Consider the following 71,082-nt stretch of genomic DNA (forward strand, 5'->3'; position numbering starts at 1 on the left):
AAATGAAATTGTGGTAAATGTTGTTTGAATGTCTATAGGTGTCCCCCCTCTGTTCATATTTGTCTGGCTCATGAAATGTACTGCTGCAGTATACACGACTGTAAGACACATCTAAAACGCTGAATAGTAGATCATCCAGGTCACACCTGTTATCAGAGCAGGTGTTGGACTGCTTTCAGGTGTGGCCTAAGAATCAAAATGCAGAATTTCAGCCCTGCTAGAATGGCTAGGTACTAGTAGCATTTGAAATGTTTGGTCTTGCACCATTTACTCTATTTAATGCATGTACTGTCTGAAAAACAAACCTATTTTTCCATCATTACAAGGAGAGACGTTCAGTAACCATACCTAGTTATACTAAACTGTTCAGTTATATGCTCATGCTCAGATGGGATATAAACGTTGCACTTTTTACATCCACTACTGCCACCTGCTGGTCACTTTTAGGCTCCAGTTTAAAGCTCTTCTACGGGAAATGAACTACTCTCAAAGGATCTGAAATATGACCATATTTTCAATTAACATTCCTTCACTGCTTGTAATTCATGAATTATAACAGTATACACGTGTGCCCCTTGCATTTATTTCATGAGCCAAACCAATCATAAATGTGTAAGGCAACAAGATCTATTGTTTGCTCCCCATTCAATTTGAGAATAAAACTGTAATGAAGTCTGTTGATTTGTTTTTTACTTGTGTTTCTAGGTTTGTCCACTCGGCTCAAAACAAAACACACGACTGGGGATGAAATCAGACGACACATGAAATATTTTTATTGAGCAATTTAGATTTATAGGCATTACAACCAACCTGTATCACAAACAGAAGTATTTCACAGCTGGGCACAGCCTGTCAAATATTGACAATGCAGCTTTAGCCTTTTTACCTTAAAAAAATATGTCCATTCCTTGTTTATGGTTACCTCTCCAACCCTTTCTGCTGCTACAGTACATGAAGCTAAATAAATAGATACCACTTTAAATAAAAAGGTGGAATGTTGGTTTAAAATACCCTGCCGTGTTCAGGTGTTGCTGTAGCTACAACACAGCTGCTTATGGCTAAAGGAGTGACTTATAATGGAAGTTTTTAGTTGGATACATGATGGTTTCTGTCATTCATTCTGTAACTGATGTTATCGTTTATTTAGTGATTCGGAGCAGCAACGATAGAGAAAGCGAGGTTCGTATGTAATGGCTATAATCACGGAGGAAGCGTGAACGTGTGTGGGAGTGAGGCGAGTACTGGTTTTGCTCAATATCAGCACCCAAACTGAAAGCAGGAAATGCTGAAGTACCCCGATCAATATGTCCAATATGTGATTAGTGTTTTGAAAATAAGCACATATGCAATCTTAAGCTGTGATGTAGCTCCAATCCAACATAGGTTAAGCCACACCTGGACACAGGTTTCTAGTGGTTCGTGTCTCTTTAAAAGACTGCTTTTATTTGAAACGGAAGATAAATTGGGGACATTTTTGGATGAAGCCTTAAATAAAATCTCAAATCATATATCTCAAACACATTCTTTTAATTCATAATTTGCTGTTGGTTATGTTTGCAGTGTATTTCTAACACTGGGAAATGATAATGTAATGTACGCCCGCTCATTATGTGGCAGATCAGATGTATCACTCAGAGAGGAAGATGGAACAACTCCTGTAAGAGTGAACTGGCAGCTCGTCCAGTTACTAATCTGTCACCTGACAGCACCTGGGCTCATGACAAATAAACATTAAACATTTAAAAAACAGAGAAGAAGAGGCAAATATTTGTAAATGGTCTCAGTGTCTAATTGACGGCTTAGCGTTGAGGGAAGTACTGCATGTCAGGCTCTGTCGGGGGGGCGGTAATCAGTAACAATCCAGTCCTCCTTCGCTCACACACCTTGTGATGAGAGTACAGCTCTAACTGAGAGCTACAGTCAAATCCAATACTCTTAGCTAGCCTCTGAGCTTTGATGAGCTTTGTTCCCATCAAGACGTACAAGTCAGACTTTCAGAAAAAGATCCAGGGATTTATTTCCTACGTTATCCAACTCCTGTACTTCATAAAAAGAAAGCATTGCTTAGATAACAGCTCCAACACGGCTTTAATGTGCATTCACTGTTAGGAAATGTTATTTAATGAAAACAAAGGGAAGTCTTTACCCCCCAGAGTTACAGATTGTGGTGGAACAGAGGCTAGCTAGGAGATGAGGAAAGGACTGTCTGTTGGACACACACACACAGAGTCAAAACTACAGTCTCTCTACAGCAACTTAACCAAATATTACACGTATGTACAGAGAAAAAACCTGAACGTCTCTCTTCAAATTAAAATCCAGCGTCTGGCTTGATGAACAGGGCCGAGAAGGCGAAGGCCAGAAAAACTATCCCACCGATGATTGTCACTATGGAAGCAAAACAAGAAACAAATCATTGAATTATGGGATTAGGATATAAAGGACAATTAACTGTGTGTAGATGGTTTAAGCAACACATTTAATTATAAGATAGGAATGATGAAAAATAAGTCTTAATCTGATCCAAACAATAGGCAAAGCACACTCATTCTTTGCATTTTTCTCTATACATTACAATTTATCTGACTTAATATTAGATTTTTGAAATAGATCAACATATACTTTTTGTGTATCCACGCTGCTCCAAACTGTTTAAGGAATCTCCCAGCTGGTTTTGGTGCTCTCAAGGGTAATGATAAGCACTGATGTTTGAGCTGCTCTGGTCGCTCTGTTGCTACGGTACACTGACCGGGTCAAGTTATGCAAAGACTAATGGATGGATAATAATTTGCCCCAGGGAACTGAGAGCATGGAAGCACAAGCAGTAGTGGCAGTGTCATTAATGCTGAATCATGAAAACTAATAACTTTTTAACTGACAAGGTGTAATACCCTTATTTTTGCAAAGGACCTTGAATTGCCTTGTGTTGAAAGGTGCTATATAAATAAACTTGCCTTGCCTTATTCACTCATTTGCAGTGGATACAATCTATACATGTAAAATGAGATCCACTGTGTTTAAACGTAACTTCAACATTTATAAAGAGCGTAGAGTACAATTTAATAACGGACTGTTAACATGAAAATGAACCAGTTAGCTTTTCAAAAGTCAAAGGCAAAGTCAACTTGATTGTCAATCTTTCAGTTTGTGTGTACAGACAGAAATACCGTTATCCACAATCCCGAATATAAAAATATGTATATCCTATATATACACAATCAACAGATACATTTATACATGTGCACACATTAGGATAAAAAAAAAAAACACAACAATCAATATATACTACTACTTTCTCGTTTATTTCTAGTTTTGAATTTGTATTGTTTTATTGTAAAACGCCTTGTCTTTTTATGCTGCTGCAACACAAAAATGTCCCAAATTGGGATCAATAAAGTACCATCTTATCTTATACAAAACAACAGTCACTTCAATATTTTTGGGATACTACTAATCTACATTAGTGCAAGATTGTCCATAGCAGCGTAAAAAATACAAAAAAGGACTTTCTCACCTGTTCTGACAGATATTTTCTGGGCGATCATTCTCCCTCCTACCACAGCCAGTCCTGTACACAAACAGTGTCCAAGTGTACCGCCCACGGCGACTCCAAATGGATCCTAGGATTTAAAAAACAAATCTCTTTCACACTGACGCAAATTATATATTGCCTTTCCTACATATTTACAAATTAGTACATCAACACAGAGGGGGGGGGGATTTACTGTGTTTGGTGTGGCTCAAAAAGATAAAGAAATAACGTTTTTCACTGAGGGCCACATACAGAAAGATATTCGAAGGGCTGGGCCACTCAGTAGAGGTGAGGTTTATTGCGTAATAAGTGAAGTTATAAGTTAGCTAAATCAATCAAATGTAAGTAAATGCTTGATATAACAGCCTACATCAAAGCTTTCCATAGGGTTTCATTTATTTTGTTAGCAGCTCATTCCTTAAAAACAGAAGCCTTAGATTGCTTATCATAAGAGGAAATATGAAGGGTATATTTCAAGGTTGTTATGTAAATAAGTTATTGGGCTTTTTTCTTATCAACTTAGATTTGTTAGAACATATTTTCAACTTTAATCGACTGAAAGTGTGCTTATTAGCACATGAACACTACTGTGTAATATATGTTTACAGATATAGTTAAGAAGTACAATACAAGACAAGCTCAAGTTTCATTTGTGGGCCGCATTCCATTATACTTTTTTAATTTGCTGAGGGCCGATTCAAAAAGGCCCGCGAGCCACATTTGGACACCCCTGCTGTAAGGTATACGATTAAAAAAGGTATTGAAGACATGCTTTTGTCTTAAAGTTAATGTAACCAACCTCCCGCGCAGCCAGAATAATGGTGGTCAGCTGCGAGCGGTCCCCCCACTCTGCCAGGAAGGTGAGGGTGAGGGCCTGGATGAAGATGGGTGAGATGATGCTGTGCCAGTTTCCCTGAGGCAGGGCCGTCCCTGTCCCAGCCTCCACATCGGCCGTCCCATTGATCAGCTTGGCCCGCTGGAGCTGCAACGACAACACAAAACAAAGCTGAAGAAAGAGCACCGTATTTACATATTGAAATATGAGAGTATTTTTTTAATTGTATATTGTTTCATTCTTTTACACAGTATCTCCCAATAGACACATATCATATCAGGAAAAAGGATTTCTCACAGTTTTAAACAGTGGCACTTTTTGCGGTACTATCTCAGGTACAATGTGTGGATGTTGCCTTCTATACTAGGTAGGAATACAAATAAAATATAAACTATTTATGAAAGATTTGTTGTTCAGCTCGAGATAAAAGGCATATCTGTATGGAAAACTTAACCATTACCTATATATTAGATTAGATATACTATATTGATTGGTAAGAGTGTCTTTGTAAAGGCTTGTATGTATATATTTCTCTTTTAATATTTGTATTCTCTGGGATGGGAAAACAGAATTTTGATCCCCCTGTCACAAATAGAGGAATTGACAATAAAGTTGACTTTGAGGTATTTTTAGGTCTTAAAGGGGACCTATCATGCAAAATGCACTTTTTGATGTCTTTTATACATAAATGTGTGTCCCCGGTGCGTCAGGGAACTCACGCAGTGTCAGAAAATAAAACCCTCTCTCTTTTCCTCCGTACCCACATCTCTAAAAACGGGGGTACAACGGAGCTGATCCAGATTTGCGTCCGATTTGACGTCATATCGGCAATGCAGACCCACAGCACTATCAGAAACGTTGCCATCAGAAACAATGCCCGACTTGTTTGGACGTAATATGGTCTGTGTTTACATTAGCATCGCTAACACTCAGAGCTAACCTGTACTGGAGAGCATGTGTGTGAAGAAGCAGGAAATAAAAAGGAACTTACCGTGTGGTATAACCGGCAAGAGAGAAAGCCTTTGAGCTCCATACTGTTTCAGAAATAATCCATGATATGGCATTTCATCACAGCAGTATCTGCCGGTAGAATCTCCCGCATGAGCAGGCATAAGCTCCGCCCCTCTTTTTTATCAATTTATTTTCTTTCTTTTTTTAAAGCTTTATACCCAAAATCAGCACTTTTGAAACAGGAAGTGAAATAGAGGGATATGAGGCATGGCTAGAATGGGTGATCTGTTTGGTATTTTGAGCAAAACACTTCATAGACATGTTTTTTATATACTTTTATATATCTGGGACCTATGCTATTGCCTAAAAATAGCATGATAGGTGACCTTTAAGAGTACAACCTTATCTCACCTCTTCATCCTTCTTCTTGATCTCCGCCTGTACCTCCTCCAGCTCCTCCTGGCCTTCATCTGGACTCATCTTCATCCCCTCCCGCAGCATGCGTATACCGAAGATGGCGAACAGAGCGGTGGACACATAGTAAGTGTAGATTCTAGGGATGATGGTTGTGGCATAGCCAAATAGCACTGGGGGACAAAAACACAACAATTACTTCATTATTACTCAGCAAAAGAGAGAGGAATAACTCTCATTTTCAGTTGCATGCAAAAACAAATCGTGCACTTTTACTGACCAGAAAGACAGGTCATCAGCCCCAAGGCCAGCATGGCACCTGCCAGCACGGTGAGACGGTTGTAACGCATGGCCATGATGGCTGCAATGAAAAAGGTCTTGTCTCCCAACTCAGAGACGATGATGACGGAGATAGAGGCCACAAAGGCATGGATGAAACCCAGGTTCCCGTTGTTGGAGCCATCTTCAGAAACTACTGGGCCTATTGGATGGGGACTTGTGGCTTTCTGCAAAGGAAATCAGTACAGTTGTGTGAGTAAAACACACTGGCAGACAGCTACATTGCACACAGTTTATTATAAAAGTCAAATGTGCATGTTTGTGGAGATATACAATTATAAATCGTCAAGTTGTTGCAGTTCTAGTCACTAAAAAGCCATTGTGATTTTGTGAAGCAACCGGCTCACACCCACACAGGATGTTGTTTGCATGTTACAACATGTTAGCTGTCAGATACACTTCTGTTTAGAGGCTTAAGAAGCTCCCATGCTCCCGTTTAGATAATGTCCACTATATAATACTATAACACTATATAAACAGGAGCATGGGACTTTGTTGTGCTGGGATATGACAATTAAGCATTTGAATATTGAGTGAACATTGAACAATGGTAAAGGTGACAACTGAAAAACGTAATATGACATTAATAGTTTTATTTTGATATATTATTTATTTCTTTATCTTTGCTTACCTATTTTACTGTATTGTTTTTTGTCTCTCTTCTGTTTGGTGTTCAACGATTTTGTTGATGGGCTTTCTATTATGATCAAACTATCATATCTAACATGTTATTTTCTTCCCATTATCTAAAATGGAAAGACTAACTTTACCCATTTGAGAGACACCCGGAACACAATGTGGTAGCAGGTATCTCAGTTAGCATGTGCTGGCTAGCTCGGGGAGCTAACAAGCAGCGGCAGCACCCGGCGTCACAAATTCGGTTTCCTACCAACAACAAATAAGGGTTTAATCGGTAATAATGGGGCAAAAACCTTTACCTCTTGTGGGGGTAGCTCTTGGACAGGTTTGTGCTCCTCTGGAACGGCAGAAACTCCGACCGACAACAACAACACGGCGGCGGAGAGCAGAAACAAGACGGGCATCACATTTCTATCACCCCGTCGGTTGCCTCCGCCAACCATGAGAGGCATTATGGCGTCCAAAATACTAACCAGAGACAAGTTTATGCTTTATTTTGTCGTCCGTCGATCACTTAATATCATCGGCAACAAACCTGGCTAACTTCATATTAACCACCTAGCTATACAATACAAGGAGCTCTTCAGTAATACACGTCACGATCACAGAAAATATCTGTGATTCTTGCTACCGCGTTTAGGACCAAACGACGAGAGATGATTGGACCGTTAAAGAAGTGACGTGATAGTGTAGGCTGACGTACACACAGGGCAGCTCCGTGATTGGACAGTTTCCTTGTCGGTAAGATTTCATGCTGAATGTACATTCAGTGCTTAAAAAGAGATTGATTGATTGATTGATTGATTGATTGAAAAGTTTATTAACAGCTTGTATATTGGGTACAGTACAGTACAGCTCAAAACATACAATTGTTAAGGGGATGCAGACCAGAGAAAGACTTTCGTCTTGTTTACATCAGGGTCCCCCATTTCCAATTCATCATGTCATTTAAGACATATAAGACATATTTGACATACAGATGGCTTATTTACAATTTACATACAGGTGTTTTTTTTTTACATACAGATTGCTTGTTTACAATTTTCATTTTAGATTTCGTTCTAATACATCCTAACCGGACATTTAAGACATACCAAGTCTACATATATACAGTTAGTAACAGAGTCTAAAATGCGAGTATATACATAGATGGGGGGGGGGGGGAAGCTGTCCATTGAACGACAGGTTGAGATTTGTACCATTACCGGGGCCAGTTTTGCAATGCTCTCCCCCGAAGGTGCTCTTTAAGAGAGGTTTTGAAGGTAAGTATAGTTTTACTTTCCTTTACAGTTATGGGAAGAGCGTTCCACCTTGATGTGGCATAATTGCGAAACGTGTATTCCCCCTTTTTTGTGCCAAATCTGGGTTTCACATGATTTGTGGAGCTCCCTCTGGTGTTATGATCATGGTATTTCTTGACCTTTGGGAAGAATTTTGACATGTACATGGGTACCATAGAGGTGTAGTGGATCTTGTAGACCAGGCCCATTGCAAGTAGCTGTACTCTGTCGTCTACTCTAAGCCATCCTAGGTTGTCAAAGTGGGCAGAGGTGAGGTGGGTTCTAGATGAAAGGTCAAGCAGTAGTCTGACCAGTTTATTTTTGAGTTTTCAGGGTGTTTTTGTTTACCAGAGAGGAGATCCGGTATAGGAATCTAGTTCTTTGATTGACTTTTTTTATTACATTGGATGCCATTTTGTCACAGGAGAGGTTTGCCTCAAGAATAGATCCTAGGTATGTAATTTCCTTCTTACTTGTGACAATAATGTCGCCCACTGCAACTGAGAAGTCGTCGGATTTGCTGAGATTATGTTTAGAACCGAAGAGAATGGACTCTGTTTTACCCAGGTGTAATGATAATTTATTATCGGCGAGCCAGGTGCAGATTCTGCCGAGCTCGGAGCTGAGGGTTTTTTCAACCTGCAACCTGTTCCTGTCAGAGACCAGCAGGGCTGAGTCGTCCGCGAACAGGAACAAGTTGCAGTCACATGCTGATGACATGTCATTTACATAAATTAGGAACAGTAACGGACCTAATATGCTTCCTTGTGGAACACCACAGCTCACTGGGAGGGGGGGGACAGAGTACCGTTTACCTCCACCATCTGTTCTCTTCCCTCCAGGTAGGATTGCATCCAGCTCACCAATAGTTTATCAAAACCAATTGCTTTTAGCTTGTCAATCAGAATGGGGTGATTGACAGTGGAACAAAGAATCAAGTTATCAGGATTATATGGTTATCATTACAAGTCATACAATGTACTAACAATAAATGACTTGAGCTTTTAAAAGTTCAATAACATTTTAAATTCAAATAAGCTTGATTTAAATATGTTTATCAGTACATATGTATATGTATCTATATTTATATCTGTACAACGTTTGTAAATGTTTCAGTTGTACCTTTGTTGTCCTTATTTCAACTGTATGCTTATATTCTGTACATTTACATCAAGAGCGGCTAAAACCAGAATCAAATCTTTGTAAGTGTTCACTTAGCCTACATCGCTAATAAAGTTATGACACTTGTGTTTCACTGGGTACAAGAAACGTTGACACCTTTACAAGTCTGAATAATCTGTAGTGATTATTTTAATAAACATATTTCAATAAAAAATGCATAGGCTATGTACACATTTACAATTACAGTCATCATAACCAGTTCAGGTTCATTTACATAAATCAATTACTTTGCAATATGTTTAAGATAACAATGTATATCATGTAAAAAGACAGTCTTGTAATAAAGGCGATTTGTGACATTTGTAATCACATCAGTCTCGAAGAAACAGTTCAACTGGAGGGACTGTATCTGTGGGAAATGTTTCTGCAGCAGTACCATGCCTCACATTCACACTTGACAGCTCCTGTCAACTTCCTTCATTGTTCTCGTGTTGGCTATGAGCAGCTTGTCAGTCAATGCTGAGAGGGAGGTGAGTTTCACTCCCACACCTTCAGTGTCTCAATGTCTCCGATATTTCTATAGGACTTAACAATTCCCAGAAAAGGAAAGCAAGAAAGATCACACCAATGATAAGTCTTCACAGCACAAAAGGTATAAATGCTTTTCTATGCTTTGGGTATGAATCATATTTGCTAATATAATGTTCATGACAAAGCTGTGCTGCCAGTGCTTGATTGAAGAGCACATAAAGGGCGACAAGCCACCAGGTAAGAGACAGGCCTCCAAAGATCAAGCTCAGAGATACGTAGATCAACAGCTCAGCCAAGTAATGCGGGCAAGACACCAGCTCGAACCAGCCTCCCTCTGGCAGTCTGTGAGCCAGCGTCTCCACCGTTCCTGAAATACACCACAAAAGACAACAAACAAATACGTCAGTCCCCGTGTACCTGATAGATCAGGGGTCTCCAACCTTTTTTAGGATGAGAGCTACTTTCAAAAAATAAAACAAGTCGTGAGCTACTTTTACTCCTCTTTTTTTATTTTTTGCAGTGTATATATTTAGCACATTTTAACATTATTATATGCTTCCCTTTAACCTTTGTGTGCCTTTTGGGTCCGTTTGCAGTGTTTACTAAAATAAAATGTATTCAATTTAATTATTTTAACATGCTTTATTTGGGGGTGGACCTCACTAGGGGGGGGGTCCGGGGGCATGCACCGCCGGGAAGATCTTTTGTTTTAATGTTGAAGTTAAATGCATCAATCTGGTGCACTTTGAGCACAAAATGAATTTATGGATACAGCTCTCAACACTCAGATGAAAGGGAGCTGTATACTTTTCAATAATCCAAAAATCTTTAGAATATGATCACAACCAATAACAAATCAATTTTAAACTGTTTTTTTTTTTTTACTGTCCTATACATTGGAATGATTTCTTACTTTATATTTTACAACTATATTAAATAGATAAAGGTGTGCTCTCTCTAGCTCTCTCGCTGTCTCGCTCGCTCACAGAGGCTGTGTGCTCCTCCGTGGCGATGACAGCTTGCGTTAAAAAATAATAATAAACATATTTGTAAAGTGGGGGGAGACAAACGGGATCGAAAACTACCCAGTGGAAATTACGCCAATGCGTATGTATGCGTCAAGTGCAATAAATATATGTGCAAGTTGCAACACACACACAGTAAAACTCATGTGCTGTATAGGCTGGCACGACTGGGCTGTTCAATGGGGCTGATGTGTTGATTCTGACAGAAGGAAAATCACGGTCAAACTCCTTATGAAGTGGGGAGGTGCCACATTCCCGACTGCAACGCTGGTCCCGCAAATCAAGCAAGAACGTGATTGGTCGATATTCATTGTGGGGGGGTGGGGGGAGGAGGGGTATTAGATAGATTAGATACCTGTTCCTGTTTTTGTTTTCTTCAGCCTATGTCTCTTTATTATTACTTTTTGTTTTGTTACTTCCCATTGTAAAGCGTCCTTGGGTTTCGTGAAAGGCGCTATATAAATTGAAATTATTATTATTATTATTATTATATAGAGTTGTAGTAAGTAGATAGAGTTCGCTATGATTGAGGTTTCGTTTATGCATAGGGTAGATTATTTTAATTACATTTCCTTTTTTTTGTGTATTTTTTACATTTTGGATTTGCTTGGCGAGCTATTTATTGAGGGCTTGCGAGCTACTGGTAGATCATTGGTTTATGGTACTACTCACATTTTGACAATATGTATATAGTGTTCACAGTTTCCTTATTTAAAAACACTGTTGGTCTTTGCAATATATTTTGTTTTAGCATACATTTCTGAAGAAAATAAACAGTGGTTGGCTTTAAGGTAGCAACATTGCTAACACAATCTAATTCTTTTTGGCAGATTAGAAAACTTCAGTAGAAAAATATACATCATTTGTTGTTTAAGGCTCAAAACACCAAGAAAAGGCAGTTGCACAAGCATACCTGACTTTCCAGTGCGAAGCCCCGCCAGCAGGACTATGGACTGATGTTGCATCAGAGAGGCCCAAATGAAAAGTACACTTCCAGCCACATGAAACCAGTCCAGCTGAGAGAGGAGGGATCCAGACCCTAAAAAAGAACATCACAAACATCAATATCATCATTCGGTTAATTAGTTGACAATACACTTGTTGTTGTTGTTCTATTTAGCTATAGCAAACTCTTGCTCAGTGGATGTGTTGTGCCCTATAAACTAATCCACTAAAATACCACATAGCAGTATCAGTGAATAGCAGATGTAGAGGGCTCTGATTTAAGTTTCACCTTTTCCCAGGTGATCCGAGCAGAGCACCATCAGCCCAAGTACGATGTAATAGCACACACCAAACACATACTGCACTAAATGTAAGGCTCCATCAGAGAAAACACTGACGAACAGGCACTCCAGCAGCCTCCTCAGGGAGTGGACGCAGAGCAGCAGCTGCACCAGCACAGTGGACAGCTGTGGGACTGAAGACAGTATGATTAACACTATGAATCAAACAGGAAAACACGAACTTTAAAAAAGAGAGTCTACCTTGACTGTCGGTGCTCGGTACACCAGTCAAAATGTCTAATAGTCCAGTCAGCCATGATGGGAATGACTGATGGTGATATATAAAGTTTAGGTAGATGGCCAGAAGAAGACCGTTCCAGCCAACAGAGATGGCATAGAAATGCGAAAACCACCTGAAAATAATAATAACTCAAGATTATTCTGTTTTTAAATCTACACATTTGACATTATGAATTGAAAACAATGGAAATACAAATCTACTCAATATAAAATACACAACAATTGAATCTATGATGCATACAAGTTAAAACGCATTATATCAACTTGTTTCCGAAATGACTGTTACCTTTTAGGGACGTCAAACGCACGCAGCCAGTTGTCTCGTTTGAGAGTTTGTTTTGTTTTTCCGTATCGAATAAGGTCCTGAAATAACAAGTAAAGACGGTTTGTTTCCCATTTTCTCGGCAAGATTTTGTGAGCACAAAAAGCGGCAAGGAAACATAAAGCCAGAAAAGACCATGCAACATCAATACAGCTAAAGCTAAACGAGCTCCAAGTCATTTCTGCAGCTCTACCGGAAACAGGACCGGTGTGGGCAATGTTTTGTGCGACACAGAAAAGCATCCGTCGGCAAACAGGTGCAATGGTTCCGGAGGATTTTGCAGGCAGGAAATGTTTGGGAGCCAAATTGTTTAATTGTAAAAATGTAGTTATATGTCACGCATTTGTGGAAAATGCCATATACTAATCGTCCACGAGCAGTGGCGTTTTCTCCTGGAGGCCAAGGGAAGCCAGGCTTCCCCTGTTTTTTCGGATTGTAGTTATAATTTTAATAAATAAATACAAACACTTAGTTTAGTTTCGGAAATTCTTTGTTGTGTGTTGCTGCCGGACCGTCTCTCCCCCATTCTCATTAGGCGCATTCACATCGCAGTACTTTTCCCACAAAGGTTCATGAGAACTCTTTAGTTCTCATGAATTAAGTACAGATCGCGTTCACACCGGAATACATCCCTGGGGGAGGATTAGGCAAATGAAGCCGCCGACGTCACTTCTTCTTCTTCTGCTTTGGGTTTACTGGCAGGCCGCAAACAACTTCACGGCGTATACTGCCGCCCAAAGTCCCCGGCCGGAAGTCCCCGGAGTTGGGGACTGGCTTCAGTAGAAGCTGCTGGGACTCCCAGCAGCTTCTACTGAAGCCTTCCGATCGCCAGAACGCCAACACCTCCTCATCTCCACCGCTCCCATGTTTTATTTTGTGTTGCCATAAGTTAGTCTCTCTGCGTTTCTGCGCTGGGCTAATGCTAATAATGCTAATGTGAGGATAATAAAATGGCGGCTTCACAAAACTTTTGGGAGTTTTACGGGGCGTGGTTTGCAATCCGCCCAGCCAATCAGACACAGGAACCTTTTTCTCCCACGAAAGTCCCTGCTCTCTTCTTTCACACACACATACGGGGCTGCTTCTCAGGTCGACTATTTTCATTTCCTCGCTCCTCGGTCTCACCAGAAGTTGATTTGCCTGCGCCATCTTGAGTACCGTCCCATGGCTCTTATTTCTGCCGGAGGACCGAGGATCGAGGAGCGAGGAGCGAACATGGAGGAGCGATAACCGAGGAACCACCAGACCATCCTCCGATGAAATCCTCAGATACTCACCCCGTCCCCTTACCGTGTATCGCTCACTGATTGGACGAGGCAGTGCATGCGCTGATCTGATGCTTCTTGACATGAGAGCAGAGTGAAGAAAATACATGAACCTCACGGGAGTCACTCCTCAGTTTATACCGTGTTTTGTTTCAATTCATGTATCATTTAGTTACAAATATGTGATATATCTGAACAACAAAGTGGTCAAAAATCATTTAATTCATTTTTTGGAAACATTTTCATGATCGCTTTTTTCGTTTTACATTTTCATTTATTGTCATTTCCATTCAGTCATTAAGTGCTATTAAAATGTTAATATGCTACATATCCACACAAACACACAAAGTGTGCAATCTAATGAATGTTAATCTAACTGGGTTTTGATAGATAACATATCTCTTTTTCTTCTCTCAATTATTTTATTTCTATTGTGCACTCTAATCAATATTAATCAAACTATTGTTCGTTTATACATTTTAAGAATGGCGTTTATCTTTTTTGAGAATTAGTTCTTATTTTATTTTATTTATTGGGGTCTACAACAGATGATACAAATGTTTGTGTCAGTAAATGTGTGCTAACAGAGGCGGGGGGGTGTGTGGAAATAACGGGGACAGAGCTGCTGTCAGACGATCAGCTGTGCAGCGTCATCACAAACGGACGTCGCTTCACGTGACGCTCCGGAGGAAAGGACGTCCCATTGCTCTTAAAACTCATTTCCCTGCTTCTCGTGGTTTCCTTGCGTCCCTCCATGCTTCCCTGGTGGGAGGGACTAAACGCAGGGAAACGACGCAAGTGAGGGAAGCAAGGATTTCATTTAATCGACCTGAGAAGCAGCCCGGGTATTGGGCCGAAAGCGACACCGTACTTCCGGTATCCGCCGTTTTACGCGAGGTGCAAGCAGGCCAAGGGTTTAGCCGTACACCGTCTAGGTGTTGCTAAGCTTCCTGTACTGAATATCATAGTCTATTGCCTTAATCAATATCTAGTCAACTCTAAAATACCACATATATGCAATGGCATGATAATATTATTGTGACAAGTGGGGTATTCACCTGGTGTTTCCAGAAATTAGACGTAGATGCAGCCAAAATCGACGCAGTCTGTAAGGGCAATCCGACAACCCACACAGCTCTAGTTTACGCTGGTAACGACCTAGAGCACACCCCTCAAGTCCAGAGATGTAATCCGAAGATATGCAGCGATTTCTTCGGTCATTAATTCAGAAAAAAAACCTAGTGCGCTCTGCCTTGCTATGTTAACTAGCTGTTTATATTTGCACTTCCAGGATATTTGCATCTCCATGAAAATGGCGTATTTATATACATGGCGCGTGTTGCATTGTGGGTAGCTCGTGACGTCACTGTGTGTGAAAGACTTGCAGGGACGGAAAAGGGGGTGAAAAGGTTCTCATGAACACATTTTAGTTCCGGCTCTTTTTGGTGTGAACGCAACATTTCGGAAATATATCGGAACTAAAGTGGGAAAAGTACTGCGGTGTGAACGCGCCTATTGAGTATTTTACAAAGAGTGAAACAGTGCCCCTCTAGATGTTATGGTGAAACAGTAGATTGCACTCACTGTTGCGAGAGGAGGCCAGCCGAAATTGGCTTCCCTTGGTGAAAAAAAATTGAGGGATTGACCAATCAGACAAGGCTCACGTCATGCCCCTGCCAACCTGTGATTAGTCAGGGCCGCTGGTCAGGGGCTCTGGTCAGGGCCATGCCAAGGGAAGCCAGAGGCGGCTGGCTTCCCTTACCTCACAATCCAATCAAATCGCATCAATTTAGTGTTGCAGTGACGCATACTAAAACCCGGAAGTAAGCTGCGCTCGGTTTCCCTCGACAAAAAAGTAATGGGATCTCTCCATAGAATTTTGGAAAATAGCTCGAAATAAGGTCAGTGGAAAACAAACCTGTTTAATAAATGCACGTTTTGTTCAGTCGGATAATATCCACATCTACCCTACTTTTATAATTTCCGAATCATAAATCTAATCGATATAAGATAGATAGCGTCCACTCTCACCGCCGTTAGAAAGTAGCACACAACTGAAGCAAGTGCAATTATGGAGGGTGGAGATTTGGAGTATTTAATCAAAAATAATTGTACTAAACTTCCGCTACAGCAGCAACAACAAATGCAATCTGATGACAGGCCAATGCCCAAACTGGAGCTTTGTACAGAGAGGAAAAAAGGAGCGAATCGGACGTAAGACGTTAAAGGTCTCCTGATTTGATTTGATATCGCCACTGCGTCAGGCCGTTGTGTCCTTGGGCAAGACACTTTACCCGCATTTGCTCCTGTGGGTAATGTCCGCAGTAATGACTCTTACATGTCTAATATGTGTAATGTGTACTTGTAAAGCGCTTTGAGCACCTGTAAAAGCGCTCTAATAAAAAATGTAATGCATTATTATTATTATTATTATTGGTCTAGTATTTGTTCAGGCTGTTACATACAATTAGCCTCTGTTGCTACCTGCTGGTGAGTAAATATTAAAATCAGTTAAAATTGACAACCGGTCCGCGATTTTTTTTTAATGTATCTGCCGGTCCTTGGCACAGTAAAGGTTGGGAACCCCATGGGTTAGATAACAGGTGTGTGTAAGTCCTGCATCTGTATGATACAAATGTGTGTAAAATGATACCGGGTGCTGTAATCACTCATCTGGTTACGTTATTGCATTGACCACCATTGAAAGGACGTATTATTGGCTTCCCCTAATTTTTTTCCCACGCCACGCTACTGTCCACGAGAAGACGTTTTTAACCTTGTACCCAGAATGTATATACAGTGTGGTGAGATGATACAGCAGATGGCAGCACCTGAATCTTAAACGAACCAAGTGGAGCCAACATGAGGGCATGGACCAGATGCAATGTGTTTTCTACAGATAAGGTACTCTTAAAAAGATTTATTCGAAAAGGGAAAGTTCTGTTCTACCCAAATAGCTATTCATTTACTACAATGTAATGTTCATGAACCACTTCACTTGTATTACCTTCACTTTTAACATACAACACAACACGATAATGATGGAATATATGTCAGATTATGGCTGCTTTTATTTTTATTCAATTAATTAAATACTACTAGTTAACATAACATTTCTAACTAAGAGTCCAACCTGAAACACATTAAGTCTACTATCATAACAGGCCAATACAATAACCAACTATTCACCAGGGAATAGTCAAGAACCAAGGAAGTTTGAGCATAAATTAAATGTTAAATCTCTTCCAATATTATTTTAATAATTGCACTTGCTGGTTGCTGTTGATCAGCAAGTGACAGTGCCACAATATAAAAATAGCACATAGCTTGAGCATTTTATTGGTTTTCAAGAGTTGTAGGTACTTTATAAAGGGATGGGTAGTTCAATGTAAAGCGTTGTATTAAACCTTGTAAGTTCATCATGTTTCGTACTGTAGATTTCTTATGTACTGTAAAGTCTTTAGAAGCAATGTAGTCTTTAAAAGTGCAATATATCCTTCTGAGATTTTGTGGAGTAGAAGTAGAAAGGGAGGTTTGCTGTACAGCTTTTTTATATGCTTTGTTGTTTTACATGCAAGCAGGGCCGTTTCTTCCTATATGCGGACTATGCGGGGGCATAGGGCCCCCGCGGCCACTAGGGGGCCCCCAAGCTGAAAGTATATCCGAAAAACAAAAAAAGTTTAATTCATACACACAAAGATGAACAAAATTAGTAGAAGCGGGAGGGCTGAAGCATAGCTTGTGGAAAGTAGCCCTCCCGTGCATCATTCTAATACAGCGGCATTATTGCCTCAAAAATGTATAGAAATGAAGGAGTACAAAAAAAGAAAGAAAACAGGAGAACAAATTAAATAAAAGTTAGGGCAGGTAAACAATAAATGCATATATATATATATATATATATATATATATATATATATATATATATATATATATATATATACGAAAACTAGATATAGGGTCATTTTCTGCACATGTCAATAGCAGTTTCAACTATCTTTTTTTGGAAATTAAAATACTATATATAAATATATACATAGGTACACATGCACTTGGCAAATGAATAATAATAATAATAATATATGCATAATTGCATATAAACATTGTGAACACTTATTTTCAAGCAACTTTTTTACATTCATATGTTCACGCTGTGGTTTGGAACTGCTTTTGAATGTTATTAGGCATTTTGTTATGGAAAATGTTGTGCATAATCAGTACTGTTTTAAGCTCAACACATTTTAATAGATTGAGTTTTTTTAAATATGGGAGTTGTGTGTTCATATTTACCAACACCACAGACTATTCGTAATACTTTTTTTTGGGATGTTATTATTTTTTGTAGATTTGTTGAGTAAGTGTTTCCCCATATTTCGGAGCAGTATTAAAGGTAAGGGAGAAATAGACTGTTATAAAGAGTATATTTTCTTTAAGAATGTTCTTAGTATGATACAAAATACCTGTTGTTTTTGACAGTTTAGTCTGTACATAATTTATATAGTGCTTCCAATTGAGTTTTTCGTTAACAAGCAGTCCTAAAAATGTACATGCACCAACTTGTTCTATCTCTGTATTGCAAATCCGTATAATGCAGTAATTTCTACTCTCAGACTTTGTATTGAATAACATGTAATTTGTTTTGGCCACATTAAGGGATAATTTATTAACTGCAAACCAGTTACATAGTATTTTTAATTCTGAATTAACAATTTTAACAAGATCGCCAAGATTATGATGGGAGCAGAGAATTCAAAGTTCAGGTTCAGCCTCAATATATTTGGGGAGAATTAAAACGAGCCGTCTTTATTTGTAGACAGCCAAGCCCCCTCCTGTGAGTGTTCGGTGAAGCATTATATGCTTACAAATCCAATGTAGGATATAAACACAACTAAACTGCAATGGGAGGAACAATGCGGATTCCGTCCTGGTTGTGGAACGACGGATCAGCTTTTTACTCTCGCAAGGATCCTGGAGGGGGCCTGGGAGTACGCTTATCCGGTTTACATGTGTTTTGTAGACTTGGAGAAGGCGTATGACCGAGTTCCCAGGGAGTTACTGTGGGAGGTGCTGCGGGAGTATGGGGTGAGGGGGTCTCTACTCAGGGCCATCCAATCTCTGTACTCCCAAAGCGAGAGCTGTGTCCGGGTCCTACGCAGTAAGTCGGACCCATTTCCGGTGAGGGTTGGCCTCCGCCAGGGCTGCGCTTTGTCACCAATCCTGTTTGTAATATACATGGATCGGATTTCGAGGCATAGTCATGGGGGAGGGGGTCTGCAGTTTGGTGGACTAAGGATTTCACCACTGCTTTTTGCAGATGATGTGGTTCTAATGGCTTCATCGGTCTGCGACCTTCAGCACTCACTGGATCGGTTCGCAACCGAGTGTGAAGCGGCTGGGATGAGGATCAGCACCTCCAAATCTGAGGCCATGGTTCTCAGCAGGAAACCGATGGACTGTCCACTCCAAGTAGGGAATGAGTCCTTACCCCAAGTGAAGGAGTTCAAGTATCTCGGGGTCTTGTTCTCGAGTGAGGGAACAATGGAGCGTGAGATGGGCCGGAGAATCGGAGCAGCGGGAGCGGTACTGCAGTCGCTTTACCGCACCGTTGTGACGAAAAGGGAGCTGAGCCAGAAGGCAAAGCTCTCTGTCTACCGGGCCATTTTCGTTCCTACCCTCACCTATGGTCATGAAGGATGGGTCATTACCGAAAGAACGAGATCGCGGATACAAGCGGCCGAGATGGGTTTTCTCCGCAGTGTCTCCCTTAGGGATAAGCTGAGAAGTTCGGTCATCAGGGAGGGAGTTGAGCCGCTCCTCCTTCGCGTCGAAAGGAGCCAGTTGAGGTGGTTCGGGCACCTAGTTAGGATGCCACCTGGGCGCCTCCCTAGGGAGGTGTTCCAGGCACGTCCAGCTGGGAAGAGACCAAGGGGTAGACCTAGGACCAGGTGGAGGGATTATATCTCTTTGCTGGCCTGGGAGCGCCTTGGGATCCCCCAGTCAGAGCTGGTTGATGTCGCCAGGGAAAAGAAAGTTTGGGTCTCTCTGCTGGAACTGCTACCCCCACGACCCGACCACGGATAAGCGGGAGAAGATGGATGGATGGATGGATAAACTGCAATGATAGCAAAGCTGTGGCTTGGGTTTTTGGGGTAATAAAGTCCAAATCATTGTTGGGCTGACAGCTGAGAAAATGCTGCATCTCTTGCATTTATTGACATAGAGGAGCCTTATTGTTTACCTTTTTAATATCATTTTTTGTAATTTTCAATTGCTTGGTTTTCGTGAAATTAGCCTGTTTTCCTAAAGTGTAACAGATTGATGCATCTCCACAGATCATCTTAAAGGCTTCGGAATCCGTTAAAAACCTGTCAAAACTAGGGCCCCCAAACAGCATCTTGCATAGGGCCCCCAAAAAGCTAGAAACGGCCCTGCATGCAAGTGATTGTTCAAAGCAATCAAACTTCCTCACAATTTGATCTTCATCACAGTGTTTTCAAACCTGATGTTGACCGACCTCATGGCCTTGGCCTTTCAGTCATGCTCGGTTTTTGCTGAGCTTTCCTCTCGCAGTCTTACTTTGTGTGTTCTTCCTCTCTACAATGCATTAATGTGTCAAAGGAAAATAAGTGTGTTTGTGTGAAACACTTGGTAAAGTCTTTGAGGCATTGGATTCCAGGATGCCTCTTAGAGGAGCACAGTATCCTGTCTGAGGAAGTGTGGACTGTTTCCTGTTTCATGTCCTCGGTGTCCTCATTTCTTTTTGACTGTGCCAACAGCCGGAGCCTCATCAGGCCCCTAACACAGTCTAGTTGCTGCTTTATGTGCACTGCTGGATACCATAAAATGTGATTTGTGTCACAGAAGATTGAAATCAGTATAGAGAACAGCACAAAGTCTGAGGAAAATAGCACAAATGAATTATAAACACTGACAGAGGGAGTGTTGACTATACTATTTCCCCATTGTTTCTTGAGGGCGCAATGTGCCAGGATGCTTGTGTGGAATCTTACAAAAGCTCCGTGTTTTAGTATTCCTGCTAACCTCTGACCAAATGCTCCTAACTGTGTATTCCTAAATCCAAGTTTAACTCATCCTTTCAATTTTCTTACATTTCTTATGCTCACAGGAGTCAAATTCAAACATATTTGGAGCAAACTGAAGTCAAATATATATGTTTAGTAACTGCATTTCATTACTTTTATTTTGTGATGTTTTGTATCGGTGCTGATGGGAGCTTGATTGGTTAGCTTCAGCATCAGCTGACTGAGGTGTCTCTTACTATGTCTCTTTCTCTATCGGTCTCTCTTTCTCTGTCACTCTCTTTGTCTCTCTTTCTCTCTCTGAACGCACGAGTGCTTATTCCCATTCTTTGAATTGAGGGACACTGACCTTTTGAAGTCCCTCTAATGATCTCAGAGCATAAACACAAACACTGCCAAGATAATTCCCAGTGTGACAACTTTGAAATAGGAGTGATTTTCACAAACACTGTTACCTTACCAAACCAATGCTATTTACTGGTCTTTATGCTTTGTTGTTGTTTTTTCAGGGTAAAAAGACACATTCCTGTATTAGGGGGAGTATTGAGTCTTTTGGAGATATTATGCAGATATCACTTACATTAAGAGGTATGTAAAATGTATATCATTGATATGTTTATCTATTACTGTGCAGAGTTCAAAGTATTCCCTTCATGTAAAATGTGAGAAAACAAAAGACAAAAGCAAAGGGAAAAATGGAAAAAATGTTTTCTGTTTCTAACTTTTTCAGAGGTGCAGTTGGGGTGGAGTGTCCTTCAGGAAATGTTGGTTTGGAGGAGGCTGGGCGTTTAGACGGCAGAGAGTCCCTGTAGAAGAGACCAGGCCAGGAATCACGTGGATGTAGAACATAACATATAAACACTACACCCTGCTGAGTCCATGCCAATATCCCAAAAACACAACTCAGGTGAAATGATAGTTAGTGATAACTTGGTTTTGACTTCTGAGCCTTAAAATACATCTTAGAGGGGGCATATGGCATTGTTGTAGTCTTTTGTCACGCAGTTTTTTCTATTTGTAAACCTGTATGGAAACAAAGTTTAAATAGAAAAATATTAAAATGACTGGACAGACACAATTAGGAGCATTTAGCAGCTGAACCAGATATTCCCTCAGAAGTTGGTGGAGGAATAAAATCATAGATAAAAGAGTTATGATAGGACCTCTATTCCCCAGGTGGACACAAACATGACTCTGAATTAATTGAAATGTTGCAGCATTACACCTGGAGGTGTGAATAAGCAAGTTGTGAGAGGTTTAAATTAACCCATTTATAATAAATAATATTCAAATGTTGCAGTTTTGCAGCAATCTGGTTCTAAACTGTCAAAGACCAAGGTTTTGAATAAATATACTATAAATACTTGAATTACCAAATGAGTATTTAAAAAAACGACCTATGGTTGAAAGCAGCATTTTCTCAACTATTGTATTTAAGTACAGATTAAAGGTACTTATAGTTCCTGTCACTATTTTACTATTTAATGTTACTCAAGAACTAAAATAAAATAAAGTGATTTTTACTCCACTTTTTTTAATTTGAAATATTTAGTTAGTTATTAATACAATATATAATCAATTACCCGCAGCAGCATAAGAAGTAATTAAGATTATGTCCAACTGCATAAACAATTATGACCAAAATAAATTCTATATTATTATAAAGTACAACAGTATGCAAAGACATTTTTACCTTTGTTTGACTCCTTTTTTTTTACTCAAGTTAAACTGCTAATGACTATTGTTATCATTCTTCAGATATAAATATCTAAATTAAAATCTGAGTATTTCTTTAATTATCCCCTTGAAATGAAGTCTACTTTGCCTGGATATTATCTCTTTAGTTAGAGATTATAAATCCTCAAGAATCTTTACATCTCTTTAAAAGTGAGATTGACAACAAACAGCAACAGGTCCACTTTCGGTCCCATGTGTTAGTTTTTAGTCAGGGAGAGACGCTCCTCCCCTGCAGGCTGCTCAGCTGAACGTCTCTCCATCCTCAGCAGCAGTTTCAGCTCCATTGGGACACACAGCCACACTTCACACACTGCTGATCACCTCTGAGCTCCTGCTGCTTGTTTTCATGACTTTGTGTCGGCACAAACCTTCTCCGTATTGGAATATAAAACAGAAGAATTCAATGGATTAGCGCTGACCGTGTAGGATTGTCATTATTGCTGGGAACCTTTTTTTGTATTACTTGCTGTTCATGAGGACTCTGTCCATGTTTTCTGTCGGATGATGGCTCAGGGAGTCATTCCACTGTTTGGCATTATCCTGAAAATCTGTTTTGTTGCTGGTAAGGGAATATACTACAAGTGTTCTATCTTTACCTTTTTTGTAAATAACAAACTAAATACGTTTTCTAATAGAGGCAATATTATATTCTACTAGATCATTTTGTAGTTGTCAAGTTTATGTAGTGCTTAACTGTGACAATGAGAACAATTAAATACATCTGATAGAATGTGAAGAGTATTGCAGTGTGTGTCAGCTCATTTCTGTTCTGAGATTTGTTGAAAAAAAGGACGGAAATGTGAACATTTAATATATTATTGACAAAAAGGAAATAACCGACCCATCATAATCCTAGTTTGAATTTGCTAGAATAAAAAGATTGTGTTAATTTAACTCATCCAGTTAATGCCAAATAATGGCAAGCTTCCATAATGCCGATTTGGTCAGCCTTGTTTTTTTCCATACAATACAATGTGAGCCTTAGGGCCTCACAGGGAGGTGGTGGGCAGCCTGTATCCTCAGAAACAGGAACTCCACCTAGGCTACACTGTGCCGGGCTATTCAGCCTGACCCGGCCCATCTTCCCCTGCTTCCTGTTTTGACACAGCTCCGCCATTTTCTGCAGCAGTGGAAAAATGGCCCTGAGTAGCCAAAGAGCCAGTTACAAAGCAGTTACCCACCCCTGTATTTTTACTATACATTTATACCATGTGCTTCATAATTGAATACATTTCCATAATTTATTTTCCTAATTGTGACATCATAATTACTTCAAGGGAATAACAGTGACCTTTGATACTTTATGTTGCATTCTTTGTAAAGACGGATGTCATCACTGTGTTTGTTCACAGTCGTTGCTGTGATTAACTTGTTGTTTAATTCTCCAGCCATTGAACTGAGGTTTATGCCCGACCCACCAACGCTGAACATCTATGGCACCCACAGGATGAACAAATCTGACGACCTGGAACTAACATGCAGGTATAAACATACCTTACTGATTTCAATCAATCCATTGACCCATACATACAGAAGCATGCATACAGACAGTCTTTTTCTCTTGACTTGCAGAGGTCGGCAGTACCTGAGGTGGGCGACCCCTCCTACCAGCACTCGCTTCTCCACCAGTGACTGCAGTGGATCGGGACTCTTCTGCACGACTCTGCGGATTTCAAACGCCACTGTCAATGAAACGGGACAGTACCAGTGCTCCTACAGAGACCTGAGAGTGGAAGATGGCAAGACCTCAGCAGCGGCTTATGTGTTCGTCCACGGTATAACTCATTTAAACTTTGTTTTGGAGTTTTGATGGCAGGAGCATGACGGTGCTTTGTTGTGTTGTGTTGAGTAGTACAGAAGAACTTTGTACAGTGAGTATAATGTATTTATATATGGGCAGTACAGTTATCAAATATGAATTAAGGTAACACATTGGTCCAAACTCCAGGGAAATATGATACAATACTTTTCAGGGTTGGATTGTTTATGTAACTGCAAATATTGTCACTTTCAACATTTTAACCCCAGAATACTGTAAAAAGTTGTATATGTATATGGTTAATAGTGTAAAAGCTACAGTAGAAAAGTATTTCTTGAAGTAATCATAATAATTCAAAAGGAAACAACTACTATGCATTATCAGAGTATTGTTACAGTAATGTAAATTCTTACTGTATCGTATAGCATTGTGTTTATTCAAACAACCAGGGTTGTACAAGAACATCTGAGAAGATAAATCCTAACGAGTCAGTTCTACCTTGACCAGCTCCTGGCCCAGTGTTGTATTCATTCGACCCTCACTTAAATGTACTTAAACTAATATCAGATTTTTCTTATTGAATTTTAGATTACAAGGTGCCATTTGTGCCATCCGACAAAGAGTTCGAGGTTGTGTTCATCCGTGAGGGAGAGCGGGTGGTGATCCCATGCCGAGGCTCGGTGGAGAACCTTAACGTCACGCTGCATACTGTAAGGAAGAGTTTTTACTTTTCTTTTCTTTTATGTTCTTTCTTTGGTAAATGTTGGAAGTGTTATGCAAGCTCAAGCACATTTTGTAGGAGGAAAGCCATCACATACAGTTATCAACATTTAAGCAAAAGAGGAAGCAATATTATGATTTTGTGAAACTCAAAAAACACAAAAAGCAGATTAAAATGTGACCATGTTTGTGCCCAGGTTTTTCCCACGTTGTGCCCCCAGTTCTTGGTACTTTTTTTAAATCCCAATCCAAAACAATGATTTCATTTTTCATTTAATCGTTTATTTGGCAGGGACAATGCACAATAATGAACACTTAAAACATTAAAATGTGTCAAGCTTTACAGTGCCAGATTTAGCTTTGAGCTAATTTCCATCCGCAGTCCCTCACATAAAACATTTAAGAAAATTACATTTGACAAACATAGCAGAAACAAAATACATGATATGCAAAAATTGCAAGAGAGCAAGAGCAGCATACACAAGTATTCATGACATGGAAATACAATATAGCAGCAACGACATATAAAGTGCAAGAGAAAATACAAGAGCTACCTAAAGTGCACGAGGAGATACCCCTGTGTTAAAGTGCATTTAGCGGTGATGACATCATCAGGGTTGTTTTTCAGACTTTATGAAGCTCCTCTAAAGTCACAGATCCTATAGAGGCATGCACACCTCATGATGAGTAAACTAACCTATGTGTAACACTTTTGAGGACCTCTTTAAACCAGTAAAACTGACACAAAATGCCTTTTTATTTAATATGGTTTTCAGGTAACATTGCCATTCTCAATACTTCCCTTATTATTCATAACTATACTTAGGATTTATATGAGTTTCCTATTGTGGAAATTTTAAATGTAATATTATTTTATCACATAGCAATAAAAAAGTGCCCTTGCAATTTCTTAGTTTTATTCTATGCTCGAAATCAGTAAACTTCTGTGTCTGTCAGAAGTATCCAAATAAGGAGCTTCATCCCGATGGGAAGGACTCTCAGTGGGACGCCAGGACGGGTTTCACTGTCCCCAGTCACCTGATCAGCTACGCCGGAGTCGTGTCCTGCCAGACTCGGATTGGAAACGAGACATTTAAGTCCCCTCTCTACATTGTTGCTGTTGTTGGTAAGAGGGAGAAAGATTCACACAGAAAACTATCATTTGTTGAAGTCAAAATTGTTGAAGTAATCTATACAGGTGTATGAGCATTTAATAAACTGAATGAATATCAAAACTTAGTGGAAAAACACTGTCTTAATGCAGGGTATTGCTTGTGTGTGTGTGACAGTAAGTCAATTAAACTTGGTGGAGCACCGAGCGAGCGAGCGAGCGAGCAAGTTTAGGGGCAGAGAGAGAGTCTGTAGTCTCAGGAGAACAATGACTGACTGCCATGTAGGGCTGCACGATTTTGGGAAAAAATCTAATTGCGATTTTTCTGACAAATATTGCGATTGCGATTTGAATTGCGATATTTATTTTTAAGCGACCCAACGGAAGTTTATTGTAAAATGCGGCCATAACTCCGGCTAGGAAGGTCGTATCAACGTACTCCCGTCTATAGCACCCCTGCAGCCTGAGCTACGAGTGAAATAACTAAACTTACATGAAACTTCCGTTGGGTTGCTTTAAAGTCAAGCTTCAGTTTAAGATTCACCCTGTAATAGAAACATGTGATGGAGCATTACTTACTGACTCAGATAGTTTCACCAAAGCATGATCTAGGAAAGCTCCATTGGAAGCCATTTGGAAAGGGCAGGCACTTTCAAAATACTTGGCAGGTGATTGGATCAATCTGTCTATCATCTTCTATCATGGGCCACTTCTGATTGATTAACAATGGCTGGAGCACAGCACTTCTGATTGGTGTGGATGACTGACACACAAGAAGAAAAAAAAAAGTAAAAAAAAAAAAAAAAGTCAATTTTTTTGCGATTTAATAATCGCATCATTTAAAATCGCGATTTCAATTTAAAATCGATTAATCGTTCAGCCCTACTGCCATGTCTTCCCTCCCTTTTCCGCAGGATTCAAGATCCATGAACTCACCCTGACCCCCGCGCAACTGAGGCTGTCTGTGGGGGAGACGCTGAAGCTCCTCTGCACCGCAAAAACTGAGCTCAATGTGGGCATCGAGTTTAACTGGACGCACTCCGGTCAGGCGCTGGTCAGTGAACAAGGCTTTTCATGCTCTTCTCCTCTCTTATGATCAATACTCTGGTATACAGTAATGTACATGAGACAGCTTCCAATCAGCCTGTTTTACCATGCAGTCTGTGTAATTCACACATCACTGAGGATAGACAGAGACATCTGACTTCCTGTTTCCCTTGCACGTATTCCCTACTTCCTGCTTTCAGGAATCCTTCAGTTTATCTTTACTCCAAGTCAGAGTGCAAAGGTGACCCTGGGTGTTTATAAAGTTCTGCCTGCTCAGATAAAAAAAAAATACACTCATGGCAAAGCTTATATTTGGCTGTTTCTCTCTTTAAAACTGAAAATAATCTCCCACCCTTTGTTTTCCCAATTACTATTATCAACTGTCTGTTGTAAAAACAAATTGGCCCTCTCGTGTCAGACCTCGCTGAACGGTTCGAGCGAGCCCCACGCCAAACCCCACAAGAAGAAGCTGTGGAACTCCCTGGAGCTGTCCAACGAACTGGAGGTGCATAATGTGAGCGTGGATCACGCCGGGGAATACACCTGCTCTGCATCCAGTGGACAGATGGAGAAAAGTGCCTCAGCATTTCTTAAAGTGTATGGTAGGTGTACCGGAAACCACAATGCATACTTTTCATTAGCATCACCAGAAATACAGAGGCCTCTGACAAATTGTATTAAAAGGCTGTCAGAGAATTCAAAAAATATAAATGAGTAGATAATATTGTTGAATAAGGAAGTTAAAGTAAATACAAATAAAGCTTAATACTTGTTCTTCAACCTCTAATCAGTTTATTAAAATAAAATGTGTTTGTTTTTCTTTTACCATTACTTCCCCTTCATAAAACATATAAAAACCAGCTGATTCAATTTTTCAACTCCCCTTTTCATTGTTACTAACTTGGCACGGTTAATCATTTATCTTTTCCAAATGTTTCCCCAAAAACATTTGCTTATGCTCATATGACAAATGAGATGGACCTGCTCATGCATGTGCAGAGCACTGCATTGTTATTATTATTAATTAAACCTATTTAAGTGAAATATTGCCACCTTTCTTTTCTTAAAAGACTGTAGATAGTTTTACATTTAACCAACTGAAATGCAATTTGAACTTTGTTAAATAATACAGTACGCTTTCCTAGCAACAATAACACAATGATTAGAATGATAATAATATTCCTTTCAGCACTTTGACATGTGTTATGTCTCAATGTAGTTATGTGACGCAGTAACATCATTTTATGATTTTTGTTGTGTTTACAGAAAAGCCTTTTATTGAGATAAAAGAGCCATGGAGGAAGGTTTGGGAGCTAAATGTGGAAGAGCAAACGTCTATTCCTGTGAAGTACACAGCCTACCCAGATCCCGAATTGAAATGGTATGTTCACAGTAGAAGAAAAGCTGTCTTCGCAGCATTTATTCGCTTACATCGCTCAATGTGTGTAGTAAAAGGTGCTGAAGATATCTTTCCATTTTGACTTTGTTCATGCTGATCTCAAATATGTTCTGTAACTTTTCTAATACTTCTCTCTTCTGTCTGCTCAGCTTAAAAGATGGCCAACTACTGAAAGAGGATTACAGAATAAAACTGAGAAGTGAAGCCCTCATCTTCCGTAAAGTCAAAGAAATGGATGCCGGGAATTACACAATCGTCCTGATTAATAAGATAACTAAAGAGGAACGGAGACTCTCTTTCCAGCTGCTGGTCAACGGCATGTTATAGCTTTTTTTTCCTTGAGTATTTTTACTAAAGCTGCCTGGCGCTGTTGGTCAAGAGAGAGTGGTGATAACTTGTGTTGTTTTCTTCTACAGTTCCTCCTCGTATCATTGAGAAGGAGGTGGCAGTGGACAATGATGTGTACCTGTACGGCAGCAGCCCCACCCTACGGTGCACCGCCCGTGGATTTCCCACACCTACACACATCCAGTGGCAGTGGATGTCCAAAGACGACTGTCCAAAGGCCTTTCTGTAAGTCACAAGAATCAGTGTGTATGTGTGTGAAAGAGAAAATGAAGGGGCTTCTCTTTTGTGTATCCATGCAGTGTTCACATGCCTTCGGCCACTCATTGTCAACAGGTTGTTGATTTTGGAGAGAAATAGCTGCTTTCGTGATGTTGACAAAAACAAGAGAAGAGACAATGAGAGCGCACTCTGACCCGATGCAGGTCAGCGAATGTGATTCATGCTCTTCACAATGTCTCATTTTTAGAATGACATCAATTATTCAGACTCAGAATGTGTTTACTGATTTTCTAAAATCAGATATTTTTGGCTATCAGTCGTGTACCTTTTTGGTTAAGAACTTTAGGATGGTAGGCTTCTCTGTGTAATATGGGCATGGTGGTTACACAACAGCTTCCTCAGGTATGTTGGGAATATATGAGTGTTGATAGAAAGGAGGAGGCGTGTGTGACAGCGGCTTCGGCCAGAGGAGACCATCAGGAGGTTCCTTATCTCCTGCCTACACATACGAGCACTTCCTCAGTCCTGCACTACGTTTCCTGTTGTTCCTGTCCTGCTCTCTATCCAAAAAAGAGCTACTTCCTGCTGAAGCTGCCTCCATTCTTTCTCCCCCGTTATCCTTTACCTAATTTTACAATTAACCAACTATGTTGTTTTCGTGTTTCTTAAAATATGAATTGATCGTTTTTCCTCAACCGAAATTATGTCTAATTACAAAAACCAGTAGTGTAAAGTAATTAAGTAGATATACTCAAGTACTGTACTTAAGTACAATTCTGAGGTATTTGTACCTTATTTCAAATACTACTTTATACTTCTACTTCACTACAATTCAGAGGTTAATTGTTTACTTTTACTCTATTACATTGATTTAATACCTTTAGATACTTTGTGGATTTGGATAATGATGTGAAATATAATCACACTTAAATCTGACTTTATGGAGTAAATTCACAAGCTACCCTGCAGTATACAAAGTAATTAAAACTAGCTGCACCTTTACCAGCTTTGATGACACTTTAATGCATCAATAATTATAATCAAAACATGTAATATATATTATTCTGATATGGGCCAATCTGCATAATGAGTACTTTTACTTTTGGTACTTTATGTATATTTTGATGCGAAAACCTTTCTACTTTTACTTGAGTAACATTGGATGCAGGTCTTTTACTTGTAACAGAATATTCCTACACTCTGGTACTTCTACTTTTACTGAAATATAAGATCTGAGTACTTCTCCCACCTCTGACAAAAATAAAACAAAAGATAAACTCTTTGATGGATGAAACATATGAATTTCAGTCTTAGTTCTCCAGTTGTAAGTGTTAATATGTGTGTTGGTGTATCAAAGCCAGGAGCATCATCTGCAGAAGAACACTCCTACACTGTCAGGACAATTAGATTTCATAGCAAGATATGTAAGTTTCACCTGGTTTCTATTTCTTTTTGTCCAACAGGCCCGGGCTGATAAAATCTAAGTTACCACTAGCGGAGTGTACCGATTGGAGAGAAATCAGCAATAGCACCGGTAACCACCGTGTGGAACGAATTGTGATTGATACTGAGCATGCCTCAAAGGTAAATATGTCCTCATGATTACACCCTCTACTTCCTTCTGTCAACCACCATTAGAGTCCTATCAGTTAAAAAAGACATGTTGCATTTTGATTATATTTATTGTGCAAATATTAACATAGGAAATGCATTTATCTAGAAAATCGTGAGCTCTTTGAAGATCCAGAAAGCGGAGGCTCATGCCCTCTACAGATGCATAACTGCCAACAAACTAGGAGAGGATTCACGTATCGTCTTTTTCTACGTCACACGTAAGTGCTGTTCCTTATTTCTGTCTCATGTTAGCTTTAAGACCTCATAATGCTGATCTCATTCTTGCTTTCGTTTCCATCTGTGCGCTGTAGGTGGTCTTGAGGTGAGCATGTCTCCCTCCGACAAGCCCTTGGAGGAGGATGATGTGATTCTGCGCTGTAAGGCCGACCATCTGATCTACAGAAACCTGAACTGGTTCAGTCTGAGCAACATCTCAGAGACGGAGCAGATAGCGTCAGTGCAGCCCTGTCGCCCGTGGTGGAACGTGACTGTACTTGGGAACAATTTTGAGGTACTGTAATCCCACTTTATAAAATAATATACATTATTACTTAATCATCAAATGTTTCTTGCATCACAGCAGCTTAATTTGCAACATCAACAAGAACAAATATTGAATAAAGAAACAAGGAAAAATACATTTCAAATAACATTACAATCATTCAAAACAATTCGGTTTGAGACCATTTATCGTACTTTTGATTTGAGATTAAAGTGGGATTGACTGATGCTCAAAAGAATGCTTCAGTTTTATATAAATCATGGGACCCTGTATCTCTGATTTGATGGTATTCCTATTTAATGAAAGGATCCAACCAGAGGTACTTTACACTTTTTAATTTGACCTGTTTGACCTGGTTGTTGATACAAAATATAATCAGCTAATAAATTATGATATCGGAGTAAAAAGTTGATCTACCAGCATTAATTAAAGTAGTAGTAGTTTAAATTAACTTTTATTTTATTGTAGTGAAATATCTTAATACTTAAAGTACTTCCCTCCCTTGCTCTGCAGAAAAGGCCCCAGTCCCCTGTGGTACTGTCCAGCCTGCAGGGCACCAACGTGACCCTGGAGCTGTCACTGCCCAACGCTTCCCTTCAGGATGAGGGTCTGTATGCCTGTCAGGTGGAAAACATCAAGACTGGGGAGAAAACCTGCCTGCTGCGCCGACTTTCTCTCAAAGGTAAAACATATGTACGGTTCCCTTTTCATGGTTGTCAATACTGTGCCATTCAGGACCTTGGAATTGATAACTCAACTATCATTTCAATTTTATAATATTTCAACAACAAGTCAAGAAACTACTGTATTGTCAGATTTGCAATATTTGAGTGAGATTTTCTTTTGTCGTTTTCAGTGCTGTTACTATTTTCCCTATCATTAGACAAGGCCAGTATGTGTTAAAGAATCTACAATGACATACGATAAAAAAATACTCTTTCATCTCTCTCTCTTTTACAAGCTGCGCATTTAATTAAGCAAGATTCTTTTAAAAATTATCATTTTATTCACCCTCACAATGTTTTACTTCATCTTTAAGATATTTTGAGTGATAATAACTTCACAAAGTAATGAATACCTGATCTTTATAGGTTTTTATTTGTTTTCTGAAATTAATGGACTTTGATTCAACTTTCAGGTCTTGCGGCTGCTAGGATCTTAAATAATATCACGGATCAAAAAGTGAACGTGAGTGCTACGATCAGTCTCCTCTGTGACGCTGCTGGGATGCCGAGGCCGGTGGTGGTGTGGACCAAAAACAACCACACTCTGGTGGAGGGCTCAGGTGAGGGGGTGCAGAGCTATTAATTGAACACTCACTCACTCCATGAGATGCCACAGCTATTAAAGAATGTGGATTTCTCTCAGGCGTGATTCTGAGTCAGCACAACAACCTTCTGACGATTCAGCGCGTGAAGAAGGAGGACAGCGGTCTGTACAGCTGCACTGCCTGCAACAGCCGGGGCTGTGACTCCTCTCAGGCCTACCTGATGACTGAAGGTCAGTCCCTCCCTGAACCATAACAGGAATAATGCTGATGGAATTGGCCAATGGGTGTAGACATGCACATGGCCCCCCACTCCTTCTACATAGTGGCAAGACCCCAAGACTAAAAAAAGTCATCAATTTGTGTCTGTGTGTAGTCATTATATTACTCTTTGTAGGGTTTGTATGTCTGATGTTTTCATTTTGTGTGTCTTTGTAGTTGTTTATCTCTCTTTTCTTGAGAAGCTTTTAGTTGTTTTGTGCTCTTTTTAGGCTATTTGCTATTCCTTGTTGTAGCCATTGGGAGTAGATTTAGGGTACATTTATTTATAAGACATCTTAATATTCACTTAAACAGACACTCTGGCACAGAGGCCCACTGAGCCCTTGGGCCTGTGCCCAGTAGGCCTGTTCAATAATCCATTTATCACTGATAATAAAGAATATATTGTCATAGTTCATTGACTTTAGCCTTAACCTCTTGAGAAAACTCCCAATTCTCACACAGACTGTTTATTTATATCTGGCCTAAAGGCAACACCAGTTCACATCACACATACAACATTTCTTTTATATCAAAGATATAGAGTAAGAATAACTTTACTTCCGCATGACAGGAAGTTGGCCCAGTTAGCACACATCCTCCTGGGAGTTTTTAAATCCAAAACAATGAGGAGACTGCAGGACAAAGGGAGAGGTCAGCCCTGCCCCAGCTCTCCTGTCCACCCTTTGCTGTCCTGTGCTCAGAGACACAGCAACAAACAAACAAACACATGTCCAAATTAGAACCAGGGCCTACGTGACCTGGACCCCGCCAGCAGAATGTAGACCCCGTTACTTCAGTTATTGGCCTCGGAGTAGACAAGGGAGGGTAGAGGACGCCGCTAACAAGAAAATCTCTGATCGTGAGGGAGAACAACAATGAAGGAAAGCGAGAAACTGAAACAGAAACTATTCAAGTTTTTCAAATCTTATATATGCCTGACATTTATGAAATCAATTACAGTTCCTGTGTTACACAGCAAGGGGTGGTTATCAACGAGACAACTTTTTTATTGTATCTATTTTTTCTAAATACATTTCACGAGGTCATAATTGATCCGGGATGAGACAAAAGTTAAAGAATAAACATTTATACTACACTCCCTTCAGCAATAATGTATACATTCCCTCAGCTGAATGGTTGCAGAGAGAAATGATTAATTACGGCATTTACACATTATGTCTCTAATAGGCCTTGTCCAAGTTGTCTTTGGCAGTATTGTGTGGCTGAGTCCTAGTAATTTGTTATGACTAGATACAATATCAGTTTGCTCACAGTCCAGATTCCAACTGTTTCCTTCCTCCAACCTAGGCAGGGACACACACACATGGGTATACGCCAAAGACAATGACTAACCTGTCTGAATTGTACGCAACTCTGTCAAGACGCGCCACTTAAAATATAATGGACATTCCTCTATGAATGTCCCACGTTTTTCCCGAATTTGTCGGAAAAACGGTCTGTTGTTGACACATTTTATTATAAGGTTGTTTGTGAACACTCCTGCAATTCATATTATTGTGTTTATTCTAGGTAAAGAGGAAAAGACTAATGTGGAACTGATTGTTCCTATTGGGTCGGTGGTCATCGCCATGTTCTTCTGGTTACTGATCGTCTTTGTCATCCGTGGAAAAAAGAGAGTAAGAACTTCCTCATCCTCCCTTTGCCACACTTTTCCTTCCTTGGATTTTCCCTGCAGTTACACAGAAATACAGCTAAAACACACACACACACAAGCACATACACAAGCACACACACTGTGGGGGTGTCTGACTGATTAGAAGTGACTGGTTTGGCTCTCAGTCGCTGCTCTCCTTTGTGTCCAGGAACAACAGTGCCACTCTCTGCTCCCATAAGTCACGTACACCCACAGCACTGATTGGGCCCCTTTTACTGGAGGGGAACCAGAATCACTGTAACAATTGTGGTACCATTTATCTATTCGAAATAGGGGCTCGTTAATTCACAAATATTCTCCCTCTCACTCTGTTTCAGCCCAGTGGTGGGGATCTAAAGACGGGCTACCTGTCCATGATCCTGGACTCTGAGGACATGCCCATGGACGAGCAGTGTGAAAGGCTAACGTATGATGCTAACAAATGGGAGTTTCCTCGGGACAGGCTGAAGCTAGGTAAGAATACTGTAGGCATCAAGGTGACAAAGTGTGTAAGGAGACACCACTTTAACTTGACGTGAAAATGCCTAAGTATTCTTCAACAAGACACCTTACGAATCCCAGCTCACATAGTTTTCATAGAGTGCTAATATTTGCTAGTTAGCAATAAAACGTGTAAGACTAACACAACCACTTTTATATTGCTAATCATTTAACAAATTCATCTTAAGAATCTTTCCAAATTACCTGATGGTGTATATTGAAAAATAAACTAAATGAAAGAGGCTATATTGTTTGTCTTCATGATAATGTTTTGTATTAAAGGTGACCCACTGGGACGAGGAGCGTTTGGTCAGGTGGTCGAAGCAGCTGCCTTTGGCATCGAGAAAGTTACCACGTGCACCACTGTAGCAGTCAAGATGCTTAAGGGTTAGTGTTCATCCTTCTTTTCACTGCCCCTAAACACATGCACCAAGGAAATACGGCCAGTGAAAAGGTTCAAACACGCAGTTAATTTAATTTCTCTGTGCTTCAGAGGGAGGCACGTCGAGTGAGTACCGCGCCTTGATGTCAGAGCTGAAAATTCTCATTCATATCGGACATCATCTCAACGTAGTCAACCTGCTGGGAGCCTGTACAAAGCCTGGAGGTGAGTCGTTATAAAAAACACATACCTGTAGTGTAACATGAAAACAGTCCAATTTACTCATCTTACTGTCCCGCTTACTCGTCCCCTATTTATTTTATGAGCATCGATATTCCTGGGTAATTCACTTCTTTATGAGGGCTAGTGAACTTAACAAGTGTCCCTTAACCCTAATTATAATTATGTGTCAACCTTGGGGTGGCTGCGATGTATTTGAATGTTTCTCTAATATGCCTCACACTTCCTATCAAATCAGTCCTCTGTGGTCCTGTAATATAAAGTAATGAGCTGTCTTTTAACTCTTTGCTCCCCCTCTCTCTCCGTAGGGCCTCTGATGGTGATTGTGGAGTACTGTAAAAATGGAAACCTCTCCAGCTACCTGAAGAGCAAGCGAGGAGAGTACAGCCCGTACAAGGTAAATTATGAGTAACCAACATGCAGCCAGAAAACTACAGCCAACCCTCTGAGCGGTTACACGCACCATAGATCGCCGCATAGTCACATCCAAACCACAGACAATTACAGAGAAGTGCACTCTGTACTAACTATGGATTGTTTTGACTGATATGTGATGCAACCTAAATACAAATTATTATATTTCTCTTCTGTGTGTTTATGTCGTGGTCAACAGAGGAAGCGGGTAGATAGCCAGAAGTGGGCCTCAGTGGAGGAGGATGTTACCGAAGGGGATCTGGGCCTGGGGAAGATCGCCCAGCTGGACATCTGCACCGGGACGGCTGTCTGCTCCAGAGCTGCAGACAGGACATCAGGCAGCGACATGGACACTCAGGAAGGTGGGGAAGACAACTTGGAGTGACCTTAAAATACCTTTTGCATCAATCTATTGCTTGTTGACGTGTAATATTGTTCATGGCTCACATTAATGTTTATAAAATGCATAATGTGACCACAGAGAGCTCAGACGAGGAGCATCTGACAATGGAGGACCTGATATGCTACAGCTTCCAGGTGGCTAAAGGCATGGAGTTTCTCTCATCCCGCAAGGTGAACCTAGATTTATTCAGAAATCTGTTTGTACGCATGTAAACAGACGAAATGTCGTTGCTTGTTGACGTGAACTCATCTGTGTCTGTTTGCTCTGTAGTGTATCCACAGAGATCTAGCAGCCAGAAACATTCTGCTTTCAGAGAACAATGTGGTGAAGATCTGCGACTTTGGCCTCGCTAGAGATGTCTACAAAGACCCTGATTATGTCCGCAAGGGAGATGTGAGTTCCCCAAACGTACACATAGGTGATCAACCGAACAATTAAGGTCTGTAGGCAATAAAATGGTCATTCATTCTTGTTACAGGCACGACTCCCTCTAAAGTGGATGGCTCCGGAGACCATCTTCGACCGGGTGTACACCACACAGAGCGATGTCTGGTCCTTTGGGGTTCTGCTCTGGGAGATCTTTTCTCTAGGTACACATTTCACATAAGACTAAGGCCACACAGTATGAGACAAATATCTGATATGCAATATGTCGTTGAGCCTCATTATAAATAAACAGATTTAAAGTCTACTCAGTTCTGCCTTATGCTGCTTCAATATGCTGCCAAATTCACTTCCAAAATGGCCCTTGATTGTTTTCTACCGACACTTGTTTTCAACGTACTCAATTGCAATGCTATGTGTATCACGTTTAATGCAAGTTAAAATTACCATGACATTAAAAACGATATGTTGCGCACCTCTACACTTCAGATGATCACTGTATATCTGCAACCACTTCTGTCTTACCCTCACAGGAGCTTCTCCCTATCCGGGTGTTTGCATCGACGAGTTATTCTGCCGGAGGCTTAAGGAGGGCACCAGGATGAGACCCCCAGAATATGCCACCACTGAGATGTGAGTGGAAACTTGACCTGATGCCATTTCACACAGAACTGTAAATCCCTCAATTTGACTGTTTTCCAATTGTCTTCATGCTTCATAGATACCAGACCATGTTGGACTGCTGGCTGGCTCGTCCCACAGACAGGCCAACATTTGCAGAGCTGGTGGAACATATGGGCAACCTGCTGCAGGCCAGCGCTTACCAGGTGCATAAAGCATTTAAACTCTCTGAAATACTGTCAGTTGTCAGGTACATCAAAAAACAACTGAAGGTTTTTTAACATTCAGCAGTCATGGGATGTAAATGTACCAGTTTCTGTACTGACAGCAGGCTGAATAGCCCACAATGCAACTTTGACTCAAGGTCTCCTATCATGCAAAATGCACTTTTTATTGTCCTTTATACAAAAATATATGGCCCGGTGTGTCAGGGAACTCACAAAGTGTCAGAAAACAAAACCCTCTCTCTTTTCTTTGTACTGAAATCTCTAAAAACGGGGATACAACGGAGCTGATCCAGATTTGCGTCCGATATGACGTAATATCGGAAATGTGGGCTGGCTTTAAGGCCCGGACACACAGGGCCGATTTCGGCCATCGATAGATGTCTGGCCGTCGATGAGCGTCCTGTCGCCCTACTCGGATTGGTGTGTCCAGCACCGTCGTGTCTTTTTGGCCGTGCCGACACCTTCCGGCACGGAAAAAGGCTGTCGGCAAAATAAATCACTCTGATTGTCTGTTCAGCTTAGCGAATCAGTGCATGAGAAGCGAACCGGAAGTGAAGAAGGCACACACAGACGGCTATTATTTTTCATTTACCAGTACCGCACTAAACATGTTTTCGATTATAAGTCGCTATGTGAAACAGTCTGTGATGGACGAGAGTGAAAATGGAACGCACACTATTTGTTGTTTGTATATATCACGCAGTCTGTCTTCCGGTTGTTGCCTCTTTTGAATTAAGAATACACACTACTGCCGCTTGCTGGTAAGGAGAGTTATTGCCACTCACGCATGCGCAGTGCGTACGTGCTACTTGTCCGTTGGCTGAACTCTTTGCGCTGTGTTCCAGTGCGACTTTTTGGCCAAGATGCAGGAGACGTGAGGCGACACAACAATCGGGTCCGTCGGGACGTGGTCTTTGGTGTCAGTTTGGCTTTACATCCGCGGCCCTATCAGAAACTTTGCTATCGGTAACAATGCCCGACGTGTTTTGGCCGTAATATGGTCTTTGTTTACTTTAGCACACATCGCTAACACTCAGAGCTAACCTGTACTGGAGAGAGTATGTGTAAAAAAGCAGGAAATAAAAAAAGGAACTCCCCTTGTGGTAAACTTGATGTGAACATGATATGGCATTTAATCACGGCAGCATTTAACTGTAGCTGCCGAGTCATTCTGAGCAGGCACAAGCTCCCCCTCCTCAATCATTTTTTTTCAAGCTAAGGACCCAGAATCAGCACTTCTCTAAAAGGGCTGAAATAGAGGGATATGAGGGATGTCTAAAATCCATGATCTGTTTGGTATTTTGAGCAAAACACATCACAGACGTGTTTTTTCTATATTTTTCTATATCTGAGACCCATAATACATACCTAAAAATAGCATGATAGGAGATCTTTTAAGGCACACAAGTTATGCCAGTGTTATGGCTGTTCCCTGTATACCAGTAACACATTGAAACAAGCTTACACCCATTTGTTGAGCATTGCCAAGTCATTCTGGGAAATGTAGGAAGTCATTAGCACAAGTTAAAAGAAAACGGGCTAATGAAAACGATAGTTACGGCTGTAACTACGGTTCTATGAGTCCCGGATGACCGCCAGAGGCGGTGCTTTTAGCACTGGATATGTCCATCGCACGCATGCGCAGTTCGAGTACCTAATAACAACAAAGTCACCCGTGACCCACGTGACTACGGCTACATAGGCCGGCGTCACTAGTGGATCGGTTCCCAGAATCTTCTCGCGAGCACACAAGAATTCTGAGTGACAAGAAACTCTGGCGGTCATCCGGGACTCATAGAACCGTAGTTACAGCCGTAACTATCGTTCTATTTCGTCCCTACTGACCGCCAGAGGCGGTGCTTTTAGCACTGGATGACTATACCAACCATGTCATGAAGAATCCGAACACTTGCTTACCTAGCTGGAAGCAGCGGAGCTCGGCAACAGGACCACGCCCAAAGGATGGGGAGTGGCGACATTGACCCGGTAGAATCTGGAGAATGTGCCAGACGATGCCCACGACGCCGCAGTGCAGATGGTCTCCAGGGACACCCCTCTCAGGGCAGCCCAAGACGTTGATATGCTCCTTGTAGAGTGACATCTCACCCCTGATGGTGGGGGGCAGCCACTGGCCCCACAGGCATGTGAGATTGTATCCACAACCCAGTGGGACAGCCGCTGCTTGGAGAGAGCACAGCCCCTTCTCGTACCGCCATGGCAAATGAAGAGCTGCTCTGACTGTCGTATATGGGCCGTAGCACCAATATACGCCTCTAGGGCACGCACAGGGCACAGCAACTCAGGCGTGCCGTTCTCTTGTGGGACGTTAAAGCGCGCCAGCTGGATAGGCCGATTGGAGTGGGCTAGTGGAAGCACCTTGGGCAGGAACGCCACGTTCGGCCAGAGGGCAACACCCGAGCCATCGGAGTTCCACCTCAGGCATGTATCGCTCACAGAGAGGGCATGTAGCTCTCCAAATCGTTTGCCTGAGGTCATGGAAAGCAGAAATGCTGCCTTTAAGGACAGCCACTTAAGCTCCACCTGGGCCAGGGGCTCGAAGGGAGGAGATGATGGGGCATCCGGCATCAGGGGCAGGTCCCAAGCCGGAGCCCTCTGGGTGCTAGGGGGATGCTGCCGTAAAGCCCCACTCAGGAATAGGGACACCGACCTGTGGCACCCCGCCGTGGCACCGTCGACCCGAATATGTCGGGCGGAAATAGCAGCCGCATAAATTTAGAGTGGAGTGAGAACGCCCACTGTCTAGAAGGGTCTGCTGTCTGGGCAACAGCGTACCTGCTGTCCCAAGGAACATGCACATTCTTGCCCCCCAGTAGGGGTAGAAAGTGCGTGAGTGCAAGCTGCACAGCCCGAAGCTCTAGCACGTTGGCATGGCCTGCACCCTCCTGGGCAGACTACTGACCCTGAACGGTCCTGCCCTGCCGTACTATACCCCACCCTGAGAGACCTGCACCTATGGTGACGGTCTCCTGGCGGGATGGGATGGCGCCCATGGGCACGCCCATCAGGAGATAGGCCCTGCCCCTCCATTATGACCGAGAGTGGAGGCAACGCTGCGACACCCTGACTTCCCTGCGCCTGTGCCACTTGGCGTCCAAGTGAAGGCTGTTCAGCCACATCTGCATGGGGCGCAACGCCAGCGGGCCCAAGGGCCCAATGGCCGAGGCAGCCTGCCCAAGGGCCGAAGGAACTGAATATAAGGCACCATGTTGCCCGGCCCACGTGGAAGTAGGCATCCCTCAATTCCACGACTGTGCATGTGCTGTGGTCAGCATATAGAGTGGCAGCACCTTCAGGAATCTGTTGATTCCTCTGAGGTCCAAGATCAGGCGAAATCCGCCGACTTTCTTGCTCACGAGAAAGATGGACTTTTTTTATTTTAATTTTTTTATTAATCCCTCGTGGGGAAATTGTTTCTCTGCATTTGACCCATCCTGTGTTAGGAGCAGTGGGCTGCCATTTTGAACGGCGCCCGGGGAGCAGTGTGGGGAACGGTGCCTTGCTCAGGGACACCTCGGTAGCACTCGGTCTTGCCGGGACTTGAACTGGTGACCTTCCAGTTGTCAAGCCAAGTCCCTATCGACATCGCCACCACCGCCCAATAGAATCCCCTGGGCTAAGCAGAGGGTCTACTGGCTCGATTGCGTCCTTGGACAGAAGGACGGACAACTCTTGGATCAGAGCTAGGGCCTCTGCCGGATCGCTGACGACTGTCATTTTGGCCCGGCCGAAGGCTAGGGGCCGTAACTGTGGTTCGTACCCCTGGGTTAAGGTGAAAACCACCCAAGGGTCGGAAGTACAGACAGCCCAGTAACTGAGCTGCTGCTGGGAAAGCAGCCGACGACCGTCCCCGAGAGTCTCGGGGACGGTCGTAGGCCAGACCTGGCGACGAGTCTGCACCAATAAGGACATAACTCGTCCCCATTCCCTAGACATTAGGGCAAAGGCTTACAGTGATGCATCACTGAGGCCCAGCAAAGAAGGCTCAGCCGGCGCCTGCTGCAGAGAGGTAGAGAAAGCCAGTATCAGATGCGTGCCGCTGTGTCGTAGGCCCTACAGAGCAGCTCGTTTGTGACCCTGCACTGAGGCCGAGGGCACCTGGCATCAGGAGCCCGAATCGGGGAGACGATGGCAGGCTCAATGGATGGCAAGTGACCCAGCCCCACCCTCGCCGGATCCTGCCTGGCAGCACAGTGGGAGAGGGCCCTGGTGTCTCTCCAGCCTGCATGGAGCTCCCTCAGGTACTCCTCTGAAGGAGGAACAGTGGGAGTGAAAAGGGGCAGGGTTATGCCTGAAAAAGGCGCTAGCCTGAGCCGAATCGGCCTGCAGAACTTGAAGCTGCAAGCGTACCAGGGCTGCACGAATAATGGCCGCCATGAAGGCGTCCTCCGTGCCCTGCAGAGAGCTCCGAACAGAGGAGTGGGAAGCCTCCTCGGGGGTGAGCGGGGCCCCGCCCCCCCCTTCATAGAAGAGGTTTGTCCGAAGCCCCTAGCGACATGGCATCCTCAAGTAGAGGTGTGGCAACCGAAGGAGGGCCAGGCGGCAAGCTAGTAGCCCCCGCACCGGCCCCTGGCTGAAGGGCCAACAGGAGCGACTTCGTCTGCTCCATGACAGCAGCTAACCGACCCACCTTAGAGGACAGCCTGTTTCTAGCCCTCTACCTGGGGGGTGAACCCATAGCCATCCCTCCATCAAGTCGCCGGGAACGGTCAGACTGAGCTGGAGGAAGTTGTGACGAGGAGAGGTGCCACCTCTGCGACTCTAGCCACTCTGAGCGCCCGTGGCATGAATCTACAGCTCATGCAGGCGCTTTGCGTGAGACCCTCCCTCAAATGCTCGAGGCCAAGGCAGAGGGGGGCAGCGGTCATGGCCGTCCTCGGGCTCAAGAGAAGCCATACAGGCGCTACATGAATGAGCCAGTCTATAGGTAGCCGGATGCAGCATAGCCGGGAGTGGGCGCAAGAACACAGCCTTCCCCAGCTACCTGCTGAACGGAATGAGTAGAGCAATGCTCCTACTCGCCGAAAACAAAGAGGGATGTAACTACACCCACGTTACCGGCAGAGGGAGCGGGAGCGAGAGCACTGCCTTCACCTAGCTGGATTAAATAAAGACGTTTAACAGGACAGCTTAGCCGGGCGGCTGCTGCTAGAATCAAGCAACACGTCTACCAGGAGCGGGGGCGAGAACACTGCCTTCACTGGTTGAGTTCATAACGAATGCCAGGTGCAGCGTACCCGGGAGCGGGTGCGAGAACACAGCCTTCACCGGCTACCTGCTGAACGGAAAGAGTAAAGCAATGTTCCTACTCGCCGAACACAGAGAGGGATGTAACTACACCCACGTTACCGGCAGAGGGAGCGAGAGCACTGCCTTCACCTAGCTGGATTAAATAAAGAAGCTTAACGGGGCAGTTTAGCCAGGCGGCTGCTGCTAAGTATCAAGCAGCACGTCTACCAGGAGCGGGGGCAAAAAACACTGCCTTCACTGGATGAGTTAAACAACGAAGCTCAACAGAACACGTCAGATGTTAGCCAAGCGGCCGCTGCTAACAATCAGAGCAATACGTTACAGGGAGCGGGAGCGAGAGCACTGCCTTCATCAGCTGAGTTTAAATAAAGAAGCAGTAACAAAACATGCAAGATGTTAGCCAAGCGGCTGCTGCTAACAATCAAAACAATACGTTACCGGGAGCGAGAGCACTGCCTTCACCAGCTGAGTTAATAATGAAGCTTAACAGTACACGCAAGACGTTAGCCAAGCGGCTGCTGCTAACAATCAAGCAAGATCAAGTCAAACACAAATGTTTAAGACCAGACAACTAGCTTCTAAAGAAGAGAACAGCACAGAGCCGTAGTTACAGTAGTAACTCTGGCCAGTACTTACACAGCATAGAACCATAGTTACAGTAGTAACTATGGCCAGTACTTACACGGCTCAGAGCCGTAGTTACAGTAGTAACTGTGGCCAGTACTTACACGGCTTGGAACCGTAGTTACAGTAGTAACTATGGCCAGTACTTACACGGCTTAGAACCGTAGTTACAGTAGTAACTGTGGCCGGTGCCTAAAAGTGTCAGCCAACGGCTGACCCCTAGATAATATAATATTGGGAGGATGAAATCCTCTTTAATGGCCACACATGCAGAGCACACAGCACACACAGTGAAGATTGTTCTCTGCATATCATCCTAGTACATTAGTAGTAGACTAGAGTCTAGTAATAGGAGCAGTAAATACCACGATATAGCGCTACTGCAATCAAAACCATACATTACCGGGAGCGGGAGCGAGAGCACTGCCCTCACCGGCTGAGTTAAATAATGAAGCTTAACAGTACATGCAAGGTGTTAGCCAAGCGGCTGCTGCTAACAATCAAGTAACCAAGTCAAAACACAATGTTAAGACCAGATAATTAGCTGCTATGGAATAGAACAGCCCGCATAAAACCGTAGGCCATGGTCACAGTAGTAACCATGGCCAGTGCTTACATAGGACTGTAGTTACAGTAGTAACTATGGCCAGTACTTACCTTACTCTGCATCTAAACAAAAAACGGGCTAAATATGAAACACTTGGCCTTCCATAATACATTGAATGAGAGACATTGATTGATTGAGACGCAGCTAAAGCTGGGACTCAAATGCTAATGATAGCTCGGGCACAACGCCACAAGCAGAACTTTCAAAAGAGCATAATAAGGGCAACTTTATGGGAGAGGAAGCGGGAACACTGTCGTCACCAGAAAGTCTAAGCCAAACAATAAATAACACAGCAATCAGGACAACTTAGCTGGGAGAGGGTGCGGGGACACAGCCATCACCAGCAACAAGTTGACACAAACCTGTCCGTCGAGGCTCTGCACAGCGCACAGCCGGCCACAGCTCCTGGAGGACGCGTTAACAACCCGTAGCTCCGACTGTCAGTCGCGAAGCTGCACGCGGCCAGCTGCTTGCAGAGCAATCCCTCAGATCAAATGTTCAAACCTGAACGCTGTAGGCTACAAGAATGTAGCCGCGGTACTCTCGCGAAGCGAGAAGATGAAAATGAACCGATCCACTAGTGACCTCGGCCTATGAAGCCGTAGTCACGTGGGTCACAGGTGACTTTGTTGTTATTAGGTACTCGAACTGCGCATGCGTGCGATAGACATATATAGTGCTAGCAGCACCGCCTCTGGCGGTCAGTAGGGACGAAATAGAACTGTAGTTGCAACAGGGGGAAGTGATGACTGCATCAGGAAAAGTAATTACTGGACAACATTAAATTACTAATTGGTAATTGTACTGATCATATTCTCATTTGTGTGGATTAATTGATCGAGTGTGTATTTGAGCTAATACCATTAGAGTTCTCTTTGTCTCCAGGATGGGAAGGACTACATCCCTCTGACAGTAGGCAGTGAGGCAGAAAGATCTCCAGTGACCCCTGACCCCAGGAGCCCCTACAGCAGGCCCCAAAGTGGAGAAATCCTGGAGGCTCAGCTCCACTATGACAACCCGCCGTCTCTTGGGTCAGCATGACCACTTAACTCTCCCTCTTAACTTCTAAAAGTTCAGATTTTCAGCTGTGAATCTTGTTTACAACTTATCTCCTCTGTGCAGTCGGCCCCTGAGTGTCAAGACGTTCGACGACATCCCGGTGGTGCGCAGCAGCGTCATGGTGAGTGTCAAAATCCACACATAGATTTGATTAGTCAGCGGTTTGGTTTGGTTTGATTTATTTAGAACGTGTAAAACAATAATACAAATAATAATAATGAAAGGAAACATGAGAATTATGATACTGTACAAATATATATATTATTGACTTACAAATTATATATAAACAAATGATCTACCTAATTACACATCCGAATAGTGGTAGTAAAAAATGTGTATTAAAACACAAATTGAGTGAGTCTCCTAAATCCAGTCTCATAAATAATTTCAGTTTCTTTCTTCTAATTACGCTTGGATCTCCCTACAATCACATTTTAAGAGTAAATTGTTTGCAAGAATATTACATTTATATAATATATCATAATTGAGTCCAATGAAACACAGTAGAGCTCTAAAATTGCGGGCTCACTTTACAAACCAAACGGTGTTCATATAAACTGTTGCCTCTTCTACAGGAGGGTCACACAGACAGTGAGGGCTTCTCCCCAGAGGAGGTGAAGGTTTTGAATCAACAGCTGGCAACCACGCCAAACTTCAGGTGAGAGCTACAAATCAGCATGTCTATTATAGAATATCATATCTGTCTTTAAACCACTCACTTCTTATGCTGCAATTTAAAATAAACTGGACATCCCTTTCCTGTTTTCCCTCCTCAGCCAGCTGCTGCGCTGTAAGAGTAAAGAGTCTCTGGCCTCTGAGTCATCCAATCAGACGAGCGGATACCAGTCCGGCTACCACTCTGACGACACAGACACCCCCATCTATGCCAACGAGGAGGTGATCCTGAGGCACAACATGCGGAAAAAGCTTCCGCTGCCCAAGACGCCTGACAAATATAACACCGAGATCCGCTACAGCACGCCACCTGTCTGACCCCCGACCTAACGCTGAGTCTTTCACTGTACAGTCACTGTTTACCTTCAGCAGGTATTACACTTTAAGAACAATGAAAACATGTAAAGGTATTTTAACAGGAAATAAGTAGCAGGGAAAAAGAAGGTCGTTTGATATGTTTGTAAGTATAGCTTTCTTTGGACAACCTGAGGAATGCTTTAATGTTTGCTCAGCGAGTAAAAAGGTCTGGGAAGTTGAGACACAAGGACACGCCTACTTCCTGAGGAGCACTCCACCCACTTCCTGTAATGCAGGAAATGACATCTGGAATTTTTAGATAATGGAATCTGCAAATGTTTTCTTTCTTTCTTTTTTTATTATCTTTTTTTTACTATTGTGTTGGCATATGTAATGCCTGCAACGGAGGCAGTTCTCACATAAATCAGAATGTTTCTATAGAGTCATATTTGTACAGTTTCTTAATGCATACCACTAACAGTATTTTGGTGAAAGCGTATCACTTAACCTGCATTAAATGTAACTAGTTTTATAAAATAAAAATACTCGCATATTAACACAGCTCTTGTTTACTCTTTTATTGGACATGGAAAAATCAATAACATTCATCACTGTTTGTTCATCCCAAACTTGATAATCCATGAAAAGGTGTTTGTCTGTTTATTTGTATAATGCACCTCTTGTATCCTTTCTCTATGTCTAACGCAAAGAAAACAGCACTTTCTCAGCCTTGGTCATTTTGTGTGTTTGTGTGTGTGTGTGCACTATAGAAACAATGCCCTGGGTATTTTTTGTATAGCTGTTTTTAGCTCACAATGCCTATAATACCCCTGCCAAGGCCGGATTGGGTCAGTATGACACCCAGCTAAGGAAAGGGGCACATTTTAGAGCTGTGGAGAAAATAAATCCCAAACGTATTCTGGATGTGTAATAATGCATGATACTTGCACTGTCACTTGAGGGAAGCTGCGTAACCGCAGTGTTGTCTGAGCAATGAGCATGTGTAGTTATATTAACCAATAAATGTGTATACAGTGTTAAGACTTAATCTTGTTTAAATGGCTGCTGATGATTTTTGTTTGAGGATTATTCATTGTTCCAACCCCAGTTTACTGTTGTGCCGGGATGTCACTGTGACACTGAAGATCAGCCTAATACTTAAAGGTGCTAGTCAGTCTGATGGTCTGCATTAAAACACAACATATTGTGTCTACAATCAAGGACAACAAACCCAGCTAATTATAGCAAACTAAAGGAAACGACTCGCAGCCTCGGAGGAGTTGTTTCCTCACGAAACACAGGGGGGTACATTTAGCAAATCCTCCCCATTACCGGCGGAGGAGGCCAGAAGGACCGCCTGATGTAATAAATAGTACATTTATATAAATAAACCTAGTTATTTTACTGTTAACAAACAAACAAATTATAATGTTTACTAATTATTAGCATTGCCAACGATGTTATTTTATCATTTGTGTAATATGAAATATTTTTTCATAAATACTTTCATATCTGATGAGAAACACTAACATTAGATTCTGATTGCATTAGTTAACTATTAACAGTTTGATGTTGCACACATATGAGGCTAGGTGCCAAGGTGCTATATTTAGTGTTTATTAATGAGGAAATCTTATATTTGTGAAACATATAAACATAGAGTTACAAAGAGAAATTGACCTGTAACCAAATATATACCATGGGCGGTATCAATTATTAAACTTATACTGTATATTAGTTATATTATTATGTATTACTGTCATCTACTATCCACTAATATAATACTCTGTCAAAACAGTGTCTGCATATGCCATACAAATGATTTATTAACCATTTAAAATGTATTATTACCATCAGTTGCAGCTTTATAATAGCCATCCAAATAATGTTTATAAATGTTTTACAAAAATGTTTTACAAATAATTTAGAGTTGTATAGAAATACTTGTTAAAATGTGTGCAACAATAAACTGTTGAAATGACATCAACAATAGCATCACTATTATGTGTAGAGAAATTCAAATAGAGGTATAATATATAAGAATAAAAGTTACAAAAAGTGGGAATTATTTGATTACAAAACTTGAAAACCTTGATTTGAAAGAACTGAGAGAATATAATGAATGTATATGATGAAAATCACCTCACTGCTCAAAGGATGTAATTATTGTTGCTTATAACTTAGCAACACCGCCCTCTGTTGTACTACAGCTGTAATTACATATCAGCCTTCTCTCATTTCAGGAGGTCAGACAACTCTCTCAGTGGATATCTGCCATATGTGAAAATGCCAAATGAAATGATCATTTATAATAAAAAGGCCTCATCCCACAGACTTTTGCTGATGTTTAAAAAAATGAGGCATCTGAAACAAAGCAATGATAAATCATCCACTGCAGGAACTGTAATTTCCTCAGGAATGGACAGAAAAGCTGAAGGCAGGGCTCTGCACTGCCAGGAAATACCTTGGCATTCAAAAACATCTCCAAAGTCAGTACACACCCAGCCACCAGGCGGCCAGCGCACAAATGGAGGCAGGAGAGACAAATAAATAAGCAGAGAGACAGACGGACAGACAGGCAGGCAGGCAGCTGGTCGCCAGTGCATGATCATAAACAGCTGCTGTGGTGTAGTGACGTCAAAGTGCAGGTTGGCAATCTGACATGGTGAAATTGATGAAAGTTTACATGCCTTATTCCTGAACAGATAGTCATTGATTTGTTTAGGTATGATAGAGAGGGATGAGGTCAGATTGTGGATTAGATCAGTTTATTTGAAGAAAGATTAATGACACCAATTAAGTCAGCAACAATGCATGCAAATACATTTAAACACCTAAAACCTAATGAAAAACTTGTTGAAATAGCTAAGTGATGGGTGACAAACATGGATGAAAGTCGTGGCTAAATGCTTTAAGCATTTAGTGTTTCCCTCTTCTAGTGCACGGCCAAACCACTCACAAAATGCAGTCAGATCAATTGTATGAAAACAATAATGTAACAATATCCACTTTTAAAAACTAATAGTGTAAACATGTATTCAAATGAACATTTTTTTGAAACAGGAGGTGGTATCAATGTAAGCAGTGTTGGGCAAGTTACTTCCAAAATGTAATATATTACATATGACTTATTACTCTCTTTTGAAAGTAATAAGTTACATTACAATATTACTGTCTCTGAAATGTAATGAGTTACACTACTTTAGTTACTTTTACCAAAATAACCGCAAAAGAATGGCTAGGTATTTTAAATGCTAAAATGTAGTTTAGTGCAGCTCATTATACATCCAGTGAAGGGCAATGTGGTATAGCATACTGTGTACGCCCTTAAGGCTACTAACAACTTGTATTACACAGCTGAGTTGAATACTCGATTCTGATTGTAACTTCTTAACATGTGACACGTTGTTAATACAGCAGTACAGACCACTGTCAAGGACTATAATGAAGGTTGCTAAGGAGGATCAAGAAAGAGAAAGGAAAAGAGGTTAAAAGACGGAGCGCTGGACGTCAGATAAATCACCAGAAGAAGGCAGACAGGAAGTAAACAATAACAGGACACGGAATGGGCTCTGTAGTGTGTTTAGTATATGGCCGTGTACAGGCCCGGTTCCAGAACAAAATGACTCAGGGTGCCTCTGAGATTACAGGGGGCGCAGCAGTAGTAGGTTTACATGAGCAATAGTGGCCGGCTAAAGCAATGAAAAATAGCATTGATGGTCCCCAATGAACAGATTATGGCATTTGTTATGTTTTGAAACCAAGCAAGTGAGAACATTTCAAGTGAGTTAAAAGTGCAATCCTGAAACATTTCATATAGTCCAAAGTGGACTATGGCAAAGAAAAGCACAAAAGCTTCAAAGCTGTACTGATACAGCAAATGAGAACATATTGTAAATCAAGGCAAATATTATTTAAACCAGCTCATGGTTTGAAATGGCAAACATTGAAAAGCAAAAGTATTATTAAAACCATATACTACATCATCACCTTGGTCCCATCTTATAGCCTACTCTGGGAAGAGAATATTTACTGTGCTTGAAAACTGGTATCACATCATCATGTGAGGTTGACTTTGTGACCTGGAGAACATTTCAGCTGCAACATTAGCTCGTTGATAAGCTTGGGATATGAGATCTTTGTGTAGGCATTCGTGGTGAAGGCATCTGTGCTATTGTAAGCATTATTTTTGACCCAACATTTCTACAGGCATGGCAGAATATGAATATATTTTCACATGAATATTCCCTTGTCTATTGTTATGCCACGAGCTGCAAAATGACCGCCTATAACCCCACTGTACAGGCGGGTTCTTGTTTAGATATACCTGGGCAGGCTCTGTTTTGCCGTGGTATCCTGGCACCTGCGGGCCGCAGAGGGGCGGCGTAGTTTGGGGAGACGAAGATTGCTGCTCCGGGGGCGAGGGCGGCGAGTCAGGCGGGAGTCAGTGTCCACAACGGAGGGTAACGTGATGTCCCCATCCGACCTGTTGCTACTGTCTGCAGTAGATGCAGTGTTGCTGGCGTTTAGTGATGGTTGCTTTAACCATTTTCGTATAAATGATTATCCACAGATGTGTGTCACTGCTGTGGAAGCACTTTGCAAATGATGCACGCGCAGCGGAGCAGGTCACGCGCACCTGACACAATTTGTTGTTTGTATTTTTCGCTCCGTTCTCTTTTTTTAATAGAGGGTGCATAACATTCAACTGCCCGAAGATCCCGACGTGAAGCCTGAAGGGTAAACACACCAGGTTTACTAATCTACCCGCACAATTTGTCTGGTGTCGGAATGTCTCTATGTTCTCTAGTACATTCTTAAAAAACAAAACACCATTTAATTTCGGGTTAAAATGTGTTGTAACTGCGTTACTGGGCATTGTAACGGGTAATATATTACCCACATTTCATTAGTAATGCGTTACATTACTTCGTTACAGCAAAAAGTAATATATTACTGTAACTCCGTTACTTTTGTAACGCGTTACACCCAACACTGAATGTAAGTGTACTTGAGATCATATACCTGTAGGACTTTGTCTGAAAAACGGTGGGTAAAACATTACACACCAAGCATATGATTTAAAAATTTTTTTAAAAAACAACCCTAAGTTTAAACAATGCACAGCTACACACAAAATATCCCTACATGATCTTGTTAACAAATAATCATTTGACTGCCATTATACTTGGGGAAAGGAAACACTTTCACCACTATAGTGGTAGTAACGCTCCTAAGTCACCTCCCCAAACTCCAGAAGTCTGATATGAAGAAGAGTAAGAGCAGAAAGCAGGATCTCAAATCCTGATGGTATCTGACATTTGGTATGTTGACAGCATGGTAATATATTTTGGGATCAAGGGTCAGTGCTCTTTCTAATGATCTGTCATCTCGACGATTAGCTGAAATCCAGAAATGTTCACAAACACAGGTTTACACACGCATACATCATAAAGGAGTTGATTGCATTGTTTAACTGTCAGACTGAAATCTGTGGGCCTTTCTCATTTCTCTAATTCCCCTCCTCGACTACTATCCTTGTGTATTAGTTCCGCCCACAGGAGATGCGAGCGGAGGAGTCGAGGAGGGGAACCGAGGAGAGAGGAGTGGAAGCAGCAGGTGGTTAGAGAAATGAGAAATCCTCTCCTCTGAGCGGTCATTTTAAAGAGACGTCCGTTAATGATGACAGGAGGCACAGCCCTCTTCATGATGACTTATATATTTACTTTTAATAAAATATTAATTAAAAATGCATGCAGAGCTGTCATTGGCTGAGATAAGTCCGGCCGTGCGTCACAACTCTTTTAAATATCACTGTTACCGTAAATTCATCTGCGGAGGACCCATCAGTGTATCCTCGATTATAGCTCCTCCAGAGAGCCTCCTCAATGCTCGATCCTCGGTCCTCGAAGTGCATTTAGAGAAATTAGATGTGGCGTGCTGAAATCCATTTCCGGGTCACTACCAGAGGACCGAGGATTCGAGGAGTCGAGGAGGGGAAATTAGAGAAATGAGAAAGGCCCTGTGTGTCACTCAGATAATAAAATGTGAACCCTTTCCCCGAGGTCTGTGGGTCCACAGACAAATACCAAACCTGACAGAACAAACCGCTACCAAATTAACACAGGGGCTTAGTTGCCTTTTCAACACCACCACACACACACACACACACACACACACACACACAACACACACACACACACACACACACACACACACACACACACCACACACACACACACACACACGCACACACACACACACACACACACACACACACCACACACACACACACACAACACACACACACACACACACACCACACACACACACACACACACACACACACACACACACACACACACACACACAGAGATTTGATAAGATATGCTTGTTTCACCGACAGCCCGTAGCAGCCTTATCACATATTCCTGTCATATCCCCACGAGATTTTTAAATGCTGGTACACAAGCCTGTCACTCACTTGCTGGCTTGCAGTCAAGATTGACTTCTGAGATATACAACAACAATTTAGGGGAAAATCAAATCCAATGGCATTTCGGTGTTTGGATACAGGGAGGGAAGAGGTCGCCTCAGAGCAAATATGCCTCTAGATTTTGACTCAGACAAAAGCTACATTGAAATACAAGCTTAGATGATTTCATGAAAGTAAAACATAATGATTAAATTATTAAAGTAACTGAATCCCAAATGAACAATAATATGATATGGTGTGCTAGGCGGAATAAATTGGATGATTTATTGCAGTTAGCTGTGGCCCAAGGCCTGGAAGCGGAGCTGAGGTCTGGCAGCAGTGAGGGGAGTTTCAGCCTCTGGGCTCAGACTCTAATCCATTTTCATATCAACCTGTCTGACCTGCCCGTCGCCTGCAGGATGTGCCGCAGGGACGGCAGTTGTTCCTCAAACACAAAATGAAGGTTTGCATGCCCTTTGTGATTGTGTGCAGCCTAGCAATATAGTTGTTTTTATGTAATTGTTCTTACAGTAAATGTTGTGATACGGTAAGATGTTTTAGTGAGGTCATAGTCTTCAGCAGGAATGAAAAACCCTGAAAGGAGTTAACATGTTTCCACATCCAGGTCTTTCTACTTGAAGTCAATGAAGTTATTGATGGGTTTTTCATTAGATGTTCTGAAATAAGGTCAGGGGTTAACACAAGCCTTAGAGATTAAAAATGTTTTCCTATAACATTAAGCATGTCACTAGCTACTCCAAAAGTAAAAGGCTAGAGGGAAAGCTAACGACTGGGCCTGAAACTCTGATTGTGGGTGACTCTGCTGTAAGAGATGTAAAAGGTCTGTGTAATAAGAACAACACCAAAGTACTCTGTTTTCCCAAGGATGTGGTCTCTGACTTGGCTGAGAAGATCCTGCATATTGGGGCTGAACATCAGAATGTAAAAAATGTGGTACTGCACATTGGAACAAATGATGTTGTGAAACAACAGTCAGAAGTGCTGAAAGAAGACTTTAAATGTTTGTTGGAAACTGCCAGCTCTCTAAATGCAGAGGTGTTCATCAGTGGCCCTCTACCGCCAGTCAGAAGAGGAGTGGAGAGATTCAGCAGATTGTTTGCACTGAACACCTGGCTTTCAACTGTCTGTACTGACCCTTCTGTCCATTTTATTGACAATTTTAACTTTTTCTGGGACCGCAGACATCTTTTTAAGGCAAATGGAGTTTGTCTGAACAAGTCAGGAGTGAAATTGTTTATCTCTAACATATTCAACTGCCTGCGTCATCAATCTGTTCCCTCTGCCAAGGACAAGCGGCAAGAGGAATCAAAACAGGAGAAACACATCGCGCAGAAAACCCTGAAGAAGTATCACTGCACCCACCTGAGGAATGTTCTGATTATGGGAGACCTATGACACAAATGGAGGAGTCTCCACTGCCCGTCACCCTCCCTGTCAACGCCTTTGAGGATACTCTTCATTCATCCCCCAGCTCTCTCTACTCTCCGCTCACCCTCTCACCCTCGCCCACCCCCCTGGAGTTCAATGACCGCATGACGGCGACACGCAGGGTGGCAGCATGTCCTTTACCCCCGCCCCTCAACGATGCCCACCAAAATCACCGAAGCAGAGATGCGCACCATCTCCCCCGGCTTCATCACCATGCCTACCACAATCATCAAAACCACAACAATTCAAGGAAGATGGAAGCAGATTTCCAAACCCCCCTTCCTACAGTGTAGCCCTCACCCTGCCCTCCTATGATGAGAGGAGCAGGGTGGTGGGTCCTCCCTCCCCTTCAAAGCCTGATAGGGATGTGTGTGTACAAAACGCTGGCATGTCCTTTACCCCCTCTCCTCAACGCCCACCAAAATCACCGCAGAGACGCGCACCATCTCCCCCGTCTTCATCACTATGTCAACCACCTCCCCCCCCTGGTCAACTACCTCCCCTCCCTTCAAGAAAGCATCTGCAGTCTCCGAAGCCTGATAAGGATGTGTGTGTACAAAACACAACAAATTCTTACTGATATGTGCTGGGTCCAGGCTCAAGGGCGTATGGCACTCTCAACTCTTTCCAGGACATGCCGGGGCCCTGCCTGCCAGTAGCTTTGCCGATATCTGTGTTGATAGGTAATAGATTAAGAGCGGTGAATCATCTTAGAAACAGGAAGCGCTCAAACGTTTGTGTGAGTTTATCTAATTTAGCAGTGATTCCATGTCAGCCACAGCTTGTTACAAAAAACATGACTGATAGTGTGTTTAACAAACTTAAACTAGCTTTATTAAATGTCAGGTCTTTGGCAGGAAAAACATTTTTAATCAATGATTTTATCACTGAGCACAAATTCGATTTTATGTTTTTAACAGAAACTTGGATTGAACAAAATAACAGTGCAGCTGTTCTTATCGAATCAACCCCTCCCAACTTTAGTTTTATGAGTCAGGAAAGAATGCATAAGAAAGGGGGTGGAGTTGCTATTCTGTTCAATGATTCCCTTCAATGCAGGAAGACATCGTATGGAAACTTTGATTATTTTGAATATGTGGCCCTTCAGCTGAAATGCTCCTCTCGAGCTCTGTTCCTAAATATCTATAGACCACCCAAATACTGTGGCAAGCTTTTTGATGACTTTACTGAACTGCTGTCTATAGTGTGTATTGACTTTGACCGTCTAGTCATTGTTGGTGATTTTAACATCCATGTTGACAACCCCCAGGACAGAGGGGCTAAAGAACTGTTTTGTGTTCTTGATAGCTATGGACTGACTCAGCATGTGACGGAGCCCACGCACAATAAGGGGCACACTCTGGACTTAATTATCTCAAAGGGTCTGAATATCTCTAAGGTTGTGGTGACTGATGTTGCACTCTCTGACCATTCCTGTGTTTTCTTTGAGAGCTCTACATCTGTTCACAAAAATGTTCAAAAAGAGATAACCACAAAGCGATATTTAACTGAAAATACTAGGGAAATGTTTACTCAGAATTTTTCTTCCACACTTGCCCCCTGCTAACATCTCAGTAAATGAGCTAGAGATCATTTAATTCAAAAATTAAAAATGTTATAGATGCCATTGCTCCAACTAAGGTAAAGGAAGTGTCTGGCAAGAAAATATCTCCATGGAGAAAGGCCATGACCGTGAAAACAGAAAAAAGAGAGTGTCGAAAAGCTGAACGCAGGTGGCGAAAAAACAAAACTCCAGGTTCACTTTGAAATCTATAAAGAGAGACTTGGCCTTTATAATTGGAATTGAAAAAACGCACGACAATCTGTCTTCTCTGACATCATTACCAAAAACAAAAACAACGCACGTGCCTTGTTTGCTACCGTCGACAGACTAACTAACCCCCCAGTGTCAGTAGCCTCTGAATTTCTATCCACCAGGGCGTGCGATGATTTTGCCTTCTTTTTCACTGACAAAATTCAGAAAATCAGACAAGCAGTCAGTGCCTCTGCATCAGGAACAGCAAATGTGTTGTCTCTGTGTCCACTTAACATCAATTCAGACATCATGACACAATTCCATCAGATTAATGATAAAAACCTAGAGGACATTATACAACTTCTGAAATCCTCCTCCTGCTGCCTGATATTATTCCAACGGATTTTTCAAAGATGTTTTGCCTTGCATGGCCTCAGATCTACTTCATATAGTAAACAAGTCTCTTCACTCAGGTATTTTTCCACAGGCCCTGAAAACTGCAGTCATTAACCGCTCTTAAAAAAGAATAATCTAGATGCTTCAGTAATGAACAATTACAGGCCCATATCAACCTCCCATTTCTAGTAAAATCATTGAAAAAGTTGTTTTTCAACAGTTGAGTAATTTCTTGCATTTAAATAGTTGTTTCGATGTGTTCCAGTCAGGCTTTCGTCCAAACCACAGCACTGAGACTGCTCTTGTAAAGGTCTTTAATGACATCCACTTAAACACAGACAGTGGCAGAACTTCAGTGTTAGTATTATTAGATCTCAGTGCTGCGTTTGACACTGTTGACCACAGCATATTACTAGACCGACTAGAAAACTGGGTGGGACTTTCGGAAACAGTTCTAAATTGGTTTGAATCCTACTTAAAGGACAGAAACAACTTTGTTTCTATAGGTAAATACACATCTGAGTTGACAAATATGACATGTGGGCTACCTCAAGGCTCCATCTTGGGGCCTCTTCTCTAAACATCTACATGCTACCACTGGCTCAGATAATGAAAAACAACAAAATAAGTTACCATAGCTATGCAGATGACACACACATTTACGTAACAATTTCACCAGGAGACTATGCTCCAATTCAAACACTGAGTAAGTGCATTGAACAAATCAATGACTGGATGTGTCAGAACTTTCTCCAATTAAACAAAGATAAAACTGAGGGTAATGTTTTTGGAGCCAAGTCAGAACATATAAAAGTTAGCGCTGAGCTTCAGTCTGCAATGTTCAAAACAACAGATAAAGCCAGAATCTAGGTGTAGTCATGGACTCTGACCTGAGTTTTCAACAGTCACATTAAAACAGTTACTAAATCAGCCTACTATCACCTAAAGAATATATCTAGGATTAACAAGACTAATGTCACAGCAGTATTTGGAAAAACTTGTCCATGCTTTTATCTTCAGTAGACTCGACTACTGTAATGGTGTCTTCACAGGTCTCACTAAAAAATCTATTAGGAAGCTGCAGCTGATTCAGAACGCCGCTGCTCGAGTCCTCACTAACACTAAGAAATTGGATCACATCATCACTCCAGTTCTGAAGTTTTTTACACTGGCTTCCTGTGTGTCAAGAATAGATTTCAAAATACTGCTGCTGATTTATAAAGCACTGAATGGTTTAGGCCCAAAATACATTTCTGACCTCCTGCTAAATTATGAACCATCCAGATCTCTCAGGTCTTCAGGGACTGGTCAGCTTTCTGTCCCCAGAGTCAGAACTAAACATGGTAAAGCAGCGTTCAGTTATTATGCTCCAAATATCTGGAGCAAACTCCCAGAAACCTGCAGGTCCGCTGCAACTCTGACTACTTTTAAATCCAGGCTGAAGACTTTTCTTTTTGTCGCTGCTTTTAATTGAACTATTCATATCTTAGACTGCACTGTAACTTTTATCCATGTATTTTTTTCTTTTAATGTTTCTTTTATTAGCTTTTCTTTTTAATGACTGATTTTAAATGCCATTTTTCTTAATGTCTTTCATTTTTTGTAAAGCACTTTGAATTGCCTTGTGTTGAAAAGTGCTATATAAATAAACTTGCCTTGCCTGCCTTGCCTTGCCTTGCCTTGCCTTGCCTTGCCTTGCCTTGCCTTGCCTTGCCTTGCCTTGCCTTGCCTTGCCTTGCCTTGCCTTGCCTTGCCTTGCCTTGCCTTGCCTTGCCTTGCCTTGCCTTGCCTTGCCTTGCCTTGCCTTGCCTTGCCTTGCCTTGCCTTGCCTTGCCTTGCCTTGCCTTGCCTTGCCTTGCCTTGCCTTGCCTATACTCCACTGTTGAATTTGAAGCATTGATTGAAACAGGTGGTTGCAATAAAGGGAGAGTATAAAGGTGGTCGGAAATATTAAAAAGTTACTCATGCCGCAGTGATGATGTTCCTTTATAGCCAAAACGTAATCTTTACCCATTAATTTTAGATAGCTGTTTAATTTGAACACATTTTAATTCAGACTACAAATTACTTCCAGATCACTATTTCAACTTTCCTTCTGGCTTGCATATTTAATGAAGATTTCATTTTTATCTTCCAATCGTTTCAACTACTATCAAATAACTGCAGAAGTATTTCCTGGGGAGAAGTAGCCATGGGTCAGAGTCACTGCATTATATTCTGTTTCAGACAAATGGCCCTTCAACAGGTTGTCTGCAGGATGTGACAGAGTGAACTCAAACCTCAGCAGTGACTGTAAAATGAAATATATGTCATCAGTGACATCAGAGAAAAGAATCAGTGATCCTATCTTCCTGTCAGTGGCAGGACAGGTGCAGCAATGCCCAGTCATCAGTCAGTGTCTTGTATTTCTCAGCTGGGTGACAGACGCTGTCAACATCTGCAGTCCTTCTCATTGTTTACGGGCCATGAACACCTCAGAGGGGAGTAAGGAACTGTGAGTGAGATGCTTAAAATGCCCAATTCTTCCCTCTTCAAAATAAACTGATTCAAGTTCAGGTATGCATAACCAGATGTTCTTTTTCCGGGCTGCATCCAAAGGATTTTGTGTCATCCATTGCACACATTATCTGAACTGCCATCCATAGCAACAAGGAGGAGACAGGAGGTGATCTGAAATATTTTGGAAAATCGCCTCAGGGGACAAACTCCTGCTTTGAAACACACACACACACACACACACACACACCACACACACACACAACACACACACACACACACACACACACACACACACACACACACCACACACACACACACACACACACACACACACCACACCACACACACACACACACACACACACACACACACACACACACACACACACACACCACACACGCACACACACCTGAAATAATTGGGCAAACACATGCCGAGACAGAGTTGAATTGATGTTGTTATTTAGGCCCTCATCTGATATAGACACAAAACCACCAACGGTAAGAAATACAAATGTTAGGAAAATGCATGTGTCTGTAATAAGAAGATGAATCTACGAAGATGTCAACTACAATCCTGTGGGAGCCTTCAGGGAGGCAGCAAGACGAGACCCAGGCAGGACCGCAGAGACAGGTTTAGCCACGACCCGAAGTCCACGACTTAATCCAGAACTCAGGATAGAGGGATCCAAGACACAGGACTACAGCAAGAAGATCAGCCTCGACTCCGGATCCCGGCGTAGATATAGACACAAAACAAGAAAACATTTGGCTGGGTTAATCGGAACAAGAGAATACATAGACACAGACAGACAGATGGAAGAACAAGCACTCCCTTAGAATAGGTTGAGGGCAAAGGGTAGCAAGTAAGAGAGTAAGAAACATAGGTGGAGAGGCACACTCAGGGAACAAGGTCCCCACTGGAGCCTTACTGTAGTTGGAAATTGATGAGAGATAGGGAGGTACGCTGTGTCTACGAATCGTAACACTCCCCGGCCTGTCTAAGCCACTCTACAAACCGTTTCCCTCTAATAAAACTCGAGAGGTTAGAGAGGGAAAAGGTCTTGGGTAAAAGTTATTCTTGATAAGAGAACATGCTGGCATTTGTATGTGTGAACCACATAAAAGGCAATGAAACCAATGTAACACAATCTTTGAATATATATCAGAAATCAACATTGATGATAATGTTAGGAATGAATTAATCACATGAAAGTATTAAAATTAGAGTACTTGAAATTATAACATTTCAGACATGATTACAAATGCTTATTGATGCAATACTGTGAAAGCTGTTTTTGGGATTATTCTAATATACGTTTATTTAATAGCACAGGGCGTTTAGATTTCCCATGGTACTTGTCTCCACATGACTTTGTTTGCAAAAATTAGTCTGGTGTATATTAATATAAAATGCTCCAGCCAAACATTGTTAGTGTGACGCAGCTATCAGCAGCTCGTATCAGGGCATGAACTGAATGATTTCTGCGCAACTGAACTCTAAAATCCCAACAATTGATTGTTCAATTATCCATTCTGTATTGAGTGAGGCAGGATGTGCTGCCTCACTGTTATTGTGTCTCATAGTCCTACAAGGGTCTGAAATCTGCAGAGCCTGATAAGAACCCCCGGCTGGTCTGTCCATTCACAAATTTCTCATGAGGTCACTTTGCTTTTGGATATTAAAAGTCAGCGGGGTGGCTGAGTAAGAGCTGGTTGGGGGGGGACGACATTAATGACCCTCAGGATGTTTTTCTCTCTGTCATGATAACACTGCTGGTTCCTTCCTTGGAAAAAAGGAATGTCCAACTACAGTGACTACACTTCAAATCAAGGAAAAGAGAGGTATCTACAGTATGTCACCGGTACCTCTTTGTGTGTGTGTGTGTGGGTAAGTGTGTATGTGCATGTGTCTTTGGTAAATAATTCATTCATTCAAGTGTTGTTGTGCCGGTCAAGCACAGCTGTACAGGAAAGAGACCCTCTCAGGTTATCAGCGCTCTCACCGGACACTCACGTCATTCCCCAGCCACACTGCAGATGTGTTTTCTCTTACCTAAAAGGGAAAACCTGGCAGGGAAACTACAGCAGTACATGGGACATACAACAATAAGGAACAGTCCTGTGGTGTGTTTTTTGTACAATTCCTAAAAAAATAAGCTGAAACGGAAATCAGGAGAGAGTAATAAAACAAAAATGAATATAATCAGAAACGGAAATTGTTGCATGCCAATGCTATGTTTATTCCTACAACTCTTTTAATTCGAAAACAGCTGCAAATAATGTGGTCTTTGGGTCAGTTTTTATCTTTTGGAAAACATTTCAAATTACATCAGTTGTAGATTGAACAATAACGTGCCTCCAGTGTGGCAAATTGTGAATTTCTACTAATTCGTAAAGTTGTTCATAGACCAAAGTGTGTCAAGGTGACTTCACTCTGTTGTCACTTTAGATGCTTTAGGCACCTGATCGCTACCTTCTTTGGGGAGGCGCATGTAAGCAACACTACAAGGAGGGTATAATATCTCCATTCACGTCCGTTACTTTTCTGAAAAAAACAGCCAAATTACCAGTCCTTTAAGTGTTACAAGACACATTATAAGCCACAACCAGCCAACTGTAGGCCCTCCAGGCGTGTGCATGACAAACAACTTCAGGCATTATTGTGGTTTTTCAGTTGTGGAAGAAGTACTTAGATCTCTTACTTAATTAAAAGTAATACAACACATCGTATTATATTGCATACTATTTAAATACATGTTACCGCCAATATTATTGCTACAATTTTAAGGAGCCAAAACAGAATAATCTTACTCCCTTCTATATTTAAATTAAAGGAGTCTTGGACCTCTTGAATCGTCAATCAATCACAGTGACGTTTTAGGAAATATTGTTTGTTTTTTTTAACTTAAATGTGTGAAGGTTTACTGATGTGCAAAGTGCATCTGGTGTATTGTTATCTGAATGATCTAGGACATCAGACTCAGAGAGAGAGAACATGTGCCTATGGATGTTTATTTAGCTAACAGCTCAGATTGAACGGGAAGGAAGACTGATATCCTCACTCTCAAAATAATAGATGCAGAAACAGGATGTTTGTTGCATACTATACAAGGTGAAGAGATAAGCGTGTATGGACAGGGGCAATGCTGCAGAATCTTTCATCTTCCCAAGTCACTCGATTTCATTCTTGAAATGTATTATTAAGATAAAAAAGTAAAAAGAAAAACAGGTTGTTCTTTTACTAAATACATACACAGCCGACGGAATACATTGGCATTTCTTGGAAAGTGTTACATTATCTTAGTCTTTTTCAGAAACGTACATGTTTGAGTGAAAAATAACTTAATAATCTAACAACTACATTTTAATTCTTATTTTGTGTTTCTCCAAATCAATTTTCATTAAATGAAAACAAATTCAAGTCAAGTCAACAGAGCAGTTTAGGCAGTGGCGAACCGTCAGGGCCTTCAAGGTATTCAGAGAATACCCTGGAACACTCAGATAAAACAAACAAAAAATCGATTTAATTATGTAAATAAAATGTAATAAAATGTATATAAAATGAATAAATGAGAATCGTGATCTGTGTTGTTGATCTGTAATATTACAGTGTTACATTGATTTGTTTGTCCTTCTCGGACCATGCACTACGCATTTCAGTGGTTTTGTGTTAGAAAAGAAAGCAACCAATCAGATCTTGTTCTGGGTCTCTGGGTAGAATATCCTTCAACCAAGGTATTCTACATCCTTGATCGAATGCCCTGGCCGTTGCAATGAATGAGAGCGTACGTTTGGACTGACAGTTTGATCAACCAATCATATATTGATTTGGAGCCAATGGGCGTATTCTTTCAGAGTTTCCCTTGGTTCCAGGGTACTCTAGAAGGCCCGCTAGTTAACTGGCTCGAGACAGAGGATCTAGATCAGGGGTGCCCAACCAGTCGATCGCGATCGACCGTTCGATCGCGGGGAGATTCCCAGTCGATCGCGAGATGTGTCTAAAAATAGAACAACAATATTCTGTTTTATCGTTAACTTCTTATAACATAATCTTCTTGTGCTAGAATAATGCATTTGAACGCATCAAAGCTTTGTGATTGGCCGGCGTGACCCCATGTGTCGGGGCGTGGCTGGTGGGCAGTGGGCAGTGCATTATTTCGCTGACGTTGTCCGTGTCAACAGAAGTGACTGTCCGCACACACACAAGACCGCAATTATGGCAGAAGCAAAAAAGCCCAAAATATATAATTTTCACTCCGAGTGGGAGGATGATTATTTTTGTATCTATTCCAATTCAAAGTCCATCTGTCTCATCTGCAATGCGAGCGTGGCTTTATCGAAGAAGGGTAATTTAGGAGCGTCATTTCAAAACAGTGCACAAACGCTACGAGACGGAATTCCCTCCTAATTCTGCCCTAAGCTCCCAAAAGGGGAGGGGCCTGAAAGGACAGCTAAATGCACAGCAGTCCATTTTCACCAGGCCCAACAAGAGCAAGGCTGCTACCATCTTAACATCTTAACGTGTCATCTTAACGTGTCAGTCACGTTCTTAAGAAACACATGAAGTCTTTCAAAGACGGCGAAGTTGTAAAAGAAGCATTCCTGGAGGCTGCTGACGTGCTTTTTGGGGACAGTAAAAATAACAAGCATTTTAACAGGTTTTTGATATAATAAAAACTCGGTTAGATACCGTTATTAATCAGCTGTAAGCTGTTTGAACTTATTCATTATAATTATTGTACAAAATGGTATAAGAATTCAAACTTAAATTGATTATAGTCTATTATCAATTCAGGTTAAGAAACTAGTGTTGCTTGCATCCTATTTTAAAGGCATTTATTTTTATACTCTACTAAAATGCAACAAAAAAGGGTTTGATTCTATTAATTTTGTCTTTTTTATTGCACTTTGGCAGCAGATTCCTGTGTAGCTTCAGATCTGAGTTGTCTTATTAGTAAGCCCTAATTTATACTTTTGTAGCAACACTATTTTTATATAATGGCAAAGAAAGGGTTCAGAGTATTTTCTTTTCTTCCTGTGGCATGTGGCAGCATGTGGCAGCACTGTTCAATGTTTCTTGAAAACATGACCACTGTAGTGTGACATGTGAATAAACTCCAACTCCGTATCAACAACACTGTTGTGTAACTTCATTTAAATACTTGTATGTGTGTAGATTAGAAAGAGGTAAGATAAAGGATCTGCAGTATTTTATGAGGTATTCATCGTACAAAGGTCAGTTTTATACAAGTAGAAGTGTGTATTTACCTGGTAGTAGGCTGTCAGTAATGGCTACGCCTCTCTATTTGGACTGGTAGATCTCGGCAGACTGGCAACTTTAAAAGTAGCTCTCGGTTCAAAAAAGGTTGGGCACCCCTGATCTAGATGAATGCGACGAAGCAATTCATGCCGTTTTATGGTCTTTAACGTTGAAATGGCAAGTGCAACAGGTGAAGATGAAGTTGTTGCGGAATTGTTGTGAGTACCCTTTTTGAGACGACAATTCAGTGAAAAGACGGACATTATAATGCCGCGGCGGGAGGGGGGGGGGGCGGGGGGGCGGGGGGGTGTACAGTATGTGTCTACAGAAGGTCCAGTTGTGATAGACACGGTTCACCACTGAGTTTAGGAGACTTAGGGAGACCCCGCCTAAGGACCTTCAAACATCCTGTGGAATTTCAGACAGATTTACCCATAAATCTCTCAGAGCAGCCTGCCTTCAGAGATATTAAACTTAATAATACCAGAAATCCGCCTTCTAATGCGACCACAGATGAAGAAAACAAGCATTTATTTACACCATGAAAATCATATGCAGGTTACAGAAGTTGTATTTAAAATACAACATAAACCAGCAGATAAAAAAAGCGTATAATTTGAATCCTTCCTCACAGTTATCTGTTCATCATTTTCTCAATATAACTGGCATGGATGAGTCTTCCCCGACACAGTGTTTTCCTACCTGTTATTGACTTTGAGTTAAGGCTAAGCGAGATCCCATTTTAATGATTTAGAAAACTAATCTTCAAAAACACATAAAACGAGTTTAATTGAAGTCATAAGTCCTGGGATTGAAAAAGGTACTTAAGGAGGATTTTGAGATGTTAATGTTATTTAAATAAGAAGAAATATCTTCAAATCATGTTCCTTTTATGTTCAAGAGGTTAACCCGCAGGCATACGTTCTCCTTTTTAGTTTATTTGCAAATATGTAGCTAATAACACATCACCTACAGACTAGCCCGGCTCATTATGTTCTAACACATGTGGGCCCATTGTGAGAGAAAAATCATCAACTGTGAGTGACTCATCTCACAATGGAATACATTATAACAACAAATCCATCCATCCATCTTCTCCCGCCCTCTTATCCGTGGTCGGGTTCGCGGGGGTAGCAGTTCCAGCAGAGAGCCCCAAACTTTCTTTTCCCTGGCCACATCAACCCAGCTCTGACTGGGGGATCTCAAGGCACTCCCTGGCCAACGAAGAGATATATCCCTCCACCTGGTCCCTAGGTCTACCCTTGGTCTCTTCCCAGCTGGACGTGCTGGAACCCTCCCTAGGGAGGCGCCCAGGTGGCATCCTTACTAGGTGCCCGAACCACCTCAACTGGCTTCCTTTCGACGCGAAGGAGGAGCGGTTCAATTCCGAGTCCCTCCCGGATGACTGAAACTTCTCACCGTATCCCTAAGGGCCAGCCACCCTGCGGAGAAAACCCATCTCGGCCCGCTTGTATCTACGACCATCGTTCTTTCGGGTCATGACCCATCCTTCATGACCATAGGTGAGGGTAGGAACGAAAATGGCCCGGTAGAACAGAGAGCTTTGCCTTCTGGCTCAGCTCCCTTTTCGTCACAACGGTGCGGGTAAAGCGACTGCAGTACCGCTCCCGCTGCTCCGATTCTCCGGGCCCATCTCACGCTCCATTGTTCCCTCACTCGAGAACAAGACCCCGAGATACTTGAACTCCTTCACTTGGGGTAAGAACTCATTCCCTACTTGGAGTGGACACAGTCCATCGGTTTCTTGCTGAGAACCATGGCCTCAAATTTGGAGGTGCTGATCCTCATCCCAGCCGCTTCACACTCGGTTGCGAACCGATCCAGTGAGTGCTGAAGGTCGCAGACCGATGAAGCCATTAGAACCACATCATCTGCAAAAAGCAGTGGTGCAATCCTTAGTCCACCGAACTGCAGACCCCCTCCCCCACGACTATGCCTCGAAATCCTATCCATGTATATTACAAACAGGATTGGTGACAAAGCGCAGCCCTGGCGGAGGCTAACCCCCACCGGAAATGGGTCCGACTTACTGCCGAGGACCCGGACACAGCTCTCACTTTGGGAGTACAGAGATTGGATGGCCCTGAGTAGAGACCCCCTCACCCCATACTCCCGCATCACCTCCCACAGTAACTCCCTGGGAACTCGGTCATACGCCTTCTCCAAGTCTACAAAACACATGTAGACCGGATAAGCGTACTCCCAGGCCCCCTCCAGGATCCTTGCGAGAGTAAAAAGCTGATCCCGTCGTTCACGACCAGGACGGAATCCGCATTGTTCCTCCTCAATCTGAGGTTCGACAATCGGCCTGACCCTCCTTTCGAGTACCTTAGAGTAAACTTTCCCGGGGAGGCTGAGTAGTGTGATGCCTCTGTAATTGGCACACACCCTCTGATCCCCCTTTTTGAAAAGGGGAACCACCACCCCGGTCTGCCCCTCCTTCGGTACTGTTTCCGACTTCCACGCAACGTTGATGAGACGTGTCAACCATGACAGTCCCTCAACACCCAGAGCCTTCAGCATTTCTGGGCGGATCTCATCCACCCCCGGGGCTTTGCCACTGTGGAGTTGTCACAGATCATGGATATTAATTTCAAACTTGGTGACATTAATGCGTTTTAAAAAAAGTTGGAACCACTACAATCATTGTTGATTGTTTGTAGTGTAAGGGTTGGATAGCACATGTCACAACAAAAATATATCAGTGTCTGTCAACAACAACTTATTGATAAATAAGCCTTGATAAACCGCCTTTAAATGTATTATGTCAACATATTTCCCATAACTGTAGGTTAGCTGAAAGCAATAATATTAAGTACAAAATGAAATGTGTTAACATACTACATTTCATTAAAGTCCACGTTTCAGTTTTTTCCGTGTACTATCATCCCCTCCACCAAAACCAGCAGAATTCCTTAAGAGACTTGCACAACACACACCAGACAGGTAATTGTAGTTGTCACAAATTATACAGTTTGCAGGTCCTACATTATGCAACAGTGTGATCCGGACAACCATTTGTTAATAGCAAATTACAGGAAAAAAAAACATGCGGCCTGGTTTACATTACACACCAGCAGCGTCTCACACTTACACTCACACACTATCCTCACACTTACAAGCAAGGTACCTCACAGCCCTAGTGTTGTGTTGAGAATAGTACATCTCACAGAACCGCAAGCATGGCTGTCAATGAAATGTTGTAACAAAATGATATTTATATAGCTTAATGTCAAAAATGTGCCTGTTATATACAGAATATGTATAACATAACACCCTCTGTCCTTAGCTCCTTGCAGCACAGGGAACATTGTATTCTTACATTGCAATGCTCTGTGGAATAATATTGTACAATGAGCTCTTAAAGATGCTATGGTGCCCTGAACATTAAGGGATTTATAGTTTAGACTCATGTGTATGATGAATACCTTAACACCCTGGTTTCCTGCCTCTTGTCATGCATTCCCTCCAGATTTCCTCTCTCATTCACACCATATGTGAAGGGATTTAGAGACTATGAGAAACAGCTTGCTTGAAACACCACGATCCAAGGCCTCATCACCTGAGCCACTAGATAGAACATATGGCAGCACACTCTGTGTATACATGTCTATGGATCTTTATTGAATAATAATAAGTTATCTTACAAAACAGATCTGAATAACAAATGTGTACAGAAGGTCCATAAATACTTACCAGGCACGCTTTTTAAAGGAAAAAGCGACCATATTTGTTACCAATGTTTGCTATTATAGCTTTAAAATCGCAATCGAGTTGTTTGTGGTTCATTGCCTTTTGAAGGTGCACAGTAGAATATAAACTTCTGCAACAATTACTTTTTAAATGATGGATATCAAAGGTTAAGTGTTTTATTTGAAAGGAGAGTGGAGGTAGTAGATACACATCATAAAAGGTGTATTCCCTCCTGTATTGGGTTATCCAACTGTCCAATACAGAGAGAAATGAACTGTATAAAACGTGTCACTTGTGATAAAGCACACTGGCCTCATAGGTTTCAATTGCAGCATGAGAAAACTCAATGTCTCCTAAGATCTGATAAAACCGTGGCGAAAACAATAGTTTGATAAGGCATGAATGGCGTGTTTGGCAGAGGTAAACATCATGATCTATGTGCCAGATCCAATGAAACTGGAGATTCAAATGAACTCTATACCCTCCTTTTGTCAGCCTTGCATTACCAGTTAAATATTTGATGAGCTGACAGGTGATATCCTCCTGCCCAACGGAATGTTCCGGCTCACAGAAAGTCTTGGAAACAGGTTTCAGGTGTGTGTGAGCATCATATTACATTTGATTTGAATAACGGTTTTAAGAAGTTACCCATTAACCTATTCCTCAAATGATCGCCCAGAGATACGGGCATGTTATAAAGGAAGTAGGGTTGCAATGGTGCCCACACAAACATTGTGGCATCATGCCTGAGGTGAGAAGTGATGGCTCGGATTAATGATTGACTTAACTGTACCGAATGTTTATTGACATCCTTGGTCATATATGAAAGAGGTACAGTAAAAACACTGACAAAGTTCCTCTTACACATTTATCCGAACTAATTTACTAAGCGTTAACTGTCCCTTTGCTCAACCATCCTATTAGAGAGATATGAACGTTTTTTCAAACTCTCGGGAAGCCAATAAGGACATTGCCCTTGCAAAAAAATGTAACAAAAACAACACAATGTCTTGTCTTCCTTATATGTCCCGAGAAAACCCTATAAAATGTTAAACGGTATTTAAAGAGTTGTTTATCCATCAAGTTCGTAAAGTGTTTTTATATTTACAACACACTCATGGCAGCCATCTGCTGCAGTCATTTGGCCTGAGACTGTTTCTCACTGGGAACAGAAGGTTCACTCTTAACACATGAGGAAGTGCAGTGTACCTTAGATAAAATTGTTGCCCCTCAACTCCCCGACACACACACACACACACCACACACACACACACACCACACACCACACACACACACACACACACACACACAACACACACACACACACACACACACACACACACACACCACACCACAACAACACAACACACACACACACACACACACTCCCTTTGCGGTCCGTGTATCTCTGTGTTAGGGGCTGGCTGGCCGCAGCAGCACCCCTCCTTGGCTCAGGGTGGCACACAGGGGTACGGTTTCCTGAGCAACTTGAGCAATTATGGGAAGTGTGGTGACCCGAATATTAACCCATGTGCACCCACATTGCATTCCTCCCCCCCCCCCAGCTCATCGGTTAACTGCTACAAGCGCACATACAAATAATTGAGAGACTTTATGTCGGTTAATTTGGGTTCATGTAGGACAAAGTCGGTGACAATCGCTGTATTCATCTCAGCAAAGCCAAGGGGAGGCTAGTGGGTATGGGAATGTGTTCCGGTGTACTAAATCAAGTAAACCCTTTTTTCTAACCAAAGACTTGATGATATCTTCGCCGCATAGTAGCTTGCATCCAGCATCACATGGTAGGCTCCGAAGCATCACATGATGCTGAGAAACATTGTGATGTGGTCAAGGGAGGTCATTTAATAGAGGCCCTGGAGGTAGACTGTTAATGTTCCTTTTCTCTCAATACTTTTCCAACTTCACAGAAGCTGGATGGAGGTTTGTTTTCTGTGTATTTGTCGTGATAATAACATTTCTGGAAATTTAGAAATTACTGACAATATTGAGCCAAATAAATGTTCTTCCTGTCCACAGAAACTGCCTTTAGTCTTTGTATTGGCCACAGAGCAGGCTCTGGGCTTTCTCCTACGTTAATCTTAAAAACATACACCAGGTGTTTCACATTAAACTGCCAGATTTACCACAAACAGCGTCGGAAGGAGTGTGACATGCTTATCAAATTTACAACCAGAGCAAGGAACCACAGTGGGTTGAGCAATCGCAGCCGGCACATTTTTAGAGGGGACAAAAAAACAGGGTTTTTAAAAAAACGTTTTTCTTCATATTATATATTACAAAACACAAGTCTACAATTTTGGAGCCAGATCTTGTCCCAAAGAGATACAAATCAGGTGGTACATTATGGCTCTTCTGCATGTTAGTGGAAATAAAAAATAAATAAAAACAACATTATAGATGTCAGTTTTAATAGTATTGTAACTTGCTTGCTTCCACAGGACAATTTCACGAGACAACATGAATTTACTGTGCACTAGCCCTGAAGGAATCCTAAAGTCATTAAGTCAACGTGATACGGTTGACTGGACAAAAGGTTTATTGTACACTATTTGTGAGAATTGAACCTAGGGGCAGTATGTACAATAGAAAAAGGTTGGGGCCCAGAATCGAGCCTTGGGGAACCCCACAGGTAAGAGGGGCTTTGGCAGAGGAGAAGGCACCTAACTGCACTGAGAAGCTACGGTCCGTCAAATAAGACCTGAACCATGCAAGGGCAGAGCCTGTAATGCCTGCGGACTGTTCAAGCCGTGACAACAGGATACTATTATCCACAGTGTCAAAGGCAGCAGTTAAATCTAATAGCATCAAAACAGCTGGGCTGCCTGAGTCGGCGGCTAACGAGCAGATCATTAAAAAACTCTTAAAAAGGGCTGCATGCATGCCATGCGTGGTTACAAATGTCTGCCAGCTGGGCGTATGACTACTCGCTCCAGGCTTTAGATAAAAAGGGTAGCTGGGAGATGGGCCTGAAATTTGCGAGAATGGAGGGATCGAGATTTATTTTTAAGTAGTGGCTTAACCACGGCATGTTTGAAGGCAGCTGGGACACATCCTGAGCTAAGAGATGTGTTTTACAAGCAATACAAACACTTGCTCCAACTGATTCAAAACATATCTAAGGAAGCGAGAGGGAATGCTATCTAAGGTGCAGTTTGTCGGCCGCAAGTGCTTGACTACATCCGAGAGAGAAGAGAGGGATACAGGCTCAAAATGGTCGAGGACAGCAGGGCACAGAAAGGGAGCAGGATCTGGGGTAGCACTAGTATAGGCTAGCCTAAGAGCAGATACTTTTTCGATAAAAAATTTAAGAAATGTATTGCAGAGAGTAGTTGATGGCACAATTGGA

The 71,082-nt window shown here is 41.9% G+C and overlaps 3 protein-coding genes across 5 annotated transcripts; 1 reads left to right on the forward strand and 2 right to left on the reverse strand.

The window, feature by feature from the left end:
• Positions 1 to 750: 750 nt before the first annotated feature.
• On the reverse strand, positions 751 to 7,356 carry tmem165 (transmembrane protein 165). The gene is made up of 6 exons (XM_034229928.1): positions 7,010 to 7,356; positions 6,013 to 6,238; positions 5,730 to 5,905; positions 4,332 to 4,514; positions 3,515 to 3,620; positions 751 to 2,388 (listed from the first exon to the last, which is right to left on the reverse strand). The coding sequence occupies exons 1-6, from the start codon at positions 7,160 to 7,162 to the stop codon at positions 2,312 to 2,314; spliced, it is 921 nt and encodes a 306-aa protein (XP_034085819.1). The 5' UTR covers positions 7,163 to 7,356; the 3' UTR covers positions 751 to 2,311.
• Positions 7,357 to 9,269: 1,913 nt separating this feature from the next.
• On the reverse strand, positions 9,270 to 12,967 carry srd5a3 (steroid 5 alpha-reductase 3). The gene is made up of 5 exons (XM_034229955.1): positions 12,481 to 12,967; positions 12,156 to 12,307; positions 11,903 to 12,088; positions 11,582 to 11,707; positions 9,270 to 10,010 (listed from the first exon to the last, which is right to left on the reverse strand). The coding sequence occupies exons 1-5, from the start codon at positions 12,756 to 12,758 to the stop codon at positions 9,751 to 9,753; spliced, it is 1,002 nt and encodes a 333-aa protein (XP_034085846.1). The 5' UTR covers positions 12,759 to 12,967; the 3' UTR covers positions 9,270 to 9,750.
• Positions 12,968 to 21,375: 8,408 nt separating this feature from the next.
• kdr (kinase insert domain receptor (a type III receptor tyrosine kinase)) lies at positions 21,376 to 46,725 on the forward strand. Of its 3 annotated transcripts, XM_034229996.1 has the most exons (32): positions 21,376 to 21,409; positions 21,552 to 21,728; positions 23,947 to 24,040; positions 24,131 to 24,333; positions 24,906 to 25,027; positions 25,995 to 26,163; positions 27,063 to 27,202; positions 27,614 to 27,797; positions 28,462 to 28,576; positions 28,744 to 28,910; positions 29,011 to 29,167; positions 30,625 to 30,745; positions 30,882 to 30,993; positions 31,087 to 31,286; positions 31,791 to 31,959; positions 32,416 to 32,562; positions 32,646 to 32,777; positions 34,339 to 34,445; positions 34,801 to 34,936; positions 35,246 to 35,350; positions 35,457 to 35,570; positions 35,894 to 35,982; positions 36,199 to 36,361; positions 36,481 to 36,572; positions 36,673 to 36,795; positions 36,881 to 36,992; positions 37,320 to 37,419; positions 37,508 to 37,613; positions 45,019 to 45,164; positions 45,256 to 45,313; positions 45,768 to 45,850; positions 45,969 to 46,725. In XM_034229996.1, the coding sequence occupies exons 2-32, from the start codon at positions 21,701 to 21,703 to the stop codon at positions 46,183 to 46,185; spliced, it is 4,011 nt and encodes a 1,336-aa protein (XP_034085887.1). In that variant the 5' UTR covers positions 21,376 to 21,409; positions 21,552 to 21,700; the 3' UTR covers positions 46,186 to 46,725. The 3 variants fall into 3 exon arrangements, with proteins under 3 accessions (XP_034085887.1, XP_034085885.1, XP_034085886.1); XM_034229994.1 differs by lacking the exons at positions 21,376 to 21,409; positions 21,552 to 21,728 and adding an exon at positions 22,828 to 23,120; XM_034229995.1 differs by lacking the exons at positions 21,376 to 21,409; positions 21,552 to 21,728 and adding an exon at positions 22,828 to 23,120 and having other exon boundaries at positions 25,998 to 26,163.
• Positions 46,726 to 71,082: the final 24,357 nt, after the last annotated feature.

The sequence above is a fragment of the Gymnodraco acuticeps genome, unplaced genomic scaffold, assembly GCF_902827175.1.
Source record: "Gymnodraco acuticeps unplaced genomic scaffold, fGymAcu1.1, whole genome shotgun sequence".
NCBI lineage: Eukaryota > Metazoa > Chordata > Actinopteri > Perciformes > Bathydraconidae > Gymnodraco > Gymnodraco acuticeps.

Excerpts from the sequence above, each read along its gene's own strand:
- tmem165 (XM_034229928.1), bottom strand. The coding sequence starts at position 7,162 with ATGCCTCTCATGGTTGGCGGAGGCAACCGACGGGGTGATAGAAATGTG. Across the intron at positions 6,239-7,009 it reads AAGAGCTACCCCCACAAGAG|AAAGCCACAAGTCCCCATCC; the intron begins GTAAAGGTTTTT and ends TTTCCTTTGCAG. Across the intron at positions 3,621-4,331 it reads TTATTCTGGCTGCGCGGGAG|GATCCATTTGGAGTCGCCGT; the intron begins GTTGGTTACATT and ends TTTAAATCCTAG.
- srd5a3 (XM_034229955.1), bottom strand. The coding sequence starts at position 12,758 with ATGCTTTTCTGTGTCGCACAAAACATTGCCCACACCGGTCCTGTTTCC. Across the intron at positions 12,308-12,480 it reads GCGTTTGACGTCCCTAAAAG|GTGGTTTTCGCATTTCTATG; the intron begins GTAACAGTCATT and ends TATTATTTTCAG. Across the intron at positions 11,708-11,902 it reads CTCGGATCACCTGGGAAAAG|GGTCTGGATCCCTCCTCTCT; the intron begins GTGAAACTTAAA and ends GTTCTTTTTTAG.
- kdr (XM_034229994.1), top strand. The coding sequence starts at position 23,060 with ATGATGGCTCAGGGAGTCATTCCACTGTTTGGCATTATCCTGAAAATC. Across the intron at positions 25,028-25,994 it reads TTAACGTCACGCTGCATACT|AAGTATCCAAATAAGGAGCT; the intron begins GTAAGGAAGAGT and ends TGTGTCTGTCAG. Across the intron at positions 36,362-36,480 it reads CGACATGGACACTCAGGAAG|AGAGCTCAGACGAGGAGCAT; the intron begins GTGGGGAAGACA and ends ATGTGACCACAG.